Below are 70,845 nucleotides of genomic sequence, written 5' to 3' on the forward strand. Positions count from 1 at the left end.
CAGTCTATGGATCTAACTTAGTCATGTTCTGCAATTTCTACTCTGAGCGAAACTTAGATGACTACCACCCATAGTCTTGATATTGTGCAATGCAGCTTATGTTATTAGCTCAGAAGGTTTGGAAAGAGGGTTAGGCAAATTCACAGAGGATGAATCCCCGCCAGCTAATAACCATGATAGCTAAATGAACCTCCATGTTGAGAGGCAGCGTACCTTGATCCAGATGCTGGGGACAAATAATAGCAGCGAAGGGCTGTTTCTATTCCTGTCCTACTTTGTAGGCTTGCCAGAGATATCTGACTTGCAACTGATCAGGGGATAAAAATCAATGTTGGGAAATTTCCAGATTTGTCTGGCAGGGCAAAAAGCCCAGAATTAAATATAAAATTCTTACTGATGCAAAGGATAGAGGGGGATTTGCCCTGCCGGACTTTAAACTATATTACGAGGCGGCAGCCTTTTGTTGGTTGAAGGAATGGCTACTTCTTGAGAACACAGACATTCTTGATTTGGAAGGACATGATAATGTTTTTGGATGGCATGCATACTTGTGGTACGGTAAGGACAAAGCACATAAGGCGTTTAAAAACCATATTGTCAGGAAAGCATTGTTTAATGTCTGGGCCAGATATAAAGATTTCTTGGAGAATAAAACCCCAAGGTGGCTTTCACCAATGGAAGCTAAGGCCTTGAAAAAACTTAACATGAGATCGAACTGGCCAAAATATTGGGAAATTTTGGAACAGGATGGGGACAAACTGAAATTGCAGAGTTATGAGAAACTTAAAGATAAGGTGCAGGATTGGTTACACTATTTTCAAGTAAGAGAGGCCTATAACTCGGACAGGAAAATTGGCTTCCAGGTGGAAAAATCGAAGTTGGAAACAGAATTGTTAGAACCCAGTGCTAAGATATTGTCGAGAATGTATAACCTGCTGTTGAAATGGAATACTGAGGATGAAACGGTTAAATCTGCTATGATAAAATGGGCACAAGACATTGGTCATAACATCATGTTTGCTGACTGGGAACGGTTGTGGACCACCGGTATGAAATTTACGGCATGTAATGCCTTAAGAAAAAATATTATGAAAATGATTTATAGGTGGTACATGACCCCAATCAAGCTAGCAAAAATTTATCATTTGCCCGATAATAAATGTTGGAAATGTAAAGAAATGGAAGGAACATTCTTTCACCTTTGGTGGGCCTGCCCAAGGATCAAGGGTTTCTGGGAAATGATTTATAATGAACTGAAAAAAAGTATTTAGATATACTTTCCTGAAGAAACCAGAGGCCTTTCTCCTGGGCATGGTCGGCCAATTGGTGCCAAAGAAGGATAGAACCTTTTTTATGTATGCCACAGCAGCAGCAGCAAGAATACTCATCGCAAAGCACTGGAAGACACAAGACTTACCCACCCTGGAAGAATGGCAGATGCAAGTTATAGACTATATGGAACTGGCAGAAATGACCGGCAGAATCCAAGATCAAGGAGAAGAGCAGGTGGAAGAAGTTTAAAGTTTACCTACAAAAACATTGTAAAATTTATGAATGTTAAGGGCATTGTAAATGAAATGAAGGGGTTCCAGTGATTAAGATAAATAAGAGCATGAAGGTAAAGATAAAAAATGAATTTGAATAATATGATAATTGCTGAACTAATTTTAAAATGGAATACAGGAAAGGAAAGCGGGTGGAAGCAAGGAAAATAAGATCTGGAAGGTTATTAATTTGAAACAGAGTTTGCTTTTAATTTTGAATTTTCTGTGTTATGTTTTTTATTTTTTTTGTTTTTTGTGGGTATTTTTTGTTGTATGTGTTTGTTGGTTTTGTGTGATTTGTGTTGTTTTTATTGTTGTTAATTTTTCTGAAATTTAATAAAATATTATTCTAAAAAAAAATGTTGGGTTGTTGTTGTTTTTTTAAAAAAACATTTTGAAAAATTGATTTTTTAAAAAAATTAAATCAGATTTTTAAAATAAAATGCCTTTGGAGGAAAAATCTTTCTAGTTTTCTATTTAAGTTACATTATAGTCCAAAGGCTAGTTACAAGTAGGTAGCCATGTTGGTCTGCCATAGTCGAAACAGAATAAAAAATTTCCCTCCAGTAGCACCTTAGAGACCAACTAAGTTTGGTATTTCTTACGATGGCTTTCTTACGATTTAAAATTGTGGAGCAAGCTTGCATTTTTATTTTAGATGGCACATTTAAGATAAGCAGCTGCTGGATGTTACCTAAGTACAATTTAAACACAGGAAAAACGTTTCTTAAACACAAATTGAAGGGGACTGTCAGAGTCCAGGTTGGAAATAAGCGCCAACCTGGACTCTTTTATATTCTCTGCAGCCAAAGATGGAGAAGCTCTATACAGTCAGCAAAAACAAGACCTGGAGCTGACTGTGGCTCAGATCATCAGCTTCTTATAGCAAAATTCAAGCTTAAACTGAAGAAAGTAGGAAAAACCACTGGGCCGGTAAGATACAATCTAAATCAAATCCCTTATGAATACACAGTGGAAGTGAGGAACAGGTTTAAGGATTTAGATTTGCTGGACAGAGTGCCTGAAGAACTATGGATGGAGGCTCGCAACATTATACAGGAGGCAGCAACGAAAACCATCCCAATGAAAAGGAAATGCAAGAAAGCAAAGTGGCTGTCCAACGAGGCCTTACAAATAGCGGGGGAGAGAAGGCAAGCAAAATGCGAGGGAGATAGAGAAAGATACAGGAAATTGAATGCAGATTTCCAAAAAATAGCAAGGAGAGATAAGAAGGCCTTCTTAAATGAGCAATGCAAAGAAATAGAGGAAAACAACAGAATGGGAAGAACCAGAGATCTGTTCAAGAAAATTGGAGATATGAAAGGAACATTTCGTACAAAGATTTCCATAATAAAGGACAAAAGTGGAAAGGACCTAACAGAAGCAGAAGACATCAAGAAGAGGTGGCAAGAATACACAGAGGAATTATACCAGAAAGAAATGGATGTCTCGTATACCCCAGGTAGTGTGGTTGCTGACCTTGAGCCAGACATCCTGGAAAGTGAAGTCAAATGGGCCTTAGAAAGCACTGCAAATAACAAGGCCAGTGGAAGTGATGGTATTCCAGCTGAACTATTTAAAATTTTAAAAGATGATGCTGTTAAGGTGCTACACTCAATATGCCAGCAAGTTTGGAAAACTCAGCAGTGGCCAGAAGATTGGAGAAGATCAGTCTACATCCCAATCCCAAAGAAGGGCAGTGCCAAAGAATGCTCCAACTACCGCACAATTGCACTCATTTCACACGCTAGCAAGGTTATGCTTAAAATTCTACAAGGAAGGCTCAAGCAGTATGTGGACCGAGAACTCCCAGAAGTGCAAGCTGGATTTAGAAGAGGCAGAGGAACCAGAGACCAAATTGCAAACATGCGCTGGATTATGGAGAAAGCTAGAGAGTTCCAGAAAGACATCTACTTCTGCTTCATTGAGTATGCAAAAGCCTTTGACTGTGTCGACCACGGCAAACTATGGCAAGTTCTTAAAGAAATGGGAGTGCCAGATCACCTCATCTGTCTCCTGAGAAATCTCTATGTGGGACAAGAAGCTACAGTTAGAACTGGATATGGAACAACTGATTGGTTCAAAATTGGGAAAGGAGTACGACAAGGCTGTATTTTGTCTCCCTGCTTATTTAACTTATATGCAGAATTCATCATGGGAAAGGCTGGGCTGGATGAATCCCTAGCCGGAATTAAGATTGCCGGAAGAAATATCAACAACCTCAGATATGCAGATGACACAACCTTGATGGCAGAAAGTGAGGAGGAATTAAAGAACCTTTTAATGAGGGTGAAAGAGGAGAGCGCAAAATATGGTCTGAAGCTCAACATCAAAAAAACAAAGATCATGGCCACTGGTCCCATCACCTCCTGGCAAATAGAAGGGGAAGAAATGGAGGTAGTGAGAGATTTTACTTTCTTGGGCTCCATGATCACTGCAGATGGTGACAGCAGCCACGAAATTAAAAGACACCTGCTTCTTGGGAGAAGGGCAATGACAGGCCTAGACAGCATATTGAGAAGTGGAGACATCACCTTGCCAACAAAGGTTCGTATAGTTAAAGCTATGGTTTTTCCAGTAGTGATGTATGGAAGTGAGAGCTGGACCATAAAGAAGGCTGATCGCCGAAGAATTGATGCTTTTGAATTATGGTGCTGGAGGAGACTCTTGAAAGTCCCATGGACTGCAAGAAGATCAAACCTCTCCATACTGAAGGAAATCAACCCTGAGTGCTCACTGGAAGGACAGATTGTGAAGCTGAGGCTCCAGTACTTTGGCCACCTCATGAGAAGAGAAGACTCCCTGGAGAAGACCCTGATGTTGGGAAAGATGGAGGGCACAAGGAGAAGGGGACGGCAGAGGACGAGATGGTTGGATAGTGTTTTCGAGGTTACCAGCATGAGTTTGACCAAACTGCGGGAGGCAGTGGAGGACAGAGGTGCCTGGCGTTCTCTGGTCCAGGGGGTCACAAAGAGTCGGACACGACTAAACGACTAAACAACAACAACAAGTTTGGTATTGGTATGAGCTTTGAAGTGTGCATGCACACGAAAGGATTTTTTTTATTTAGTCCAAATTCATCAGGAAATAAGGATTTAAGTTTTTCATGAGTGCTAAAATTCAGTCTTTTTTAAAAAAAATCATTTAACCACATCAGTTAACAAACATGGATACGTATGCTATAATGTTATTATTTTAGTTAAATAAATTGTTTAAATTTTTATTAAGAAAATTATTATTTTTCTCCTTCCAATAAAGTACAGCAGAAAAGTTGTCCAAATATAAACAATAATTGCATAATTATCTGTCTTTGTATTTCTAATAGTATAAGCAAATCAGTATTTTTTTATATAACTGTAAAAACTACTCTGAAAATTTATTATTCCAAAAATGAAACCTTCATCTGGTTGTAAATATTAAGATTATACCAGCAAGAATGTGTCTTTGTGTAAAAAAATGATTTAAATCAAGTCTTATTGACTAGGGATTTAAATTGTAAGTTAAATCAAATCCGCCCTGCAACTGATGGAAACAAAATAAGACTAAAAGATGGATTGGTTCATCAAGTCTCTTCTCCTTACTTACTCATTTTTATGTGTTCTCTCCTCCTAGTGGTGCACCAATAAAATTGCTAGCACATTTGCAAAGCTTAAGCAGGGCCTGGTATGGTTTCAGATTACCGTAGATGGAGGTCAGGTGTTAAGAAATGCAACTCTATAATTCTACAATAAAAATATTTATATACTGCAGTATCATTTAACATCACAAATACAACATAAATCATATAAAATAATTAACACATCAACAATAAAACATTTATAAAATATAAAAAACTATTAACAAACTAAGCAATAAGCAAAACAGCAATTAAAAAATAAGCTAAATATCACAATTACAGCAAAAGTGCGCTTTCCACTTTTTTGCTGCAAGCTGCTTTTAGCTGTTTGTGCATCAGATGTCAAGGAGATAAACAGCTAGGTGATTTTTAAAAGGCACCTGAAAGTTCAGGAAAGCTTTTCCGTATTTGATACTGTATAGCGTTATCACTATTTTCTGTTGGGAGCCCTCGCCCAGAGTGTCTCAGTCAGAGGGGTGGCATATAAAAATAAAACAATATATTATTATATTACTATACCATATTGAATATCAACATATTATAAAAATGCTGTTGTAATCAAATGTGCAAATGCCAAACATTAAAATATTAATTGACACCAATATAAATATCAATATCAACCAATATGGATATTTCAATATGAATATTACAAAAAAGAAAACAAAATAAAACCACCATATATTATTATATTACTATACTATATATTGAATATCAACAAATCATTTTAAAAATGCTGTCGTTGTAATGAAATGTGCAGGTGCCAAGCATTAAAATATATATTAAAACCAACCCCAGTATAAGGTAACTATCAATATCGACCATAGGGATATGTCAATATGAGTATTACAAAATAAGCAAAACAGAGAATAGAAATACTGCATGCCAACCATCGCCAATGACAGCAAAAGCGCGCCTTTCCGCTGCTGCTTTGTAACTTTCCGGGTGTGTGGGAAAGCGGTGTACAAATAAATAAAGCGCATAATAATAATAATAATAATAATAATAATAATAATAATAATAATAATAATGACGATGAATTAAGTAATAAAAAACAGCGGCGCGCCCTGTTTCCCTCTCCGGCTTCCTTCCCTCTCCGCGCGGCGCCGCCTCCCTCCCTTCCCGCCCTCAGAGTCTCCGCGACGCGACCGAGGCCCAGCGAGGCTCCCGCCGCCTGAGGAGAAGGAGCCGCGAGCCCGCCTACCTGAGGCCGCCCCTCCGCGAGGGAGGCGGAGCAGGACCGGCTAGGCCCTGCCTCCTCGCCGCCCTCTTCCCGCTCGCCTCCCGCCGCGTCTTCTCCTCCTCAGCCGCCATCATGGCTGCCGCGGCCGCTTCTTCGTCTTCGTCGGCCTCCTCGTCGGCCTCCGGGGCCTCGGCTCCGGCGGGCTCCAGCGCGGCGAGCTCCGGGGGTGGCGGTGGCGGCGGCGGCGGAGGCAGCGCTTCGGGCCTGACGGCTTCTCTGACAGGCACCATGAACAGGAAGAAGAAGCCCTTTTTGGGGATGCCCGCGCCGCTGGGCTACGTGCCGGGCCTGGGCCGAGGGTGAGTGGGCCCAGGCCGGGCGCTGGAGTTGGGCAGCGGCCCCGGGAAGTGCGGGCGGCGGCGGGTGGGCCTCGGCCCGGCTGCCTCCTCGAGGCCTCGCGTGGGCCCTCCTCGGGTCAGAGGCCTTTCCCTCGCCGCCCTTGCAGCGTTTCTTTGCTCGGCTCTGAGGTGCCCACGTTGCGCGTGGAAGGTGCCTCTGACCATACGCAGAGTGCCTTCTCCGCAGAGGCGCGCGTGTTTGGGTGGGGCCTTTAAAAGGCTTCAAGGGCCCGACGCCCTAGAGCATGTGCAGAGTTTCTTTTCGCTTCCCGATTGTACCCATAGACAGGGTGGTTTCCTCCTCAGAGCAAGGCGTGTCTGTGTAGCCTTTGAAAGGCTTCAAGGGCCCGACGCCTGGAGCATGTGCAGAGTTCTTTTTGCCTTCTGATTCCTACATTGCAGGGGGCTGTACTAGATGACGGCACCCTTCCCTGAATAGTACTCTCCCCCCCACCCATTTTTAAAAATTGGCAAGTTACGAAAGATAAGGAAATAATGAAAACATGCTGTGAACTGCCCTGAGATCTGTGGATGAAGGGCGGTATACAAATTTAATAAATAATAATAATAAACTCACCCTGTGACTTTATTACTACTGTATTATTATTATTATTGTTACTACTACTAATGTATTTGCCTTTCATTTTTTGGAAAGTCTATTTATGTATATTTTACTTTTTTTGCGTTTATAACCCTGCTTTTGGGAGAAGGGTGTTGTGTCTCCTCTTTCCCCACAAAGCTCAGATATGCTTTGCAACCTAGGAAGTTTATTTTAACACTGACTCCGCTAACTCCATTGTGCCCCAGTGCAGGAAAATGTTCAAAAACAAAGCCATGTGCTTTGTGTCAGAGGACGGTGACTCAGGTCTGCTTCCCTGGATAGGTTTTTGTTTGAAAATCCATATTGGACATCTATTTTTTTATTTTTTTATCCTGACATGTTAACGTTGGTTGCAACGAAAAGCACCACAGCAGCAAAATTAGCAGATTTCTTGGGATATTTTCAGTCTCAGACACATTTTTGGTATTCCAAAAACAGAAACAAACTTAGTCTAGGCACTTAAAGCTGCCTCAGTTGCCCGTGGGAAGCCGGGTTTGAGTACTACACTGCTCTCCCTACTTGTGATTCCCAGCAATTGGCATTCAGAGGTATGCCGGTATACGATGGTCATCTGTTATGGATGCTTGAGTTGAGATTCCTGCATTGCAGGGGGTTGGACTAGATGGCCCTCGGGGTCCCTTCCAACTCTACAGTTCTGTGATTCAATGGGTGCCAGTATTGTGCAGGTTTAGACACTCACTGAAGACCTGCTTCAGTATTCTATATTCAGTATATGTACGCACATGAAAGATGTCCTAGTGTTTTAAAAAGACAACAAAATGAATTGGACTCCTTGGCAGGTTTTGAATAAACATACACAAATTTCTTGATTGATAACATGGTAGATAGATAATATAAGGATTTATATTATTTTATAATATGCAGAGAATAACATGTGTTGAGAAATCAGAGAGGAGCTGAGGGAAGACTGCGGGGAGAGGCAGGGTTTGATGGGGAGTGGGGGTAAAGGGGAAAAAATAATGAATATGATATGTTTTGATATATTATGTAGGAATTCTTAATAAAAAAACTTTATAAAAAAGAAAAAAATATGTCCTAGTGTGATAAAAAAGGTGATAAAAGTTCAAACTCTCTCTCTCTCTATATATATATAAAATTTAAGGCACACTGGTAACCTTGGAAAGTAAAGATTAGCTTTTAAAATTTGCTAATCCTGAGCATCCAGGGACCATTCTCCCTTGCTACAGTTGAGGGGTTATTGGCAATCCTGGCTTTAGGTAGGACTTGGAGCAGGGTTTCTGAATTTGAAGGACTGGTGCCCAGTCCCTTGTCCAAATTCCCTCATACTGAACTGGCTGCTTTCTTCCATCTAGTGCTACAGGTTTCACTACCCGCTCGGACATTGGCCCCGCTCGAGATGCAAATGACCCTGTGGATGACCGCCATGCTCCGCCAGGGAAAAGGACCGTTGGGGACCAGATGAAGAAAAACCAGGCTGCGGATGACGACGATGAAGATCTGAACGACACCAATTACGATGAGGTGATGCGTCTTTGGCCTTACTGTCTTGACGGACATTAATGGCAATGTACACATAAAGCTACATTGTGCTCAGACCGTTGCTCCCCTTTAGCCTGTCTACTCTTACTAGCTGTGGTTCTGTGGGGTGTGCTTAGTGGATAACGGGGTTCTTGCAGTTAACACTACCTTTTTGTCATTCGCAGTTCAATGGATATGCTGGAAGTCTGTTCTCCAGTGGACCTTATGAAAAAGATGATGAGGAAGCTGATGCGATTTACGCTGCTTTGGATAAAAGGATGGATGAAAGGAGAAAAGAGAGAAGGTAGGAGGTGATTTTTTTCAGCATTGATATAAATGCTGGTTGTATCAGGGGCCTCTGCACTGGAACCTTGCCTGTTGCTTCTCTGGTTATATGTTTGGCCTGAACATGGGGTCCTGAAGTATTAAAAGTACTTGCTATCTCCCTTTTGGAAATAGGAATGGGTGCCTGCATGGTTAACTCCTGTGCCTTTTTTATTTTTTAGAGAACAGCGTGAGAAAGAAGAGATTGAAAAGTACCGAATGGAACGGCCAAAAATTCAGCAGCAGTTCTCAGATCTGAAAGTAAGGAGAGAGAAATGTGTGTGTGTTCTCCAAAGGTGAAATCAGAAAATTACGTTGGGGAGGAGGGGAGTCAGAAAAATGTTTGTGTAGGATATCAATTATTAAATCAAAGTGGACCAGTGAATAACATAGGACTTCAGCTTGGGAGACCTCGGTTCAGGTACTGACTCTCCAGACCACTTGGAGTGTCTATTCCTCATTCACACACCAGGAATAACTTTTAAGAAGTTGCGGATGAAAAAGAGGGAGAAATCAAAACTGTATTTCAGTGACACACTGATTTCAACTATGGCACTGTAATTATGTTGTCTGCATTTTTTGTAGAGAAAACTAGCTGAGGTCACTGAGGAAGAGTGGCTTAGTATCCCTGAAGTTGGTGATGCAAGGAACAAACGCCAAAGGAATCCACGTTATGAGAAACTGACTCCTGTTCCTGACAGTTTCTTTGCAAAGCACTTGCAGTCAGGCGAGAATCACACATCCGTGGATCCCCGGCAAACGGTGAGTAAGCGGGGGAGGAATACAGGTCCACCTGAGAGAGGTTTCTTTTGTAACATAGTTTTTGTTCATTTTCATCTTTATAAACTGTTTAACTTGGTTGCATTGAGAGCTGCCTTTGTTTACATTAGAGGATATGACATGCAACAATTACATAAAATTAAAATAAAAGATAAAACAACAATAGGCACTCGGGCAAACATTTCCGAGTATATTAACAAAGTTGCGACAAGGTGTTTATGTAATGTTTTATTGTTTAGATTGGTGATCATAAGTAAAAAAACATTTTGTCTCAATAACAATTAGAATTTTTAGGGAGGGGGAAGGGGAAAAAATAAAATACAGTGGTATCTCGGGTTACATACCCTTCAGGTTACCGTCTCCGCTAACCCAGAAATAGTACCTCGGGTTAAGAACTTTGCTTCAGGATGAGAACAGAAATCATGCTCCGGCAGTGCAGCGGCAGCAGGAGGCCCCATTAGCTAACGTCGTGCTTCAGGTTAAGAACGGATCTCCGGAACGAATTAAGTACTTAACCCGAAGTACCACTGTATGTGCTTCACTGTGCTGTAAACTGTGGGTACTCTTCCATCATATGGCTCATTATTTGTGTAATCATTAAAGTCACACCAGACTGCATAAAAATTGTCGGAGCAACTTTAAAGTTAATGCCTATAAACATTTCTCTGCTGATGGGAATGCAAAGGAATTGGCTGCTGCAGTCAGGGACATTATTTGCGTTGAATTCTTAATTCCATCCACCCCTGTGAATCCAACATTTTAATCTGGACACTGTCTGGGTTTGGGCAACCTATGAAGGGAGGAGAGCCAGTTCCCTTCAAATCATGTGCTGCAGCTTTTGCAGGCCTACCTTTTCGGATTTCAGGTGGGGTATTGTTTATTTGTATGCTCCCCTGAATGAAAAAAATCCTCATATTGTTGGCCCAGTTCTGTGGAATGATCTTTCCCAAGAGGTTCATCAATGTTCCTCTGTTTTCAAACTGCTCGTCTGTTTCGAAAGGCTATTTGCTAGTGTGGAGGTAGGAACATATCCCAGATAGTTTTACCATTTTGTTTGTTTCTGCTTTTCTAGATGTGTCTTATGGTGAGTTTTTATGAAATTCTTTAAATTACATTCTATAAATTACATTCCATAAAATAGCAATGAGCCACATTGGGTGATTGTGGGAAGGTTTTGTGTGGAATAAGTGTTGCTTCTAAGTGGATATCATGGTTCCAACTTCCTGTCTGATATATAAGGATAAGCTTAGAAAGTTTGCTAACCCTTCAGTCAAATTATCTTTAAGTTAGTTGAGTAGTTTCTGCTAATGCAGCAAAATATGTCTGTGTAAAAGCCAGTTACCAACATTCTGTCATGTTTTAGCCTTCACCCCAGTGATATGTTCTGGTGTCCTGCTTTACTTTCTCTAGTACAAGTGAGAAAACTAAAGGCCTGATCATGGAGGCAGCAGTACAGTGACAGCAAAGCTTTCTGTTCCCCTTGGTGACCATCATTTTGTAGTGAGCCCTGGCAGTATATAATCCTGTACACAACCCACTTACCACAAAGATGAGAGTCCCCTCCCCTCCCACTAAAACTGACGGCTAAGATTATGGTGGAGACTTGGGTGTTCTTTTTGCACTAGAGACTTTAACTTATTTGGTTTTGCCCCTTCCTTTTTTAAAAAACAGCAATTTGGTGGGCTGAATACTCCCTTTCCTGGGGGCTTAAACACACCTTATCCAGGAGGAATGACACCTGGGCTGATGACTCCTGGGACAGGTGAGCTGGACATGAGGAAGATTGGACAAGCTAGGAACACCTTGATGGACATGCGACTCAGCCAGGTAAGCATCAAGGAACAAAGCGGATTTTTGTTGCTTATTGAACCTGACGAACGAAATTGGGCCTTAGAACTGTCAGCTTTGGCATCCAGAAAAGTGAGTGCTTGCCATTGAGAGGTTATTTTTCAGGGTTATTCTCCCCAACCCCAATCCCAAATATAGGGTTGTTGGAACAAAGAGTGATGGGGGAGGGGTTTCCCAATTCTGCACAACAAAGTGATCTTATTTTCTGAGTTTCTTTTAAGTCTGTTTGTGTGCATGTTAGTGAGGCTTGAGTGATAAACTTTAATGACGCTGGCTACAAAATCTGGGCCTGCTGAAGAGGCCAGAGACCATCTTGGCAGTGGATCCTGGAAGACCTGCTCCCTGCCTTGCTGGCCTTTTCCCTACCTGGCTTGGGAGGGCAGGGCCTTGATTGACTCCAGCTACAACAGCTGTTGAAAAACCTCTTGGGCTGTGTTATTGTCTAGAGTGTTTTGTTTGGGTTTTTGTTGTTGTTAATGATACTAATTTTTGCACCTTTGTTTTTAGATCTTATTATAATTTATGCAGAAATCATTTCAGTTTGGTTGTTGCTTTTTGATGCGCTTTATTTGTTTATGGTTTTTGTTATGTTTGTGACTGTGTAAATCTTGTCATGTTGTAAGCTGCCCTGAGCATGGTTTTAACTATGGAAAGACACCATACAAATAAAATGAAGATGGTGATCAAACACTTGATTAATCATTGGGTTTACATCTCCAGGTGTCTGACTCTGTGAGTGGCCAAACGGTGGTGGATCCCAAGGGCTACCTCACCGATTTGAATTCTATGATTCCCACACACGGTGGAGATATCAAGTAAGTCAGCAGGTGCACTGATTTGGCTATTAGATTTTCTCGTCACGAGAGCTGGGCTGGTGAGCCTGTGGCCCTCCAGCTTGATGTTGTTGAAGTACAGCTCCCATCTGCTCCAGACAGCATAGCTAATGATCAGGAATGATGGAACCTGTACTCCAGCAACATCGGGAGGGCCGTAGGTTCCCACCCTTGGTGCAAGAAGGCCCCTTTGCTTTGAGTTATCTGCACATGGTTCAGGGTCCAGCCTCTGTTTGTGACACAGAATGCAGAAACCAGTAAGCTGGGTTGTACCAAACAGAACGTCAACCCCCCCCCCCATCCTGTTTCCAGAAGCAGGGATGCAAAGGACTGTGTGTGTCTCGTAGGTCCTGTTTGGCCATTGCTTAATGGGGCAGAGTTGACTAAAGTGGGATGTGCAGGTTTCCTAGAAGTTGGTGCCAGCGCATAGGCAGACCCTGCTTGCACACTCTCAAGTTGCCTCTACCTGGTTTGCCTCCAAGAGAGCATCTTTGACTCTTACAGATTGGCAAATCAGGTAGATAATAATACATGTGAACATATACCACTCCCTTAGTTTGCTTCAATCCACACCCATGCCTCTTTCTCCTCTAGCCCCTTGTCTTTGTTCTCGCAGGCAATTTTTAAAAATCTCCTATCCATTCCACCATCTTCCAGACTCTGCTTGCTAACTCCCTTCCTTTATTCCTTTGCTTCATTCCTTTAACCTTCCCCACAAACCGTGGGCCCTGTTCTGTCCTCACCACTTTTATACCTTTGCCCTATGATGACATGTCTTACCCAGGAGAAGTCTGTAGTGTCGGTGAATTGGTCTGATGTAGAAGCATGCCAAGTTATTCTCGGTGCATTTTCTCCCCTTGCCAGTGACATCAAGAAAGCACGTTTGCTTCTGAAGTCTGTGCGGGAGACTAACCCTCACCACCCGCCAGCCTGGATTGCTTCTGCGCGCTTGGAAGAGGTGACTGGAAAACTGCAGGTAGCACGAAACCTTATCATGAAAGGGACAGAAATGTGTCCCAAGGTGAGCATTTCATTTTCCAGGACTCCTCCTTAAGTACCTGCGCTGGTTTCTTGTCACTTTGCACACAAAATAAATTCTCTTGATCACTGTGACTTAAGGTGGTGGTGGGAACCCTTCAACACTGTAGGCCTAGTTTGGCCCATGAGGCTGTTTACCCCAAGCTACACCCCCCCCCCCGCCCCACACCTGATGTCATAGTGATATTGGACATGGCATAGGTAAAGACAGGGGGACGAGGGTGGTACTTTGGCCTAAACCACTGAGTCTCTTGGGCTTGCTGATTGGAAGGTTGGCGGTTTGAATCCCCGTGTGAGCTTGCTCTGTCCCAGCTCGTGCCAATCTAGCAGTTCAAAAACATACCAGTGCAAGTAGATAAATAGGTACTGCTGCGGTGGGAAGGTAAGCGGCGTTTCCATGCGCTCTGGCTTCTGTCACGGTGCTCTGTTGTGCCAAATCAGCTTAGTCATGCTGGTCACATGACCCGTAAAGCTGTCTGTGGACAAATGCTGGTTCCCTTGGCCTGAAAGCGAGATGAGCGCCACAACCCCAGAGTCGTCTTTGACTGGACTTAACCATCCAGGAGTCCTTTACCCTTTTTTTACCTAGGTTAAAACACAACTGTAGAGGCAGAATGGGGAGCTTGAAGTGTGCTCCCAGTTGCTTCTTGGCAATGGGAATAGGAGCTTACTGACAGCCCCTGTCAGCTGTTTGACATTGCCAGCTGATTGGAGGCACTAGGGAGCTCCCAGGCAGATTTGCTCCATTGAAGTTTTCCATTTGCTGGTCTACTACCCTTAGTATCACAAGATTGTTATGAGAGCGCTTGGACTAGAATTGTCAACCAAAAGCTTTAATTTTCTGGTTTATCACCACAACAGTTATTAACACAGGACTTCAGTAAAGCAAATAATTTAATTAGACAGTGCCTATATCATACTGAGCAACGGAATAATTTGGCCACGGTAAGGAAATTATTTCCCACCTAGTCATTTTGACATGTTGGCACCCTATTTGCAAATAACAGTTCCAAAATACAGACACACTTTCACTTCAGCAAGATTGAATACGCTGCCTTTGGCTGTACTTGAGGGTTGATTTCAAAAAAATTCCGTTGGATAATCGGTTATTTCCATGTGGAGATTGGCAGTTTTGAGTCAGTGGCTCATGTGCTTCTGCTTGCACTCTTTATAAAGATTTGAGGAGTGAGGTTATTGTTTAGTCGTGTCTGACTCTTCGTGACCCCATGGACCAGAGCACAACAGGCACCCCTATCTTCCACTGCCTCCCGCAGTTTGGTCAAACTCATGCTGGCAGCTTCGAGAACACTGTCCCACCATCTCGTCCTCTGTCGTCCCCTTCTCCTTGTGCCCTCCATCTTTCCCAACATCAGGGTCTTTTCCAGGGAGGTTATTACCCCTCTATTATTGTCCATGCTACTGTGTATTTTCTTCTAGCAGATCAAGATAACCAGGTGACAGCAAAAACTGCCAACATTTTAGCAGGGGCAGTTAGAATAAGATCTATTTGATTATTGATGTAAACCTCCAAAATGTTTTTTTGTATAGTTTTTACCTCTATCTTCAGTACATTTTATTTTACCTCTATCTTCAGTACATTTTATTTTATTTTATTGCTATGGCTCGTGGCTGATGCAAATAAAGATTCTTCTGATCTGGTGCGATTTTTTTTTTAATCCACTTGGGAAAAGGAGCATTGTGGCTCTAACTTAACAGCTGCTTTTACATGCTCTGGGGAAATGTCAGTGGTGATTAGGCAAACACCTTAAACATTGTGATTTGAGGTTCCCCATCCTGCTTTCTGGGCCCTCATTCTCCTTTCTGCTTATTAAATATTTTGCTCTGCTTGACACATCTTTACTTTCTGCTTTCCTCCACTTTGTGCCACCTTCTGCACTGGCTCTGCTACCAAGGATGAACAAGGCAAAATGTGTTTGGGGCTATTTGGGTTATGGCAGGGAAGTTGTAGCCTTCCGGATGTTGTTGGACCGCTAGGTCCCAGCATCCCTGACCACTGTGGTCATGTTCCTTGGGGCTGATGGGAGCTGGGAGTCCAGCAATATATAGAGGGCCATAGATTCCTTGTCTTTGGTTCATGACAGGAGAAGATGGGGGTTGGAGAGCATGAAAGAGGACTCTGCAAATTATTGTGGCCTTATTTAGTTTGATGAAGATGTGGACCCAATGTGCCACTGCAGTGGAAAGGGCAAATCCATGCTAGGGATAATTGGAAAAGGAATTGAAAATAAAACTGCCAATACAGAATGTTATGATCAGGAAATCTAGAATACTGCCACCTGAATGAATTATGCCAGTACATATTTAACTGTATAATTCCATCCTGCTTCCAGAATCTAGTTTTCAAAAGAATTTCGGATTCATTCCATTGGTCAGAGCCATCACATACAGGCCTCTGGTGCTACTGATAAGAACAAACGCCCGTGTTTGCTTTTTCCCCTCCTCCCTGCACAACCCCATGCCTTATGTGTCCTGACTTCTAGATGGTAAGCCTGTAGGCAGGGACCAAATTTTTGCTGATTGCTGTAAGCTGCTTTGGAAGCCTTCCCCCCCCCCCCCCTTCTTCATCCGAAGAGTTTGAAGAAAATCACTTTAAATATATAAATATTTTGGGAAAGTGTAAAAATATATATGCCAATATCGTAATGCCTATTATGCAAATCTGTGGTGCGACCGCATGTGGAGTGCAGTTTGAAAAGGTTCAGGAAAGGGCCAGTGAAATGATCAAGGGGATGCAGCAACTCCCCTATGTAGAGAGCCTGCCGCATTTGGGACTTCTTAGTTTGGAGAAACGGCAAGCAACAGGCATTATTGCATGTAAGTGACACATTCCAGCCAGACAAAAGACTCTTAAGGTGGTGCGGAGCAGGGCCAGTGAAGAGTGTGACTTGGGGAGAAGGCATAGGAAGGGTCACGCAGGCCAGGTAGAGGCCTGGAGGCCCACCTTGAGCCTAACCTTCTCCATCCGTTGCAATCCAGTGTCTCTTTCTCCTGGTTTCCACAGAGTGAAGATGTCTGGTTGGAAGCTGCCCGCTTGCAGCCGGGGGATACTGCTAAGGCTGTGGTGGCCCAGGCCGTTCGCCACCTTCCACAGTCAGTCCGGATTTACATCAGAGCAGCAGAACTGGAGACAGACATCCGAGCAAAGAAGCGTGTCCTTCGGAAAGGTGAGAGAGAGAGAGCTGCCTTTGAAGTGCTGCAGGGTGCTCCCTTTGAAGGCAACTTTGGAAATTACATTTAGTTCAGGGTGCAGCTGCTGGGCTATTAACTAGGACTGTATTGAAACACATGCCTCGACTCTGTATCTCGCCTGTATTTAAACAGATGCCTCGACTCCTGGCCTGTTTCCAAGTTCACCTTGAAAAGTGTTGGACGGAAAAGTATTTGCCTTTTTAAAACTTACCGTATTTTTCCCTCTATAACACGCAGATTTTTTCTCCTAAAAAGTAAGGGGAAATGTCTGTGTGTGTTACTGAGCGGATGTGTGGTCCCTGGAGCCTACTGGTGCGAGTGAAGGCAAAAATCAGGCAAATATCAAATCGTCCAGAGAAGGGAAGCCTTGAAAAGAGGAAGCTGCTGCTTTCCTGCATTCTGCCTCAGGGTCTTACTGCCCACTCTTTTCTGTTTCGTTACTGTGTTTGCTCAAACGGAACAAAGAGCAGAGAAAACCCCTCCCCTCCAGGCAAGCAGAGGGGAAAGCAGAGCGTCCTTCCTTCTAATTCCTAGGGACTCGCAGGCAACATGCAGGTGGGAGAGAGAGAGAGAGAGAGAGAGAGAGCTGGGTGGGTGGGGGGAACTTTTGCCTTCCTTTCCTCCCTCCGGTAAAACCCCTCTCCCGCATTCTTAGCCAGCTGCTTCTCCGCACACCCCTCTCGGTGCTCCTTGTCCCTTCTATGTTTTTCCTTCCCTCCCCACTTAAAGCGTGGTTACAAAGCACGGATCCACATGGATCCTCAGGATCTTTGCATTGGGTCACCCCAAATTCACCATCAGATCACATAGCATATCCATGGCTACAGCCTGCACCAAAAAAATCCATGCACCCACTGTTGCCTGGGGCTGCAATGGTGCAAAAACGTGGTTACAAAGCACAGATCCACATGGATTCTCAGGATTTTTGCATTGGGCTACCCCAAACTCACCGTCAATGGCCACAGCATGAAGCACAAAAATGATACATCCACTGTTTCATTCAGAATTTTCCCCCCCTTGTTTTCCTCTAAAACCTATGTGCGTGTTATGGTCAGGTGCGTGTTATCGAGCGAAAAATACGGTATGCCCCGGGTCCTTGTTAGACTGTTTTTACCCCACACAACTCTGCTCGAGTCACCAAGATCATTAACTGGAGGCTCTCCTCTGTTTGCTCCATTCATCGGAAGTATGTTGGGTGCCAGGTAGGGAGAGGACCTTTTTGGTTGTGGTACCTTTTGAATTCCATCTCTGGGGTAGCTCACCTGAGACCTGCTTTAATTTTTTTGCTGCCAGGTGACTCTCTCAATTCATTGTGCTTTCATCTGCCGGCTCTTTTTTGTCTCGGTGGTTTGATAGAAGGCCCCTAGGAAGTAAGGGATGGAAACTGACGGTCATAATGTACAACCTAGATGGCCCCTCGAACAAGATAAACACGCAGAGTCTTTTTTTAAAAAAAAAAAAAAAAGCTGTCATGATTGCAGCTGGGGATCCACAGATAGTCCTGGTTCAATACCATCTTTGTCCCTTCCGGGCGGTAGGATGATGGTGGTTGTGGGGTGTCTAATCTCTGCTACTCGGCATGGCCCGTATGCAAAGCCAAAGGTGCCGCCTGCCCCTTGGAACTTGGAAGGCATGAGTTTGCTTCTGCTGCGCTGAGCTTGCTAGAAGCAACTATAGTGGGTGAACGTGTAGCCCTCTGGTTATAGATAGGCGCTTGAAAGGAGAATATACAAAGACCAAACTTTTAAACCTTTTGTAATTAGTTAACATATACACTCCTATTTTCTACCAGAAAACTTTGGCCTACGTAAGCACGTATTTACATAGAAAACTAGTAAATTCTTACTTTTCACTCCAAAGGCAGTGGCGGAGGAGAACCTTAAGTTGTATTTTACTCCCCCTAAATATTGTGCTGAACCTTAGGCTTCCATTGTTCTCAGAGTCTTATGAAATGCTAAACTTTCTGCTTGAAGCTGCTTTTCTGTATTCTGTAATCTGCTCTTCAGCGGCTTGGAGAAATTAGAAGTGACTTAGCCACATGGGCTGGACCTGCTTATATACGTCTTTTATCCCCAAAACTGGCACCTTGTCTCCGTGTGGAGTGCTCACCTGTGGCTGAAAGGCCATCTGGTTAGGCCATGTAAATGTCAGCCTAGCTGTGCGATGGGTTACTCAAAAGCAGGTGCTTTGTGTCTTGATGGCAGGTGAGAGTAGAAAGGGTAGACTCTGGATTGGGTATTCATTTTGTGTTAGCTGGGCATATGTGATAAAGCCACAGTATGTGAGGCGTTCTTCCTGATGTGTGGGAATTGAATCCTCTCGCTGCAAGAACATGCCGGTTTCTGCTGGGTAGTGTTTCAGAACATCAGGGCCTGTCATCAAGCATTTAGGGAAGTGCTTGGAGAGAACCCCCTGCTGCGACTATAAACATGATGAAGGACGGCGAACATCCAACTAGTCAGAATGTTGTCGCAGTAAATTTCCAGGAAACGTCCTCTGCTGCCTCAGAGCCTGAGAAAGATGCAATCATTATCTCTTGCGGGCTGCTGTGGGTGTAATTAAAGAGCCAGCACAAGCTCGATGTTTGGAGAAGGTTTTGTTTCTTAGTGCATCAAGGCAGCTCTTCTGTCTCCTCACCCGGCTTTTTCTGCCGCATGTGTGAAAGACCAGTTGTGATGAATGACCCACTTCGAAAAGCGTAGTCAAGACCAGGAGGTTCAGAAACCCAAGCAAGACCAATTTCCGTAAAGGCTTACAGTGGTACCTCAGGTTAAGTACTTAATTCGTTCCAGAGGTCGTTCTTAACCTGAAACTGTTCTTAACCTGAAGACCACTTTAGCTAATGGGGCCTCCCGCTGCCGCCGCGCCGGAAGAGCACAATTTCTGTTCTCATCCTGAAGCAAATTTCTTAACCCGAGGTAATATTTCTGGGTTAGCGGAGTCTGTAATCTGAAGCGTCTGTAACCTGAGGTACCACTATATTAAGGCCGTGCTCATGGATTTCTTTTGAGGAAGGGTTGGGCAATTAATAGATAATAATCCAAGTTGTGGGCCATACTTCCCCCACCATGCATAATTAACAATGCATCCATCGCCACCATTAGTGTAATTAATGCATCCATGCCTCTGCATTCAGAGTTGCATCCCGTGTCTCATGGGGCTGTAGTGACATGAGTTAGTGACTGCTGCTGTAGATGGCAGCCCCTCGTCTCTTTCTCTCCCCTCTCTACATTCAGCAATGTAAAAAAGTGTGATGAGACATCTTTGTTTTGAAAGTTTCCCTGCCTCAGCTTGCTTCAATGAGTTCTGTTTCTTGGAGCAAGAGAAGTTACGGTTGTCCCATGTGTTTGTATGCATTGCTAAACATCATGGTAGGAGGGCAAGGGGAGACATGGAGCCACTCCCCCCTCCCACAACTAAAATGTGTACTATGTTGTTACATGGAATATATCATTTTCCATGAAGAAGATACAGATTTGGGGAAGTTGAAAGTTTTAGTCCCAAGGTCTTGTGATTTTTTTTGTCTGGCTTTGGTTGCCAAGACCTGGTTCTGCCTACACAGCTGAAGTGCTCACCAGCAATTGGTGGGAAGGAGCGTTCTGGTTTGATTGTTTTATAGTTAAGGTGCCCAGGACATCATGACGATACAAGAGCCAAATCACTCCCGCCAGCCTTCTTCCCAGCCTTACGAACTGGGTGGTGGTGAGCGGGGATTGCCAGGGAATTCTGGGGACGGTTTTCTTTCTCTTCTCCCCCACCCCACCAGAAGCTCCATGGGTGGAGGGAGGCATTGCTGTTTATCCTGCTCCCTGGATGTGATAGCACATTCACCGGGGCAAGCAAAAGGGCGGAAACCCCGTTCAGGCAGATTGGGATTTTGCCCATAAAATCATTTAGAGAACTAATTAGAGATTAGACAGATTAATTAGAAATTAGAAACTAATTAGAAATTAGACAGATTAGAGAACTGGGCCAAAACAAACGAGATGAATTTTAACAGGGAGAAATGTAAAGTATTGCACTTGGGCAAAAAAACCGAGAGGCACAAATACAAGATGGGTGACTCCTGGCTTGAGAGCAGTACATGTGAAAAGGATCTAGGAGTCTTGGTTGACCACAAACTTGACATGAGCCAACAGTGTGACACGGCAGCTAAAAAAGCCAATGCAATTCTGGGCTGCATCAATAGGATATAGCATCTAGATCAAGGGAAGTAATAGTGCCACTGTATTCTGCTCTGGTCAGACCTCACCTGGAGTACTGTGTCCAGTTCTGGGCACCACAGTTCAAGAAGGACACTGACAAACTGGAACGTGTCCAGAGGAGGGCAACCAAAATGGTCAAAGGCCTGGAAACGATGCCTTATGAGGAACGGCTAAGGGAGCTGGGCATGTTTACCTGGAGAAGAGGAGGTTAAGGGGTGATATGATAGCCATGTTCAAATATATAAAAGGATGTCACATAGAGGAGGGAGCAAGGTTGTTTTCTGCTGCTCCAGAGAAGCGGACACGGAGCAATGGATCCAAACTACAAGAAAGAAGATTCCACCTAAACGTTAGGAAGAACTTCCTGACAGTAAGAGCTGTTCAACAGTGGAATTTGCTGCCAAGGAGTGTGGTGGAGTCTCCTTCTTTGGAGGTCTTTAAGCAGAGGCTTGACAACCATATGTCAGGAGTGCTCTGATGGTGTTTCCTGCTTGGCAGGGGGTTGGACTCGATGGCCCTTGTGGTCTCTTCCAACTCTATAATTCTATGATTCTATGTTTCATTCAGTTTTCTAGGTTATCCACATGCAGGAAGAAAGAGGACTCTTTCTGTTGCCACCTTGGACATGAGGTTCTGCAGTAGTGTTTGAAACTCCCATTGTTCTAGGTGCATTTTGCGACAGGGAATTTCAATAGCACAAGCAGTTTCTGAGCTCTGAATGCAGTGCTGCGCCTAAGATTTCAGATTAAAACTGCAGAGTGGAAGGAAAGGAGGAGCTTTTTCTGCTTCCCCACTTCCAGCTACTTTCTGAAGACTGGAGAAGAGACTCTCTTAAAAGTGTTTAGAGGGGGTGGGCAGGGGAAGGACTAGAGACCATGTGACAAATGAACATAATACTTTGGTTGCAGTTCATTCATTTTCAGCTTTGTATTCTTGTTATAAAAAGTGTGCCTAGATGTTCTGTTGTTGCACCCATAACCTAGGTATAAGGTGCCATTTAGCTCTTAGCTTTCATATCTTAGTTTCTAACGCTGTTCTGCAGGTCTGCTGAAAAGGCGCTTGGTTAAAATTGCCTTTTTAGAGTCTCTTTTCATAAGCAGAGGGAGAGACTGCCCTGGGTTGCTGAAGAAAATCATCCTTGGGCTCAGCAGCTTTTTCTTTATTAAAGCCAGGCCTTAGCATTTTAAGAAAACTTTTCCAAAACAATCTGTTTTAGGGGCACGGTATTGATTGCTTTTTGGAAGAGTGTCCTTTAAAACTGCCCGCAACTATTTTGAAAAGCAAAGCAGCTAGTTGCGTGGGTCCATTTAGAGAAATGTTCCAAACAGGAAGTGAGAGGGGGGGGGAAATAATGCCTTTTATTAGAACCAGCCCAAATTCACAATGTGCTGTTGAGTGTTTCAAGTTGTACAGAACTTCTTCCTCAAGCAGGATGTTAAGGCCAAAAAGAAAAGTAAGGGAGACAAGAGATTTAAGTATGCATTTGGTCACAGAGGAAGCCTCTGCAGAATTATTAGGTTAAGATTTGAGGTTTTTGCAAAAAAAAAGAAGCCTCAGATTATGCTTGCTAAGGTTAACAGTTGAGCTGTCATTCAAAACTGCCTCTTGCACTATTTGATTCTATAATAACTTTGCCGTCTAAATGTAAGAAAGCTGGAGATGGAATTTTAGAAAACGTCAAAGCTACAGAAGAAATAGAAGCTAAATAATTTTTCCTCCCCGTTAGGGCAGGTCACCCTTTTTTAAGCACAGCATATTCCCACTTCCCAAATCTAGTATGCCACTGATAGTTTTGTCTGTCATCACTGGCAGTTCACCTGCACTCTTCAGAGGTTTTGCCCCTTGTGGTGAATCTGCAAGCAATGCTTTAGTGATCGTTTCCAGGTCATCAACCTACTCTGGATACGACTCCTTCAACCTAACTGATCTTTTGTTTTCCTTTTACTATTTTCTAGCACTGGAGCATGTTCCAAACTCAGTCCGCTTGTGGAAAGCAGCTGTGGAGCTGGAAGAGCCTGAGGATGCCAGGATAATGCTCAGCCGAGCTGTGGAATGCTGCCCCACCAGCGTGGAAGTAAGCTGGCAAATCCCTCCCATTCACCGCTTCAATCTGTGCTCTGGGTGGTCTTGTAATAAGACTGGGATGGAAAATCTCAGATGACAACTGTGGAATTTGAGGGCGGGGAAGACAGTGGCCCCCAAATGAAAATGAACTGGGGTTTGTTGTTTGCCACTCCCCAGTCTTGCAGTAGGAAGTACAAAGGATAGGTTCCCCCCATCTCTCAAACTCGTCTGAGAACTGGATGGGAGATCAACTTCCATGGCTACTGGGAAGAGTTCTTTTTTCGCTACCACTGCAAATTTCATTCACTCCCATCAAAATCATCCCATCCTATTTTACCACTCTCAAATAATGAGTGCGCATGCTTCAGTTCGGCTATGCTGCATCATTAAAATCCAGTCGAAGCCCCTAATAACACAAATGTAATCCTAGAGATTTCTCATCTGTATGGATCTCATTTCGAATGTAAAATGCAACCCACTGGGCAGGCATAGGGGAGCAGGGGGAGGAGGAATAACAGAATCATAGAATTAGAGACTTGGAAGGGCCTTCTAGTCTAACCCCTGCAATGCAGGAATGGTAACACGCGGTTTCCCCCTCCGATTCGAAACCATACCAGACCCTGCTTAGCTTTGCAGATGTGCTAGTAGTTTTATTGCTGCAGCTTCCCCCCCCCCCCGCCCCTGAATGTGTTTCAGTCATACAATCCTCTTGCAAAAAGTTAAATGAGCAGTAATCTGTAAATCTGAACTTCTAAAACAGATCTTAATTTTCAAATGCTTATTGTGCTATTGCAGACTTAATACAGGCAATCTCTTAACCATGCCATAAGAGTGGTGGAGCAGGCTCTGGTTTTGCTTGTGCTTCCTCTTGTGTTTTCGTTTTCTAGTGCAAATTCCCCTGCAGGCCTTGGCTCTGGTTAAGTATCACGTCAGCACCAGGGTTACTCACAGTAACTCCAACCATGGTTTGAAGCTGCTTAGCAAGCATTGGTTATGGCAGTGGAAGGTAGCAAAACACCAAATTAGTTACGTTCTGGTAGTTGAGTGTTTGATGGATTTTTATATTTCTCTTCCTATCCTTGAGATGTTATGTGAGATTTTGCTGGAGATAGACTAGCTGGGGTGTGAATAATTTTTGGACTTTTTCTTGCTGTTTTTATAAATTCCATTTTTTATTTCACTTTTGGCTATTCTTGTAATCCATTTTTTATTTTTAAAAAAGGGGGAGAGAGAAAGAGCAGACTTTGGAGAATCAGCTGCTGATACATCTGCATGGTGATAAGTTCTGTTGCCTTAATGACAACCCTTTATGCCCTCGCAATACAGCTGTGGCTTGCCCTAGCGAGGCTGGAAACGTACGAGAACGCCCGCAAAGTCTTGAACAAGGCCCGTGAGAACATTCCGACAGACAGGCACATCTGGATCACAGCTGCCAAACTTGAGGAGGCCAACGGGAACACTCAGATGGTGGAGAAGATCATTGACCGAGCCATCACCTCCTTGAGGGCCAACGGGGTGGAAATAAACCGGGAGCAATGGATTCAGGTAGTGCTTTGGATTGTCTCTTTGGAAACCCTATTTAAGAATGACCTCGTTTTTCACCGTAACATGTGCTCAAGGTGGATGCTGTGGGTATAGCTCGAGGGGCATTCAGTAGATCTCACCATAGGTCTGAGTGTCTCCCATTTTGTCTATGAAAGCTCAGACAGGAATAAATGTATCGGACCTTAAGGTATTCCAGACTGGCATCTGCCAAAGATGGATAGAGTGGGAAAAGGCAGGAGAAATCCCAGATGCTTTCCAGGAGTAACTGTGGTGAGATACAGGGAGTGCTGTGGAAGAGGAGAGGTAGATTTTGTTTTAGTTTTTAAAAAGAGGCTATAATCCTATCTACACTTACCTGGGAGGAAGCTCCACTGAATACAGCAGGACTTTAAAAAAAAAAAAAAAAATTGTATTCAAACTTTTCAACGTAAAGGTAAAGGACCCCTGACAGTTAAGTCCAGTCGCAAATGACTCTGGGGTTTTGGCGCTCATCTTGCTTTACTGGCCGAGGGAGCCGATGTTTGTCCGCAGACGGTTTTCTGGGTCATGTGGCCAGCATGACTAAGCCACTTCTGGCGAAACTAGAGCAGCGCATGGAAACGCTGTTTAGCATGTCAAAGTGCAAGTAGATAAATAGGTACCGCTCTGGCGGGAAGGTAAACTTTTCAACATACAGTACTATAGAAACTGGCTCTTGCTTCACTGTCGAGTCCCAAATTTCCTGTGCCCGGCATGAATTGTAGTGATGTTGCTTCTAGGATGCAGAAGAGTGTGATAAAGCTGGGAGCGTGGCGACGTGTCAGGCAATCATGAGAGCCGTGATTGGGATCGGGATTGAGGAAGAGGACCGGAAGCACACCTGGATGGAAGATGCCGACAGTGTAAGTTCAGATCCCAAGTGCAAAAGTTTGCTAACCCTGGATCAGCTGCCTAATGTGTGGTACTGTTGGGTCAGGATAGTGAATCTAGAGAGGTGAGTGGTGTGGGCTTTCTAGGATCGGTGGCTGGTGGTAACTTTATTTCTCCACGCTGTGCTGGCCTGCATCTGAGCCTCCCTGAAGGCCATGGTGCTAGCTAATAAAAACTGACTCCATTGGTATTCTGATGTGTGCAAAACCTCTGGTCCACAGCTGTATTTTGTAGAACTTGACTGCGTAACCTGGTGCAAATATGTTTAAGAAGCGTTTCTCATTTCTTAACCTAGAGGGCTCTTTTGTTATGCATACTCTCTCACACACAAACCTATTTTGAGCACAGCATCAACTGTGCCTCATCACAACCAATTCCAACTGTCTGGATTCCAAAAAAGCAACTTGAGATGTGACTACAAGCCCCTCCGTGAAGTCCTTGTAAAGAAGAGATTTGCTACATTCTCACTCCTTTCTCGTGGGTTTTGCATTGCGGCTATTGCATCCAATTTTAGGGCAAATCGCAAGGCGATACTGCTTCTTAGTCTGGGGCAGTTATCCTGGACAATGATCAGCCTGATCAGAGTGATCCATGATCACTCTGAATTATTAAATGGACTGGAATCCACACACATCCATACAAGGTGGGGGAAATCAACCCTCTTTACCACTCTAGAATCATCTGGTTGACAGAGAAACTAATATACAGAAATCCCTTTTGTTGAGTATGTACACACAAAAGTCATGAAAAGACAGATACATAAACGTTGACCAGCTTTGCTCTTTGTCACAGAAGCCCCAATAGTTTTGTGTTCTCGTGTCCCCACAGTGCGTCGCTCACAATGCGCTTGAATGCGCCCGGGCAATCTATGCCTACGCCTTACAAGTCTTCCCCAGCAAGAAAAGTGTGTGGTTGCGAGCAGCCTATTTCGAAAAGAATCATGGAACCAGGTACGTCACATTCGTGGTCCTGCTTGATCCCAGCTCATCATGATGGTTACTTTTGCAGGGTGTGTGTTTGCTTTCACCTGTTGCATCTTGGGAGGGGAAACCCCTTTTGTAGATAGGCCTATCCCATTTAAGGAAGAAGATCTCTGAAATATCCTTCCATGATCCTTCTCGTAGGATTTGTCAGGGAACTGCCATCAGAACTGGGGGGGGGGGGGGCGGGAGACACAGAGGGACAGTTGTGTTACAGGGAGCCTCCGAAAATCTTGCAAAGCAGTTCCTCTTCAGGTGATGAGTGATGAGGAAAACCCCACCTCTAGTGGGGAAGAGGTGAAAGGACCAGAGGATGCTGGTGGGAGCCTCAGCCCCACTTCTGGCAAAGCCGGCCAGGAGGGAAGCACGCCCCCTCCGTCGCCCACCCTGTGCAGAAGTCTAAAGTGCAAAGAGGGAAGGAAAAGGCTGGGCGTAACAAGGCTTTTATGCTGGAGGAGGTCCAGGAAACATGCACTCCCGGATTCTGCTAGCGATTGAGGCAGACATGAACTTTGGGGTTCTGCACTGTAAATAGTTTGCACCTAAATAAAACAGGTAAAAGACAGTTCGGAGTCCTGCCTGGTTACTCGTGAGCAGCCACCCTTGCCATCTGACAGATTCATTTTTTAAAGAAGTATTGGTTACTGTGATCCGCAATATATTAAGTAGATGGCTTGAAAGATGCTTATCGACAGTGTCTTCTGGAAAATGCGAGCTATCCTTGCTCTGCTTCTTATTATTCACCTTTTCCAATGAACCACATTGGAGAGTGTTTTCCAGAAGCTGATTTTGTAGTTTTAAGTGGGCAGCGGTTTGTGTCGTGGTGCAGCATTTCCTGAAACCTCCTTGATGAAATAAGTGAGGAAAGGTTATGGCTCTGGGCTCTTGTGACGGTAGCAATGGCTAATACTGGCTGACAATACGCGGAGCTCAGCGTTCTGGGTCACTGGTGCTCTCATTCGTTCCTGCAGGGAATCCTTGGAGGCTCTCCTGCAGAGGGCCGTGGCTCACTGCCCCAAAGCCGAAGTCCTCTGGCTCATGGGAGCCAAATCGAAATGGCTTGCTGGAGACGTCCCTGCTGCCAGGAGTATCCTGGCTTTGGCTTTCCAGGTGAGTGTGCGTCTCTTTGCGCGGCCTTCGCTGTGTCCATTATCATGGGGACAAGACGTGATGCTACAAGCAATAATCGCGCTTTGCATTGAGGGATTGTATTTTGTTCCATGACAATGAAATGCAGTGGGATCCTATAGCTGAAATTTCTTAATCACCAGAAACCAGATAATCCACTATGTGCCCTTCATATTTAAATAAAATGTTGGCTGTAATACCCTGACTTTTCTTTACCCAATATTTTGGTCTTTTCACTAAGTCTCTCGGAAACTTGGATAAAAGATTAAGCATATTGCTTAATCTTTATCGCAAGTGCTTCAGCACTGAACAGCCTTCCTCAGTGACTGCTTTTTGCAAGAAACAGTTGAATTTTAAAGATTTATATATCACCCTTCAGCGGAGCATGCAGAGTGGTTTAGAAAAATGAGATAAAGATACAAAAAATAAAAAAATGCATTAAAAGCTCTGGGGGAATGAAAAATGCTTGATACCTAACAGATTATGATGTTGGTAGCAGGTGGGCCTCTGGGGAGTCAGTTCCGCATGCAGAGTGCCACCATGTTTTAGCATTTCCTGCAACATTACAGGGATGAAGGTAGCCTTGCCAAAAGGTCAACACCATTTTTTGAGGGTTGGGCCTGTCACGCAGGACACGGGAGAACTTTAATTTCTTCTCCATTTTACACAAGCACCTGTGCTTGATCGCTTTGAGGAGATTCTTGCTCACCCCAAGCAAGTGGCTGTTTTCAGGTGCTGCCTGTACATCTCGATGAACTTGTTTGCGCTATTAGAAATTGCACCTGCCCACGTCTCTCTTCTAGTGTGACAAAAGCCACGGCATCAGGGGACTGAGCCTGGATCTTGTGTGGTTTTCTGTGCCAGAACTGGTGATCAGAAGCCAGTAGTAAACATATTTCATACTCTGCTGCTCATAGGCAAACTGCCAGCCGGATTGTTTTATTTGAAGAGCCCTGTTTTGAGTGTGCTAATGAATTCTCAGGATTGACAGACAGATATTTCTGAGTAGTCATTTGCTTGTTTAAATGCCTTTGTTTAAAAGCACTTTGCCTGGAGGGAAAGTGCCTGAGCCAGCAGCAGCTTCGAGGTTCCCAAGGAAGGAACCTGAAGGAAGTGTGAAAAACAAAGAGGGTTTGCTTTGTTGCTGACCTGGTCAGACAAGGAAAGTCCACAGTGCTGCCTCCGCTGCTCCCATTGGAAAGAGGAGGTTGGCATCACTGTCTTGTCCCATTTGAAGCAAAAGTTATGTAAGTTGAGTGGGGCCATAAAACGGAGAGCCATGCGTCTATGACTTTGTGTGTCTCCTTGATGAGGCCTGTCATGTTTTGCAAATCATTACAGTGGACGCTCGGGTTGCGAACGTGATCCGTGCGGGAGGCACGTTCACAACCTGCAGCGTTTGCAACCTGCAGCACCATGTCTGCGCATGCTCGGATCGCAATTTGGCGCTTCTGCACATGCGCAAAGTGCAATATAGTGCTTCTGCGCATGCTCGATCGCCAAAACCCAGAAGTAACCCATTCTGGTACTTCTGGGTTTGGCGCAGTGCGCAACCCGAAAGCACGCAACTTGAAGCATCTGTAACTCGAGGTATGACTGTATTCGGAAAATTACATGTTTCTTAATTTTTGTATAATTGTTTGTGTGTGTGTAGTGGCCCCACATATTTCTCTCTCTCTCTCTCTCTCTCTCTCTCTCTCTCTCTCTCTCTCACACACACACACACACACACACACACACACACATACTGGGAGGAGTGGTGGGATATTGGCATGAGAAATAAATAAATAAATAAACCCCATGTTTGGTGAGTGTGCCATTTCGGCGCTGTAGCTGGTCCATCAGAGATCCATTGGCAGCTTCCACTGAGCAAATCAGAAGGTGGTATCCGATTCCTGAACTGCCAACAGGACTGTGTAGTGTTGGGCTTTCATGCACCACACTCTGTGAAGAACATGAATTGCTACCTCTAATGGAATAGAGCAAGAACAGGGCTGGTGGATCTCAAAGAAGCAACATCCTTTTAGCGCCCACCACTGCTTTCCTTTACGTATATTTGTCTGCCCTTCTGTTATTATTCAGGCCAACCCGAACAGCGAGGAGATTTGGCTGGCTGCTGTGAAGTTGGAATCTGAAAATAACGAATACGAAAGAGCAAGGAGGTTGTTGGCCAAGGCTCGTAGCAGCGCCCCAACAGCCAGGGTAAGCCATGCATAGCTCTACGGGTATTTCAGCATTGAAACCACCACCCAGGTCCCAGTGAATGTATGAAACCACCTTTACAGACCTGGACACATTTCTCTGTCTAGTCTAATGGTGATGGTTTGAGCAAAGGGTCTTTTTCCAATCCTTCATCATTAAAGTCCTTCAACTGGAGGTGCTGGGGATTGAGCCTGTGACATATTACAAGAGGAAGCAGCCGCTCTGGGACCAGTTACAGTCTGGGTCTTTTCAATAGTTTTGCTTGAGTTGCTTTTTAATATTTTAAACATCTTGCTTCCCAAGTGTTCATGGTCCAGTACAAACTCGATTAAATTTGTTGAAATGAGCAACCAAACAGTACAAAAACTTACCGTATTTTTCGATCTATAAGACGCACCAGACGCACCTAGTTTTTGGAGGAGGAAAACCAAGAAAAAAAATATTCTGAATCTCAGAAGCCAGAACAGCAAGAGGGATCGCTGCGCAGTGAAAACAGCAATCCCTCTTGCTGTTCTGGCTTCTGGGATAGCTGTGCAGCCTGCATTCGCTTCATAAGACGTGCACACATTTCCCCTTACTTTTTAGGAGGGAAAAAGTGAGTCTTATAGAGCAAGAAATACGGTATTTATGGGGCATAATAGCTCTTGCAAGCTGTGGGTGTGTTTGGACTGGAATACGTGTGGTCTGGCTGTGACAGTCTTTGAGATGATCTCTCTCTTCCCCTCACCTTCATCCTCTTAGGTCTTCATGAAGTCTGTCAAACTCGAGTGGGTTCTTGGGAACATTGCTGCAGCTCAGGAGCTCTGCGAGGAAGCGCTGAAGCACTACGAAGACTTCCCTAAGCTGTGGATGATGAAGGGGCAAATAGAGGAGCAGGAGGAACTGATAGAAAAAGCCCGAGATGCTTATAACCAAGGGGTAAGGGCACAACCTGCTTCCTTTTCCTTTTCCTCTTCCCCGCCTCCTCCTCATTCCTTGGGGAGAAGATGGAAAGCTCCAGCAGTAGCCTCTGCAGTTGAGCATCCCTGTGGAAAGCCAAACAGGAGCATCAGAGGTCAGGCTCCTGGCTCAGACCATTGCAGCCACTGCATCAACCTTGCAGTCTCTGTCAACGTTTTATCAGGCATGCCAGCAGTTCTTCTCTCACTCCCACCCCAGTAATTCTTGCATGCTTTTGCGTTACTGTTTGGCTCGGACAGATTTTGTCCGTGAGGATTAATGAGTTGTTCCGGGAAAGTGACTGACTAGCGAGGCTGCTCTTAAGTATCTGATCGATAAACCAGGCTCTCTATAGACGTGCCCAGCTTGGACTTGTTAACGGGAACAGTTGCCTAAGGACAAATAAAGTCTTGTTTTCCCCACCCCCATTCCATGATGGTGCAGAGATAATTCCTCTTGCAATGAAAAGAGTCCAATCCAATAAATACAGTTTGTAGCCACAGGTCTTTTCAGCAACCGAAGTGTCTGTGGCTACAATTATGTGCACAGTTGTGGCTTCTTGAGTAAGGCTTTATTCCCTTCCAAACAGCTGAAGAAATGTCCTGGTTCCATACCCCTTTGGCTGCTGTTGTCCAGGCTGGAGGAGAAGGTCGGCCAGCTCACCCGAGCCAGAGCCATCTTGGAGAAGTCTCGCTTAAAGAATCCAAAGAACCAAGACCTGTGGTGAGCCTATGGAGATTCCGTGTCTTTCATTTCTTAGAAATCTCCTGCAGCTTTGCTAACCTTGAAATGTTGTGTTCTTCCCTCCCGCAGGTTGGAATCCGTGCGATTAGAATACAGAGCTGGACTGAAGAACATCGCCAATACGCTGATGGCCAAGGCTCTGCAAGAGTGTCCCAACTCAGGTGACAGAGGGGTCGTTTCTCTTTCGTGTGTTGGCCTTTGCTTAACCTTTGAGTTGACTTCTGAGAGCCAGTGTGGTGTAGTGGTTAAGAGCGGTAGTCTCGTAATCTGGGGAACCAGGTTCGCGTCTCCGCTCCTCCACATGCAGCTGCTGGGTGACCTTGGGCCAGTCACACTTCTCTGAAGTCTCTCAGCCCCACTCACCTCACAGAGTGTTTGTTGTGGGGGAGGAAGGGAAAGGAGAATGTTAGACGCTTTGAGTGAAAGGCGGGATATCAAATCCAAACTCTTCTTCTTCTTTTAAAAACACAACCCTCTCAATTAGCATCACAGCTTTAGGCTAGCTGGCACGCCTCTTCTAAAGCAAGCTCTATGTGCTCTGGCCATTAGGACAACCATACGGTGCGAGCAGGATCTGTGGTTATTCCCTCAGTGCCAATAGATATTGGGCAATCCATGGGTTTGAACTTTGACATTGCCATGCCTCTTTCTGGTCCGCTAAGCTCCAGTCTACGTAGGCCTCATTCTCCTTCGAAACTCATCAGACGTACCAGATGGTGCATGTTTCAGTTTCCTGACACGTCTCCCTCTGGAGGCTTGTACTCAGTCTTGTTTGCTTATCTCTGGAGAGATGAGAGCTGATGCTTGAGAGAGGCTCTGTATGGGTCTATCTGTGGCAGTTAAAATTCTCTGTGGGTGGTCCTAATGTATGGCTGGCTTGCCCACACCAAAGGTGCCCAGAGCAACCTTAACGCTTATCTTCTATGCCAAGCCGCCTCCTATGGAGAAAAAGCCCTCCTTTGATACTAAGAAAATAAAGAGATTGAAAATGGTCAGTTCAGTCCACCAGGGCTTATTTCTTAGTCCTTGAATGTTGAGAAATGAATGCAGTGACTGAAAAAATGTTCTTTTGTAGTAATCACCGGGATGTTAAAAAAATATTTCTTTTTTATCTACGTAGTAATTAAATGAAGGAAGGGGCTGATTTGGTTAGGGTGGGCTGGTTGCAGATGTAGGATATAAAGCCCTTTAAAACAGGCAAACTCTGCATTCCAGATGTTTTGGGACTACAATTCCCATCATCCCTAGCTAACAGGACCAGTGGTCAGGGATGATGGGAATTGTAGTCTGGAGGGCAGGTTTGCCTATGCCTGCTTTAAAACAAAGAGTCGTGAAAGCACATCTGTGTAGGTCTCCTTTGCAAGATTCAGGTGTGCTGCCTGAGCTCATCCTGGCTATCCAGATGGGGTGGTGGCCGCACTACAAACCAAGCCCCTCCCAGCCCACATGGGATATTTCCCCCTCAGCCCAACCCCAAATGGGCAGCTTGCCTGTGTTGTTTCCTTGCACAAAACAGGGTGTCATGCTCCGAGCTGCTGGATTTCACGGTTTGCTATTGGATTCCCCCCCCCCTTAATGTGTTGATTTTTTACTTCCCTTGGGTCAGACCTCTGGTCCACCTAGCTCAGTATTGTGGTTGGCAGCAGCTCTCCGGGGTTTCGGTCAGGGAATCTCCCAGCCCTACCTGAAGATGGTGAGGGTTGAACCTCTGACCTTCTACATGCAAAGCAAATTCTCTGCTGCTTAATTACAGCCCTTCCCCCAAGTTTATTTCTTTTCATCTTTCTCCCCCCCCCCCCCCCCGCCCTCCTTGAACACAACATAACATAGATTAAAACTTGCCTATAATAACATTGTGTGTCAAGTACAGTGGTACCTCCGGTTACAGATGCTTCAGGTTACAGACTCTGCTAACCCAGAAATAGTACCTCGGGTTAAGAACTTTGCTTCAGGATGAGAACAGAAATCGTGCTCCGGCGCCACAGCAGCAGCAGGAGGCCCCATTAGCTAAAGTGGTGCTTCAGGTTAAGAACAGTTTCAGGTTAAGAACGGACCACCGGAACAAATTAAGTACTTAACCCGAGGTACCACTTCATGGAAAAACAGCGATAAAACTCAATACTCAAGCTTGTTAGAAAGCACAGGGGAAAAGAGTCAAAACAAAATTCAGGCCAAACAGTTCTTATAACTGCAGAAGTTTAATCAAGAGGGTGGCTAGAGAGAGACCTTTTGGGTCAAGGAGTTCTGCACCACAGTTGCAGAAATGGCTCACCAGGTGGTGCAGAGCTGCTATGCTAGCTTCCTGGCAGGTACAAAGGGTCACTGTTGCTTACCTGGGGGAATGAGCTGGTGGGGAAGTCAGCACAGTGCTTGAGTGTTGCCTTGGCTGTTCCAGTGTGGTTGCATCACACCAACCTCCCCATCACAATCCCAACCTACCCTCCCCAGTAAGCAACAGCGGTTCACATAATAAAAATAAAAATGTTATTTATACCCCACCCTCTTCAGCCAAGACCAGGTTCAGGGCAGCTAACACCCGATATAAAAACAAATTGATTGAAATACAACTTAAAAACAAGATTAAAACACAGCCTCATTTCAATGGAAACTCAAATCAAAAGCTTTTTAGGGCATGAAAACGTCAAGTCTTCACCAAGGCTAACTTTCCAGACTGGTCCTACATGGGTCAGAAAAAAGCCAGGGAAGTCCCCAAATAGGAGTTCCATCACAGGAGGGAAAAGGAAAAAAGAAGAGGGGGAGGGAATCAAATTGATTCCAAGCTGAAGGCCAGGCAGAATAACTCTGTCTTATAGGCCCTGCAGAAAGAAATCAGATCCTGCAGGGCCCTGGTCTCATGAGACAGAGCGTTCCACCAGGCCGGAGCCAGTGTTGAAAAGGCCCTGGCTCTAGTTGAGGCTAATCTGACTTCCTTAGGGCCCAGGACCTCTAAGGTGTTGCTATTTATGGACCTTAAGATCCTCCGTGGGGCATACAAGGAGAGGCGGTCCCCTAGGTACGAGGGTCCTAGGCCGTGAAGGGCCTACTGGTAAGCTCACGTTTCAGCTCCACTCCACCTGGCGAGGTTGCTTCCGAGCAGGGACATGCAAAAAGGGGCAGGTGAGAAGCATCATTCAGAAGCACACTGTTCAGTTTGGGGATCTCAGCAATCTAATCCCTTCTGTTTGTGTTGCCAGTATTAGCACCCGCAGAGGTTTTAGTCTTAAGAGAGATACAGACGTATCGAGCATCTGCTGGCAGCAAATGTATGCAAAACTACCTAAATTAAAACGGTGGAGTCTTTTTCTGTGTGTGGGAGCCTGCTGGCTTGGAGGTTATAATACCTGCTGTGAGTAAGCAATAGCAGCTTGCCATTGTCTGTTATCTGGTCCGACTTCAACCTTCTTTGACTTTTAGGAATCCTGTGGTCGGAAGCAATCTTCCTAGAGGCAAGACCCCAGAGGAAGACCAAGAGTGTGGATGCTTTGAAGAAATGTGAGCATGACCCCCACGTCCTCCTGGCCGTGGCCAAGTGAGTAACGGTGTCTGCTTTGCAATCTGACTTGCAGGGTTTATAAAGCCGCCTTTGGATAAGAAAAGTCTGGAATCCTAAGTTCAGGTCCCCCTTGGTGGACTTTGCTTAAAGGCTGAGCGATCAAGAAGTTGCATGAAGTTAGGAACAGTCGGCACATGCTCTGCACAGCTCTTCTTCCCCTTGCCTCCTTTTCCTTTCATACTCCCAATTTCCCATTTTTAAAGACTTGTGGTAAATCACAAAAATTATGTGTTGTGTTTAAAAACAGTCAGTAAGCATTGTACAAATCTTGGATCTCCAGCTTGAGCAGCTTTTAATAAGTTGAAGCAAACTGCATATGATTTGATTTTGGTGCATATGCTGGAGTGGCTGATGTTGGATTATTTATTATTTATTGACTTACTTATTTAATTCCATGAAATTTACACAATGCTTGATTGTAAAAAAAGAAACACACAATTGAAATGATTTACAAAGAGATAAAACAGTAAATTCACAACCCTTCTTGAAAATGTGCAAAAGTTTAAATATGAAAACAGGTTAAAATTCCCTCAGCTGTCTAAGCAACTTGATATGCTTGTCTACACAGGAATGCTTTTAGCACATTTGTCAGCCATTATCAAGTACTGCAGTGGCTTTGAAACTGTGTTATGAGAATATCAGAGTTTTCCTTGAATGGAAAATGAGTAGAGGTGGACACAATCTTCTCACAAAGGCAGCTTGCCCTCCTGATAGTCCCCTGTTAACGCACTAGGGAGCATTGGCTGTGCTCTAGCATGCTCTCCCTTTACAGACCCAACAGGCCTGGCCAGCATTGCCCTGTGGGGCTGGAGCATTTGCCCCTCGGAACCGCCTGCAGTTTGCTCATGTTCTGCTACAGACACTCAGGAGTGGGGTTGTTTAGTACATGACCCGATCAGCACTACTAATTTGTTATGATAAGTTAAATTTGCTCAAGGCTGTACATGTATCTTTGAAATGATTCCACCCCACCCCCAACTTTGTTAACTTAAAAAATCCCAGGGCAGATGGATTAAAGATAGCAAAAGGGTTAGGAAATTGCACGAATGGAGATAGAAATTTTCAAAACCACTGGAATGCTTGGCTTGGAGAGTCTAAACTCCAAGACAAATGGGTAGGTTCCTGAGAGATTTCAGGATAAATGAGGAGTTACTGTAGTTCTCGACAAAAACCGCCTAGCTTTTGCTGGTCATTTAAGCAACGTTTCATTGCCCTAGTGACCTGTGTCCCTGCCCTGTGATATGATGCAACCCATAATAATCAATGGGCTTTCAAATGACTTCTAAGAGCATCAGGTGTGAATCTTACAGGTAGTGTTTCTTTCTTCTTATCAGCCACAAGCCAAAGACGCAATCATGCAGCTCAGACTTGCAGGCAACCTTTCTATCAAATCACAGCAAATGAGATTTGTTGGTCTTGACTGAGCCTGTCTTTTGATGTGCATAAATTGACCCCTGTCACAACACAACAAAACAAAAGCCAGTGCAGCTGGTTCATTGGGGGACAAATCTTAAACGGGCACAAGCAGATTTTTAGAACATGCAGGCTGAAAAGCTCTGGAATTAAGCATAGCCCTTAGTTCTCCCTCCACAGCTGTGCCTGGCTGCTTCCCAGGTGGATTTTCCGTAGTTAACAGCTGTGCTCTGTTGGAGAAGGGGATCTCATTTGGTTGCAGACTTCAGCATTGTACACAGTCCACCAAGCGTGTCTCTTGACGCAGCTCCCTTTCATTTCCACGGGGCACGCACAGGAACCACTTCTGCGGCACTGTGCCCATCGTTTGTTCGATCAGCAATCTAAACAGTCTTCCATTTCCTAATCCCCCTGCCGGTTGGCAGCAGGCCGAGTTAGGTCTGTTTGTGTGTTTGCGGCAGAGTTGGGGCACCTATTGCCCTCCTAGTATTGCTGGGCTTTCAGCTACTGTCAGCTTTGGCCATGCTGGCTGCGGCTGATAAATATTGGGGTCCCGGCATCCTTTGGAGGGTCACTGTTTCTCTATCCCTCATTTATGGGACTGCTGTGCAGGTGTTGAATGGAGTGCTGCAGAGTGGATGAGCATTGCACAAATAAACTAAAGAGGGTCCATTCTGGCTCGGCTAGAGATGATTTACTGCTTTCCCTGGAGCGACTCATCTTTTAAAAGGCAGCTTAGCATTTGCATTTTATCTCCTTGCAAAGGCCAATATAATATTCTGAAGAGCATTCCCAAAGTTGTTTCCTCTGCATAGGCTGTGTGACTAGATACTGGTCAAGGCAAATGCCCCGATGCAGAATGTGTTGTCAGAACGGTGTTGCTGGTCTCCCCAGCTCACCTACTTCTTTAACTCTCTTTCCTCCATAGGTTGTTCTGGAGTGAACGTAAAATAACCAAGGCTCGTGAGTGGTTCCATCGGACGGTGAAGATCGATTCTGACCTAGGGGACGCCTGGGCTTTCTTCTACAAATTCGAGCTTCAGCATGGCACAGAGGTAACTTCAAGGGATCTGCCAATCTTTAATTGGACCCGCTGAGGAGATTTTGCTGATTTGGGGCACCTCAGTTTCCTGCTCCTTTTCCATTTCCAAGTCTGCAAAAGCTGAGGCTGAGCAGGATTCCATGTTTCTTGGGAAGGAGCTTCAGTGATCTTCTGGGGAGGGTGAACAAGGATCTCCCAAGAGTTCCTTCACCTGCTCCATATCTCTCCCCTTGGACTGCCTTTCTCGAAAGAGCATGTCTTGAAGGATGTCACTCCCTTCCTTCCAAGTGCTTCAGCAGTTCTCTGGCAAAGGCCTTTTTTAAAAACGGAAGTGTTGGGCAATGTACCTGCTACTTCATATGTGGAAGCAGGGTGCAGTACTCCCAGCCTGTGGTTCCACAACTCCTTGGGCTGATCTTTGCAACGGTGAGCTTTTCCATTGGCCCCAACACCGCCAGTCATTTCAGCAGCTGAATGCACATGACTGAGGACAGTGGAATTCTTATAGAGGGGTGGATTGGCCTTCCCAGCCCAGGGAAACTGAACCCACATAACAGGTCCTTCTCAGCTGCAGTCCTTCTTTTTTTTTTAAAGCATTTATTAATTTTCCTATAAAAATATCCATTTAACATATCAAATCGAATCCAATAAAAATAAAAAACTGAAATAAAAAAGGTCCAATTGTCTTCCAAATTGTAATAATTTTGTTTTGACTTCCCACGGTCTGAATTTCGAAGCGCATTCAACATCATAGTCCTGCCTCTCATCATCCTTATGAATAATTCCATGTCCGATTTTTCCCTTCCACATTTTGACTCTGGTTCTACGATCCTCATTCATGTCAGACAACAGATACTTTTTTTTTTCTATGGAGTGCAGGTTTGTCCGTATATTGTACTCCTTCAGCTGTTTTTTCATCGCACCGCTTCATTTAATTGCATCCAATTTCAAAGTTCTGTCCAGCTCTTTGAGAGTTGTTATTTTGGCAGCTCCCAGATCGTTAATCTTTCCCGTCCAGGCGTTATCAAAGAAACAGAGAGAAATTTCCTTCTGTAACCTCCTTGTTGATTTATCTTAAACAGACTGTTTGCAATGTAGCCATATATCTAAGCTAGTCCTAAATGCACATACCAGTGAGTGAGCCTCACAGTGTGCAGTGGGACTTCATTTCTGAGTAAAGATAGAATTGCACCGTTCTTGGGGGTCCTTCTGGATGTCAATGGTTAAAGCTGACTCCTGTGCTGTTTTCTCCCTGCAGGAGCAGCAAGAGGAGGTGAGAAAGCGCTGTGAAAACGCAGAGCCGCGCCACGGAGAGCTGTGGTGTGAGGTCTCCAAGGACATCAGCAACTGGCAGAGCAAGATTGGGGAGATCCTGGTGCTGGTGGCGGCCAAGATAAAGAACACCTTCTAGAGGAGAGAGGAGGCTTTGTTGAGCCACACCGTGGCCTCTTTACTTGGCTTCCCCCCCTTGGATTTCGTCCCCTCAAGCTATGGCTCCTGGAAGGAGTCTGGAGGGCAGAGAAAAGGGGGTGACTTTTTTCCCTGGTCAGGTTTAAAAGGAAAGCCAGTCCCTCCCCCAAGCGCTTCTTAATGAGCAAAATAACGATTGTGTAGGGAGAGAGCTTTATTTACCATCTTGGCCATCCTGAAACATGAATAGTGGGAACCTTGGCCTGTCAGCTGGCAAGCGTTTTATTTCACTCTGCCTGGACTCCACCTGGTGTGTTACTTCTGAAAAGCAACTGAGCCTCGATGAAAGTGACTCCTAGCTGTTTAGAGCATGGCAGCCTGCGGAACACAAACAGTGAAATATAATCTGTTTTCGAACGAGTTTAACTCTCCTGGTGTTCCACAAGGGGGATTTTCTCTGACAGAGAATGTTAGGGATCCTTAAGGAAAGCCTAAGACCTTTTCCGGAGTTTTTAGAGCTTCTTGTGTGGGAAGCTACGATGTTGGAACCAGTTCAGGTTTGCTGTGTAGATGTGACCCCATCGAGGCCTGAAAGGCAACGATCACTCAGAGACCCACAGGTGGCAGTTGAAAGGCAAAAGTTGAAAAGATTGACTTCAGGATGAGACCTGTTTGGAGCTCAGTGGGGTTAGGACAGAACTTCAACAAAATGCCTTTAGCTACATTAAAGTAGAGAGACTATTTTGTCAATTATTAAATTTCTCTCTCCGGAATTAAGACATGTCATCTGTCTTAAGAGGAAGGTATCACAGGAGTAGTACAGCAGTTGAAAATAGACTTTGCAGTCCACATACTTAACCATAGAAGTCAGTGGCATAAGGCTGGAAAAGCAAGAAGGAAACCCCTTTCTGTGTCAGACAGAAGAGGCGGCTTTTGAGGAGGACAGGTGGGTTGGTGAGGTCTGTGGGTTGTACACAAAGCCCAGCAGGAATGTCACCTGCACACGTCCCAGTGAAATGAATGGGCGCAGCACAATTGTTCCCGCAGGTACGTGTGAACCTCCCATTCATTTCACTGGAACTTGCATAAATATGTCCCAATGATGGACGTGTGTGGCTGCCTTGGATGAAAGTCTTTTTTTCGTGTAGATGGATTTTTAAAAAAATAAATCCCAGCTTGAGTCCCTCCCACAACAACACACCAAAGCTTTCCCATCCCCAGATGAAACGATCCAGCATCCCTGACACCATTTCTTTTCCCAAAACGTCTTCTGTGTTAAGATATATCTTGTGTGTTTCTGGATGAAACCTTGGTTGGTTTTTTTAAAAAAAACATGAACCGATGATGGTTGTACATAGTAAGAAGCTGTAAAATACAATCCTGTTTCGTTTTGTGATACTTTTTTTGACTCTGATCTTTACTGTGTGTGAGAGATGAGTGCGGTTGTTTGGAGTTGACAAAAAAACGTAGGTGGGAGTGGAGGCAGAGTGCTTACTATAGGAAAACCTCTAAAGTGGCAAACCCTTAAATTAGAGATGGGGGAAGGGGGCATGGATGTTCAGACATTCAGTAGACTAGCCTTTTCCAATGTCTTGCCCTCGAGAGGTTTCGGACTGAAACGTGAGTCACCCCCAACCATGGAAGGCCCCAGGCTGGGAGATACATCACTTGAAAATACAGCAGGAGTAGCCAATGTCATGCCTTTCAGATGGGAGATGTTGTCCAGCGATATCCGAAGGTCGCCACATAAGTTTCCCCAACAAATGCCATGGGGCTCTGAGACCAGTCACAACTTCTAATGTTTCCAGGTTTCCCTTCTACATTCAGAAATGGCATGGAGAGAGGGTAGGAGCTAAGGCTAAAGCCGCCCCATTCTCGATTCTTCATTGTGATCTCTGTGCAGGCACTCATGAGAGAACCTGCATGGGAATCTTCAGAGCCTAAAGGTGTTTGGCAACTTGGTCTGCCCTCCATGTTTAGTGTGTGTGTGCCTTTATAGGCGGATGCCCAGTTTACCTGTGACAGCCATATTTATAATACTAAGAACATCATTTCTTTTGGGTGATCTCCAAGTGAACTGGGCCCGTGTTATCTCTCTCTCTCTTCTTTTCTCAGTGCTCAGGAGGGGATAACTGCTAGACGCAATCAAATGAATGCTGAATGGGGCATGTTAATGCTCTACTTGGGCTAATAAGTGGGCTCTTTCACTACCCCACTTTTGGGTGGCAGTGGTTTTGTTGTTGCTGATCTTGCAGTGCCAAAAGCCCTCCCCACTCAACTCTTTATGTAGTTTCACTTTTTGTTGGACGTGCCAGATTTGGGAGTACAATCTCTGGGAAAGGATTGGGAAGTGAAACCCTGAAAAAGCCTTCTCTGAAGATTCTGGCAAAATAATTGGGTTCAAAACAATTACAGTGGTACCTCGGGTTAAGTACTTAATTAGTTTTGGAGGTCCATACTTAAACTGAAACTGTTCTTAACCTGAAGCACCACTTTAGCTAATGGGTCCTCCTGCTGCCGCCGCACCGCCAGAGCACAATTTCTGTTCTGATCCTGAAGCAAAGTTCTTAACCTGAAGCACTATTTCTGGGTTAACGGAGTCTGTAACCTGAAGCGTACGTAACCTGAACCGTATGTAACCCAAGGTACCACTGTAGATTCTCCTGGATCCTTCTCCAAATGACAGGGCAGTGTGTATTTTTATGCCCAAACTTGATTCTTATACTGTAATTAGAATATCGAAAGCACAGCCCTGTTTGTTTGGGTTTTTTAAAAACACGATGGCAGCTTTCTGTCAAATGTACATGTGAACTATTCAGTTCTTGTTCCTGAAGGGGAGATTTATTTACCTTCAGCCTCCTCTGCTGGTGGAAAGAAAGAAGAGCATCTTCCTTGACCATCGTCTTAGTAACTTTGTTGTTTCCTGTGAAATCCTTGGGAGCCTTTGCCAAGCTGGTCAACGCAGGATTCTGCATTCACTTTGCGTGTTTGTGCCATAAACCGCAATGCCAGCTGAAGGCTGAATCGTGCACACGGCAGTGAATAGATCCAGCTTGCTTGCAGTGGGCTGAGGCCCAGCAAAAAGGCTGTCCCACTGCTGTATCTCCAAAGATGGTTTGGATGGGGCCAGATCCTGCTGATACGCATGTTGCAGGTCTTGAATTGTGGGTGGTGGGAATGCGGAGTGAAATGGATAAGATCTGCCAGAGGAAAGAACTGCACCTCAGCGGTACAGCATTCTTTGCTCAGGGAAGGGCCCAGGTTTGGCCCTTGCAATCTGCAGGTAGGGCTGAGAAAACCTGTCTAAAAGCTTTGAGAGATACTGCCAGTGTTGACAATGCTGAGCTTAGTGGATTAGTGGGCTGACTATAAGGCAGATTCTGTTCCTAGAGGTCACTGGAATCTTTTTCCCATCAGCCATAGATCAGCCAGGGGACACGGGTGGCGCTGTGGGTTAAACCACAGAGCCTAGGACTTGCCGATCAGAAGGTCGGCAGTTCGAATCCCCGCGACGGAGTGAGCTCCCGTTGCTTGGTCCCTGCTCCTGCCAACCTAGCAGATCGAAAGCACGTCAAAGTGCAAGTAGATACATAGGTACCGCTCCGGCGGGAAGGTAAACAGCGTTTCCGTGCGCTGCTCTGGTTCGCCAGAAGCGGCTTAGTCATACTGGCCACATGACCCGGAAGCTGTATGCCGGCTCCCTCTGCCGATAAAGCAAGATGAGCGCCGCAGTCCCAGAGTCGGCCACGACTGGACCTAATGGTCAGGGGTCCCTTTACCTTTCTACTTTCCCTTTCTACTTTATAGATCAGCCACTGAATTAGGATGGGTGCCTGTATAACTCCTCTCTATGTTCTGTGTAAATTACTAGATGATGCTGATTACAAAAAAAGAGAGAGAGGCAAGAATGGTATAAAAGAAAGACGCCTTCTGTAGGTTTCTCTAGCTTGCAGCACTGATGGATAAGTAGCTCACAAGGGCTTCAAATGGGAAACGTGCCTTGAAATGGCAAGACTTGAACCTGGCGTCTTTCACTGGTGAATCGTAGACTTGCAGAGTTGGAAGGGGAGAGCAAGGATCATCTAGTCCAGCCCCCTGCAATGCAGGAATCTCAACCAAAGCATCCATGACAGATGGCCATCCAGTCTGCTTAAAAACCTTCAAGGAAGAAGAGTCCTGAGGGAGATTGCTCCACTGTCGGAAAGTTCTTCCTGATGTTTAGTCGGAATCTCCTTCCTTGTAACTCGAAGCCATGGGTTCGAGTCCTACCCTCGGGAGCAGGAGAAAACAAGCTTGCTCCATCCTCCATGTGACAGACCTTTAGATCATGAGTAGGCAAACTAAGGCCGAGGGGCCAGATCCCGCCCTTTTGCCTTCTAATTCTGGCTCGCAGATGGTCTGGGAATCAGCGTGTTTTCACATGGGTAGAATGTGCCCTTTTATTTAAAATGCGTAACTGCCTAGGTAGGAGAAGTGATTGACATTTTCCAACATTACACCATTGAGTTGGATTTGTGGTGCTGCAGAGGGGTTATTCTGGTCTATATTGTGCCTTTGAAAACTTAATTAAAGACAGCGCAACCCATTGAGTGTAGAGCTACAACACAGTTGACTTAATGCACTCATTCAAAACCAAACCATCCATTGCCCTTGTCTAAAGGATCTCCTTTAAGGTTTGGAATTGCCCAAAAAAGATGTTAAATTATTTTTGTATGCCACAACTGCAGCAAGAATTTTGTTAGCCAAGAATTGGAAAACACAAGAAATACCAACAGTGGAAGATTGGCGGATGAAGATGATGGACTTTTCGGAGCTGGCCAACCTGAATGGAAGAGTCCGCGACCAGAAGGAGGAGGAGTATCAGGAAGAATGGATGAAATTTAAAGACTATTTAGCTAAATATGTTAAGATAACTTAATTGGAAAAGCTTGCAAATAATAGATAGGCTTAGGATTCAAATATGTAAGGAGAAGATTTAAGATGTTTAAAATTAAATTAGAAAGAATGAAAGATGTTAAGTGATCAAGTTAATTGTTTGAGAAAATCGATTTTGGAAAACTGTTAAAATGATATACAATGAAATTCAACCAGGGGGATTTGAGGAAGTCACTTAATAATGTTACCAAGATATAAGGAGGATGTATGTATGTTTGTTGTGTTTGTCTGTCTGTTTTGAATTTTTGAAAATCAATTTTAAAAATTTGAAATAAAAATAAAGGATCTCCTTTGTGCAGAAACATCCACATTAGAGCATATTTCTATACTGTGCACTTTTTTTAAAGCTTTCCCTCACTTAGATCTTGCCAGCCTCAACACCAAGGGGCAGCAGAGAGCTGTCCAGCGTCTTCTCCCTCCCCGAAATCTATACAGATGTAACTTAATGCTCCGTTCTGAATTTTTCGTTTAACAGTTCTTTTAAAAAAGAAAGTCAGAACCTCCCTACGGTCAATTCAAACAGTGCCCTATTTATGTGACTGGGTGGCGCTGTGGGTTAAACCACAGAGCCTAGGACTTGCCGATCAGAAGGTTGGTGGTTCAAATCCCCGCGACGGGGTGAGGTCCTGTTGCTCGGTCCCAGCTCCTGCCAACCTAGCAATTCGAAAGCACATCAAAGTGCAAGTAGATAAATAGTTACCGCTCCGGCGGGAAGGTAAACGGTGTTTATGTGTGCTGCTCTGGTTCGCCAGAAGCGGCTTAGTCCTGCTAGCCACATGACCCGGAAGCTGTATGCCGGCTCCCTCGGCCAATGAAGCGAGATGAGCGCCACAAACCCAGAGTCGGTCACGACTGGACCGGTCAGGGGTCCCTTTACCTTTTATTCAGTGAGGGGTTGGAGTCCAGGCCAACTCAAAAAAGGGACACAAGCAATACTTGGCGAAATTGAGGTGTGCGCGGCAGATGAGCTTCACTGGGGTTGCTTAACCCCAAAGGAAAAAGTCTGGCGGTTGCGAAAGAGGGCAGACCGTAGCTCAGTGGTTACAGCACCCGCTCTGCATGCAGAAGGTTGCAGGTTCAATACCCAATGGCCTCTACAGGGAGGACAAGGTGTGTTGTCCCCCTGTCCGCAACCCCAGATTGCTGCTGCCAGTCCGGGTGGACAATATTGAGGCAGATGGAACCAGTGGTCTGACTCGGTGGAAGGGGGCTTTCTGTGCCTCTTTGTTCACTTTTTGTAGGATAATTGGGGGACGGGACACGCACAGGATCCTGCCCAGTGAGCATGAAAGGGGAATGTGCAGTTGGTAAAAATGGTTATTTTGCCAAGGTTTCACTTTAAATAGTGAGAGTCTCCCCGCTCTTTTTTGAGCGTATTTTGAATAACACACTGAAAATTGGCATGAGAACCATCCACAAATCATACAGAGAGCAAGACAGAAACCTGATAACTTACCTGCTGCTGTGTTTTGCTGTCTCGGCAGTCTAGCCAAATCAAAAAGGTGAAAATGGTGGGTGAGGAAAGACTCTCACTCACACATTCATTCATACCCAGACCCTAAAAGGCAGCACTTTCTGACAATTGCTATATATTTAATTATATTTATTTTACTAGTTCCCCTCCCTTGCCTTTCACAGCAGCCCAGCACAAGAGACATTTTAGCAGGGGAAGGTTTTGTATGGTGTTTATTTTCCTGGCAAGGAAACGACTGTTGTCAGAAGATTCCCCTGCTAAATTTCCACAACTACCCACTTTAAAAAAAAAAAAAATCAGGCACAGGCAGTTAAAAGAAGTGAGGAATCTATCACTAAAGCAGATAAGCAAGAGCGCTCTGGGGTGTTAAAATACATACTGGAAAAGTGTCTGAAGCAGAAACACGGAGCACTTCAAGACTGTCGTGGTCTTTGGGTGGCATTCAGACACATCGTGGCAAATCCAAGTTGTGCAATTAGTGCTGCAAACCTGATTTCCCAATATTCATTCATTCATCCTTTTGTTTGTTTGTTTGTTTGTTTGTTTGTTTACTTATAGTGTGTCTTTTCCCCAGAACTGGGGTAGGAGACAGCTCACAAAATTTAAAACAAACACAGATAGTTAAAAACACAGATAATTAAAAAAAGTAGGTAAATACAACAGAATTCAAAGCTGATGTAAAAAGAAATCTATTTTAATGCAGGTAAAATAGAAATCTATTTTAATGCTCTCATGGAAGTGAGAGCTGGACCATAAAGAAGGCTGATCGCCGAAGAATGGATGCTTTTGAATTATGGTGCTGGAGGAGACTCTTGAGAGTACCATGGACTGCCAGAAGATCAAACCTATCCATTGTTAAGGAAATCAGCCCTGAGAGCTCACTGGAAGGACAGATCCTGAAGCTGAGGCTCCAATACTTTGGTCACCTCATGAGAAGAGAAGACTCCCTGGAAAAAACCCTGATGTTGGGAAAGATGGAGGGCACAAGGAGAAGGGGACAAAAGAGGACGAGATGGGTGGATAGTGTTCTCGAAGCTACCAGCATGAGTTTGACCCAACTGCGGGAGGCAGTGGAAGACAGGAGTGCCTGGCGTGCTCTGGTCCATGGGGTCACGAAGAGTCGGACACGACTAAACGACTAAACAGCAACAACAACAAGTAAAAAGGGGATGTGATGGGGAAATGCACCTGAAAGTGTGGGAGAGAATAATTGAAAGGGACTCTGAGGATCATCTAGTCCAACCCCCTGCAGTGCAGGATAAGACTTCTTTGGCAATGACATTGAATCTCTCTGCAATCGGATCAGCATGAATGCTCACTCAATAACCAACATTGCCGAATCTTCCTGAAAACATCAGGATGAATGCTCTATAGACAGGCAGCCTTCTGTTCCCCCTTCCTCCTTCCCGCAGTTCCTCGGCTGCGTTGCCCAGGCATCAAAACTCTTCCTTATAAAGAGACCTTGCTTTGCACAAGAAGGAATCAGGCCAACAGCCCACCTTGTCCAATCCTCCTTCAGTGGCCAATAAGATGCTTTTGGGAAGCCTGCTAACAGGACCCGAGCACTTGAGATCCCGGACAACCGTTGTTCGGAGATATCCTCCCTCTGATCTTGACGTTTTCATAGCTGGTATTCATTCGTAGCCTTATCATCCATGAAGACACACATGCCTTTAAAAACTACCATATTTTTCGCTCTATAAGACGCACCCGACCATAAGACGCACCTAATTTTAGAGGAGGAGAACAAGAAAAAAAATATATTCTCTTCCTCTCTGCGCAGTGCCCCTTCAGCGAAGCAGCAGGAGAAACGGAGCCCCTTCCATTTCTCCTCCCGCTTCGCTGAAGGGGCACTGCGCAGAGAGGGAAAGCTGTGCAGTGCCTCTCCAGTGAAGTGAAACCAGGAGAGCAAGAGGAATCGGTGCGCACCCACCCCTCTTGCTCTCCAGGCTTCAGCGAAAGCAACGCCAAGCCTCCGGAGTGTGGCGGGAGCGCTCCTGCTGCACTTCGGAGGCTTTCCGTTGCTTTCGCTGAACCCATGGAGCCTGCATTCGCTCCATAAAACGCACACACATTTCCCCATACTTTTTAGGAGGGGAAAAGTGCATCTTATAGGGTGAAAAATATGGTACAGTGGTACCTCGCAAGACGAAATTAATTCGTTCTACGAGTTTTTTCGTCTTGCGAAGCACGGATTCCCTGGGTATTAACGGTTTTAAGAAAAAGGAAACAAACTCGCAAGACGTTTTCATCTTGCGAAGCAAGCCCATAGGGAAATTCGTCTTGCGAAGCAGCTCGAAAAACGAAAAACTCTTTCGTCTTGCGAGTTTTTCGTCTTACGAGGCATTCGTCTTACGAGGTACCACTGTACCTGATTTTGGTGGCCATGAAGGCTGGTGAGGGTGTTCTCCAGCCCAGGGATGCTTCAGGCCTGCATTTTGAGGGAGACCAAGCCAGTTCACATGTACACTGACACCCCCCCAAACCATTGTGCAAGATATAGCCCAGCATTCAGTCAGATATCACACTTCTCCAAATGTTGTGATGTGATTCTTGGCTGTAAGAACGTTCATGCACGAATGCAGAAGATACGGAGAAAATGCACATCTTCTTTCCATCTTCTGTTTTGATTTTTACAAATTATTATGTCGTTGAAAAGCAGGCGTGGGAGGTTGCCAATTTCGGTGGAGGGCAGAGGGAGGGAGGATACTTAACCCTTTCCACCATTTCTCAAAATCAGTGGTGGGGACTGGAAGAAGACCAGGAAGGGAATGGAATCTCCCCCAAGCCCAATGCTATTCCGCTCCCAATTACAGCCTTCGCTCTTTTGTGCAAAGTCGGAGGGGAGTATGGGAGTTGCAAGTTGCTAGCTTAGTCCTGAAAGGGTGGGGAAAGCAGGGATGGATTTCCTCATAGCAAAAACAATGTCACCAAATGTCCTCAGAGGGATGATGGCATGGAAACTCAGGACGGAAGGAAGGAAAGAGTGGAGGGGGCAGGAGAGAGAGAGAGGAGAGGCAGGGAGAAGGGATCAGAGCAAAACAACCGGAAGAAGGAAACAGGGACAGGAGAGTCTCACCAAAATAGCAGCGGAGAGGGGGGAGAAGGAGGCGAGGGAGGTTTCCTCCCAGAGCAGCCATGGGGGGCAAGAGAGGGGCTGGGGTTCCTGAGGAAGGCCCAAGAAAGCTTTCAAGGCCTCTCCGCATGCACCTGCGCCTGGCTGGAATACTGCATACAGTTCTGATTGCCCCTTGGAAAAATATATTATATTGTACTTATATTGCACTTTCTCCCAGCCCACGCGTGACTCTACAGATTGCGGAGAACAGGGCAACTGAAATGTTGGGATGAGAATGAAAGTGGGGTTTTTCCCTACAAGGAGAGACTGAAGCATCTGGGGTTTTTTCTTAGGTGAGAAAGCAGACAAAGGGGAGGAATGATACTGGCGAGTTCTGCGAACGTGGTAAGGAATCTGGAAATCGCGTCCGATGAGGAATGCTTGACAGCTGCCTGCAAATATCCGAAGGGCTGCTTTGGAGCAGATTGGGCAGACGTCCCGAGTGCAGGACTTCGAGCCAAGGGATGTAAATTGGAGGGAAGCAGTTTGGGGCTAAACATCAGGGGAACTTTTCTAACGGAAAGAGCTGGACTCCTAATGGCCAAAGCAGTGGCACAGGCTGCCTCAGGACTGGGTATTTAAGCAGAGAACAGATGCTCATCTGCCGCAGAGATTGTAGTTGCAAATCTTGTGTTGCAAATCCTGCTCTGGCTGAATTTGTTTTATTCCATTTGCCACGACTCGATGTTTTTATGCTTCTGTTTCCCCGGCTCGTGTGTGATTTTTATTGTTTATTTTTCATATTTGCTGGAATGATTTACTCCCATGATAAAACAGAGGCTCGTTAGCCACCCTGGACCATGGTTGCAGGTCCTGAACTGAAGGGGCAGCATGTCCATGCATTTCCAATTAAATAAAAAAATAAATATCCTCTTCCAGCTTCTCAGTTCTGCAAGCGCACGATGATTGTGGTTAATAAGAATTTGTGGGCCAGACTTTCGGCAGACAGTCCTGATTTTTTGGAGCCATTTAGGGAGGGTCCATCTGTTGTCCTCTTGCTGGCTCCAGACAGACAAAAGGAATTCCGTTCAGGATGTGGCAGGATGGGACAGGCTGAGAGAGGGCAGGCAGGCAGGTGTGTGAAGTGCAGAACAAAGGGGAAAGGGGATAGAGAATCCCTTGGGTGTGTATGTGTGTGAAGACAGAAACTTTGGATAAGGGATGACTGCCTGCAGCTCATGAGCAGCCCCCATTACCTGCCCTGCCCAGCGTTTTTAAATAGGTATCCTGGCCACCAAACCTTGCAGATCCAATTCAAGCTTCATATAGTACAGGCTTCCTCAAACTTGGCCCTCCAGATGTTTTTGGCCTACAACTCCCATGATCCCTAGCTAGCAGGACCAGTGGCCAGGAATGATGGGAATTGTAGTCTCAAAATATCTGGAGGGCCGAGTTTGAGGAAGCCTGATACAGTGTTACCTCAGGTTAAGAACTTAATTCGTTCCGGAGGTCTGTTCTTAACCTGAAACTGTTCTTAACCTGAAGCACCACTTTAGATAATGGGGCCTCCTGCTGTCGCCGCGCCGCTGGATCACAATCTGTTCTCATCCTGAAGCAAAGTTCTTAACCCAAGGTAGTATTTCTGGGTTAGCGGAGTCTGTAATCTGAAGCGTCTGTAACCTGAGGTACCACTGTATTAAGGCCGTGCTCATGGATGACAATCTTACTCGGCTATGAGCGATTGCCAAAGAAGATGAAGTTAAGAGCCTGCTGGATTGAACCAGTGGTCCATCCATTCCAGCATCCCATTTTCACAGCGGCCAACCAGATTCCTGTGTGGAATCTGCAAGCAGGGTTTGAGCATGAGGACATTTTTCTAAGCTTTCGAGCAACTGGCATTCAGAACTGGCATTCTGTGGAGGCAGAGCAGAGTCGTCATGGCTAGCAGCCACCAATAGTCCTCTCCTCTGTGAATTTGCCTCATCCTCTTTTAAAGCCACCCATGTTGGCAGCCCTCACTGCTTCTTGTGGGTGTGAGTTCCACAGTCTCTCTGGCTTAACAGGCTTATTAACAGGGTTTTATACAGCTCCCTTTTAATCCAGGCCTGCGGCAGGTTGCCTCCTAGACCAAAGGGAAGGCCGAGAGAGAGTGGGGGAAGCTTATATTTAGGAGGGAGCTACACAGTTCATGAGGGACGCGGGTGGCACTGTGGTCTAAACCACAGAGCCTAGGGCTTGCCAATCAGAAGATCGGTGGTTTGAATCCCCGTGACGGGGTGAGCTCCCATTGCTCGGTCCCTGCTCCTGCCAACCTAGCAGTTCGAAAGCACATCAAAGTGCAAGTAGATAAATAGGTACCGCTCCAGCGGGAAGGGAAACGGCGTTTCTGTGTGCTGCTCTGGTTCGCCAGAAGCGGCTTAGTCATGCTGGCCACATGACCCAGAAGCTGTACTCCGGCTCCCTCGGCCAGTAAAGTGAGATGAGCACCGCAACCCCAGAGTCGGCCACGACTGGACCTAATGGTCAGGGGTCCCTTTACCTTTACACAGTTCACACCGTGCCTGAACAAGGAGCATGTAGAGGTCAAAACAAAATTTTAAAAATGGTATCAGAAGAGGTGTGCATGCACAGAAAAGCTCATACCAATAACAAACTTAGTTGGTCTCTAAGGTGCTACTGGAATGAATTTTATTATTTTGTTTTCACTATGGCAGACCAACACTGCTACCTATCTGCATGTAGAGGTCTATGTTCTTGCCTCCTGCAATGGCACTTTCTATTCCTACCCACCAGGCATGGATCAACAAAAGTGTTAGTTGATATGTTTGCTCTCTTTCTTCCCAGGACAGCCATCAGCCAGATATGAAGACCGGCGACTGTGGGTTATTAGGAGTAACTTGTAATCTATCCTCCTGGTCTCTGACCACTATGGTCCTGTATACCTGAAGGAGTGTCTCCATCCCCATTGTTCTGCCCGGACACTGAGGTCCAATGCCAAGGGCCTTCTGGCAGTTCCCTCATTGTGAGAAGTGAGGCTACAGGGAACCAGGCAGAGGGCCTTCTCGGTAGTGGCGCCCACGCTGTGGAACGCCCTCCCATCAGATGTCAAGGGAATAAGCAGCGATCCTATTTTTAAAAGACATCTGAAGGCAGCCCTGTTTCAGGAAGTTTTTAATATTTAATGCTATATTGTTTTTAACACTCGATTGGGAGCCGCCCAGAGTGGCTGGGGAAACTCAGCCAGATGGGCGAGGTATACATAAATTATTATTATTATTATTATTATTATTATTATTATTATTATTCGGCTGGGCTGTCTTGTGCTCAAGTGAAGGGTTTTTATTTTGTTGTTGTTTGATTTTTCTGCCCACTTTCACCACAATACTTTTTGATATTTGCATAAACATGTAATCCAATAAACACGTGTCCTCAACTGGCAAAATAGAGATATAGCTATGTGACATAGGTCGAAGGGTGAAGCTGTCTATTCTGGTTTCTGATATTTCAGTTCTCCACATTTTCCCACAGCTGTTTGCTTTCCCCCTTTTTAAAGTTCCTCCTGAAAAAAATCACCAGCAGTTTAGTGCAAATTTCTCTTAATATACACTTTTTTTTTTTTGCATGCAATTTTGTCAAATATACCAGTTTTGGCAAAGCGATTTCTCCCAATATAATGCATTTTTGTAGTTTATTTTCATTAATATGTATGTTTTTTCCATGCACACTTGACCATAGTATGTTGCATTTTAGCACACCTTCTTTGGCCGGAAAACTGCCTTGCAGAATTCAGAGCAGTGCGAATTTTCAAAGGATAGCTGTATTTCAAGATGTGCATCATTTCGGAAAGCGTGGGTTTTATAGGTTTGGCTTTGAATTTCTCCCGCATCCCACATAGGGGGAAGAAAAGTGTGAGAAGACATAGCATAACACCGGTCTTGAAAGACATATATTGGCTCCCAGTACGTTTCCGAGCACAATTCAAAGTGTTGGTGCTGACCTTTAAAGCCCTAAATGGCCTCGGTCCTGTATACCTGAAGGAGCGTCTCCACACCCATCATTCTGCCCGGGCACAGAGGTCCAGCTCCGAGGGCCTTCTGGCGGTTCCCTCATTGTGAGAAGCAAAGCTACAGGGAACCAGGCAGAGGGCCTTCTCGGTAGTGGCGCCCGCCCTGTGGAACGCCCTCCCATCAGATGTCAAAGAGATAAACATCTACCTGACATTCAGAAGACATCTGAAGGCAGCCCTGTTCAGGGAAGTTTTTAATATGTGACATTTTAGTGTATCTGGAAGCTGCCCAGAGTGGCTGGGGAAACCCAGCCAGATGGGCGGGGTACAAATAAATTATTATTATTATTATTATTATTATTATTATTATTATTATTATTATAGCATCCTAATGTAAGGGATTCCACAGCGGACTCTCAACCTATAGCATGGACCTCTGCTTAAAAACCTCCCAGGAAGGAAAGTCCATCGCCTCTCGTGAGAGTCTGTTCCACTGCCAAACAGCTAGTACTGTCAGAAAGTTCTTCCTGAGGTTTAGTCGGAATATCTTTCCTTGTAGCTTGAAGTCATGGGTTCGAGTCCTACCCCCAGGAGCAGGAGAAAGCAAGCTTGCTCCCTCTTCCATGTGATACCCCTGACCAGCCGTGTCTCTACAGCATTTGAGACACAGGTCTTTCTGATCTCTGCTGGGCAGCCTTGAGCATCACATCGGGGGCCTTTAACATGTAAAACAATGTGCTATAGATACCAATTCCATGCTAGTTGGCGTGAGCCAGTGTGGTGTAGCGGTTAAGAGGGGTGGACTCGTAATCTGGTGAACCGGGTTCGCTTCCCCGCTCCTCCACATGCAGCTGCTGGGTGACCTTGGGCTGGTCACACTTTTCTGAAGTCTCTCAGCCCCACTCACCTCACAGAGTGTTTGTTGTGGGGGAGGAAGGGAAAGGAAAATGTTAGCCACTTTGATTCTTAAAGGTAAAGGGACCCCTGACCATTAGGTCCAGTCACGGACGATTCTGGGGTTGCGGCGCTCATCTCGCTTGACTGGCTGAGGGAGCTGGCGTACAACTTCTGGGTCATGTGGCCAGCATGACTAAGCCGCTTCTGGTGAACCAGAGCAGCGCATGGAAACGCCGTTTACCTTCCCGCTGGAGTGGTACCTATTTATCTACTTGCACTTTGATGTGCTTTCGAACTGCTAGGTTGGCAAGGGCAGGGACTGAGCAACAGGAGCTCACCCCATTGCGGGGATTCGAACCACCAAGCTTCTGATCGGCAAGCCCTAGGCTCTGTGGTTTAGACCACAGTGCCACCCGCGTCCCTTTGAGACTCCTTAGGGTAGTGATAAAGCAGGATATCAAATCCAAACTCTTCTTCTTCCTCTGACGCACCACCTCCGTATCCTCTGGTACTCTCCATATACCACACAGACTCCTGAGGTTTCTCCCCCTAGGCCTCCCCATGGCATTGCATCCACCCCCCGGTTGCCTCCTGCCTCGAAAGGAGACGGGATTGTTTTTCAAGAGAACGATGCTTTTTTCTTTTCCCCAAGTGGAGGAGTCAGCGCTGGTGTTCCTTTGTCAGGCTCTGCACAGCATTTTACGCTGACAATTAACAAAACAAACACAGGCCACTCTCGGGTCTGTTTGCGATTATTTGCCTTAACGATTCCCCAGCCTCGCTCTCGGGCCTTCTCTCACGCGTGGCCCTGCGCCAAGCGGGGGGGGGGGGGGTTGCGCCGTTGTTGAGTACGTCTTCCAGAAGCTCTTCTGCTTTTTGGTGGTGGCTTCTGGCTCCATGAGGAGGACCTGGAATGTCCCAGCATCTCCCAGAGCGCTGACAGGGCGCCAACGCTTCCTCAGGCCAGTCCCTGGTGTGCCTCATGAGTGTGGGAAGCTTCGCTCCCTCGCAAAGACCTCCTCGCTCATGCGTCGAAGCGCCGCACGCCGAATTTTCAATATCCGTAACACACTGCACCCAACTCTCCTCACCCTCTGGTGCATATACAGTGGTACCTCAGGTTACAGACGCTTCAGGTTACAGATTCTGCTAGCCCAGAAATAGTACCTTGGGTTAAGAACTTTGCTTCAGGGTGAGAACAGAAATCACGCTGCGGCAGCAGGAGGTCCCATTAGCTAAAGTGGTACCTCGGGTTAAGAACAGTTTCAGGTTAAGAACGGACCTCTAGAACGAATTAAGTTATTTTTTTCCTCTTAAATAATTTTTATTAATTTTCAATACATCACACTCATACACATTTTATCTGATTTTAACAAAATTCAAATTTTGGTCTTCCTTCGGCTTCTCTGGTAATCATCTATTTTTACCATTCAATACATATTTCTTTCATTATATTGCCATTTATCTTCCCTCATTTTTTCTATTTCCTTTAAACAATACCTCCTAGAGTTTTACAGTGCTTCTTGAAACCCCACTAGCGTTGTTTGTACCTCACATATATTTTTCAGATATTCTACAAATTTCCCCCAATCTTCGATGAACTTTTGGTTTCGAGTATATCTTATTTTCCCGGTCAGTTTATCAAGTTCCGAGTAGTCCGTTAGTTTCATTCTCCATTCTTGAATTGTCGGTATTTCCTCTTGTTTCCATTTTTGGGCCATTAAAATTCTTGCTGCTGTAACTGCATACTGGAAGAGTTTACAGTCTTTTCTTCTTATTTCTTTTCCTGTAATCCCTAAAAGAAAAGCTTCTGGTTTCTTAACAAAGGTGTATCTTAACATCTTTTTCAATTCATTATATATTGCCTCCCAGAAGCTCTTTACCTTTTTACATTCCCACCACATGTGGTAGAAAGAACCCTCCTTTTCTTTACATTTCCAGCACTTATTACATGTTTTATACATTTTTGCCAATTTTGCCGGTGTGATATACCATCTATAAAACATTTTCATTACATTTTCCTTCAACCCCACACACGCAGTAAATTTTAAATTTTCTTTCCAAAGTTTTTCCCAATCTTCAAATTGAATGTTATATCCAAAACATCCAATTCGTTGGATAGAACGAATTAAGTTCTTAACCTGAGGTATCACTGTATGTGTATGTTGGCATCCGTCTGTCTTGAGATACAATGGAGTATGCCTCCAGGGGTGAAGTCAAACCACTGCATTTGCAGCACCGAAGTGAGCTCCCTAGGACTCAAGCCTGGGCAGCGTGGATGGAGGTCCTGGTCTGCCCAGATGACAAGATTCTCAGCCTCTCTGATGTGGTCCAGGGCTCTCTCTTGTCCCACCACCAACCATTCCTCTGATGTCGATGGGACGAGAGAAAGTGCTTAACACCTGGTCAGGTGTGTGTGTGTGTATGTGTGTATGCAATTTCAAGTCCAATACAGTAAAAATGTCCATGAAAAATGTCCGCGGTAACTAAAAGTTGCCAACCCTTAACATATCTGCTACCAAAGCCCTGGCCTAGTCATTTTGTCTAGTCCAAGAGAAGGGGAGGCTAAAACAACTCATCTTGGAGCTGCTAAAATAGTTGGGGGAAATCAGCCTAGATGCCCCAGCAGCTGACAACTCTGTGCTACTCTTAAGTATAGTGATTTAATTTACCGAAACTGTAGATGCTTGCATGCATTACTATGTGTTTAAATCTGATGGGTTGGTAGCTGAATTCTAGAGAGTTCTCTAGACGTTCTCATGTGATTGGCTAACATTGGTCACATGAGAGGTGTTTAGTGAAGGAGAGACTCCATTTTTATGTGAAGCAAGATGACTGTGTTTTAGAATCCACTGTGAACACTGCTAAGTTGAATAGAGCGTTGGAGTGCTTATTCTCTGCTTGGAAGAAAAGAGGGCTAAGCTGCAGGAGAAGGTGAAATATTTCATAGGAGCTGCACGGCATGGCCTAACTGAGATGCAGAAAACTGAGTGCTGAGCTCTGGAAAGAGGAAAATACAGTTGTTTTGGAAGTTAGAAGAAGAGACTGTAAACCCATGCTTGGAGAAGCATGTGACTGTAAATATTATGTTGTAATTCAACAATAAGTTTCTGCAAGTCAAGTTTTTGAATGTTAAAGTCTGGACAGTGATTTAATTTCCAAAGAAAGGTGTCAGTCATATATATGATTTGAGCTTCTTAGCTGCGTTTTCGCTGCCCTCACTTCAGAAGCTACCTCTGTGTTTGGGTCAATTGTCCCATCTGCCTCCAAGCAGGAGGTCCTACTTCAAATCTGACAGCACGACATTCCAGGAAAACCATGGCAAATGTTACTCTCCCACTCAGTGATGCCCTTCTGTTTTATTTCTGCTTTGAAGGCACAAGCAGACAGACCCTCAAGCTTTGTCCTTCAGGGGCACCAGGAGGTCACCACCAGCCTGCTCAACACTCGAGTTCTCCGTTGACTCTTGGATCTTGAAGTAAAGAGCGTCGTCAAAGCAGAGTTGGTCAGGCGGCTGTGCTAAAAAAGGCAGTTTCAAAACCAACCCGGTGAAGTAGCCACCCACAAGGGACATGAGTATGGAAACACCGAGACCTGCAGCCTGGTGGAGAGCTTGCTGCGTGGTGCTCCTTGCCATGTTCTCCCCTGCCAAGGTTGCCTCCAGGGTGACATTCTGTGGCAGGAGGCCACGCTGAGGGAAGACCTGGTGAAGACGAGGTCCGTAGGCCTCATCCGGCACCAACAAGATGGCTATGATTCCGCCCACAGCGCCAATGATGCCTGGTAAGCCGTGAAGGTTGTGGATTCCACACTGGTCCTGGAGGCGAACTCTAGTGGCCAAGAATGGTGACATGTACTTGAACCCAAGGATGCAGGCAAGCGAGGAAACAATTCCCAGGGCGAATGCCCCAGCTGGTGAAATGACCATGTCTGCTACTGCGCCAATGGCCACCCCTCCGGCCAACGTGGCATTCTGCAGGTGGCACAGGTTCAGTTTCCCCTTCTTCTCCAGGAGGCTGGAGGTGGCAAAGGAGGTCAGGGCGCTGGCACTGAGAGTAAGCCACGTGTGAAGCACAGCCCTGTGCTGAGCATCTCCTTGGTGGGCGAGGACAGCCACGAAACTGGGCCAGAACACCCAAAGAAACATGGTCCCCACCAAGGACAGAAGGTCAGAGATGTAAGATGGAGTCTCCATTGGGTGCCCCAGCTGCAATCCCGGCCGGTAGAGAGCAATGGAAGTGCCCAGCCCAAAATAGCAAGCAAAGACATGGAGGGTTATGGTTCCTCCGACATCCACTGCCTGGAAATAACTCACGATGAGCCACTCGCAGGCCACGTAGAGAGGGATTTCGCACAAGCTCATGAGAAGAAGCTGGATGGGGCTTGTTCGACCCAGGATGGCCCCAGCAGAGATGAGGACCGTCACGGCTGCAAACTCGGCCGTGAGGATGTTGTAGAGGCCGAGGTGGACTCTCCCATGTTGGCCGTAGTGTACGAAGCCCTGGACGACCAGGGCCCACTGGGTGGAGAAGCTGGCCAAAAGGAAGTTGCAGGCCACGGCGCTGACTCCGTAGCCCTTCATGAAAGCCAGCAGCAAGCCCAACCCCACCAACAGCATCAGCTGGATGTCCTGGAAGAGGGGGAAGATGGCGTAGACCTGGTTGGCGGATGGGTCAGCATCAGCAGGCTGGCTGGCAGCGTCCGTGTGCTCATCGTATGTCACAAAGAGGGCGAAGATCACCAGCACAGCTCCCTGGAAGAGGAACAGCAAGGCAGGCAACCGACAGCGGAGGCTGGTGGAGAACACTTTGGACATCTTGCAGCAGGAGACGCCAAGAAGATCCTGCAGAAAAGGGGAACGCAAAACCACAAGGGGGTCAGCCAGTTCATTGGCAAGCGCTGTAGTCAGAAGTAATTAAAAATGCCTGCCATATTCTTGTTGGCTTCAGAATAATAATAATAATAATAATAATAATAATAATAATAATAATACCCTGCCCTCCCCAGCCAGAGCTGGGCTCAGGACCGCTAACACCAATAAAATCACAGTAAAAGCATAATGGGGGGGGGGGGACCAATTTAAAATACAGGTAAAAATGCAATTTAAAATGCAGCCTCATTTTAAAAGTAGCTGATAGATCAAAACCGTAAGGGGAGGGAAACATAAGGGTCAGACTGAGTCCAAACCAAAGGCCAGGCGGAACAGCTCTGTCTTGCAGGCCGTGCGGAAAGATGTCAAGTCCCGCAAGGCCCTAGTCTCTTGTGACAGAGCGTTCCACCAAGTCGGGGCCAGTACTGAAAAGGCCCTGGCTCTAGTTGAGACCAATCTAACCACCTTGCGACCTGGGACCTCCAAAATGTTGTCATTTGTGAACCTTAAGGTCCGCCACATGGCATACCAGGAGAGGCGGTCCCGTAGGTACGTGGGTCCTAGGCTGCATAGGGCTTTAAAGATCAAAACCAGCACCTTAAACCCGACCCTGTACTCCACCGGGAGCCAGTGCAGTTGGTAAAGCACTGAGTGAATGTGATCCTGCTGTAAGGACCCCGTAAGGAGCCTCGCCGTGGCATTCTGCACCCACTGGAGTTTCTGGGTCAGCTTCAAGGGCAGATTGGAGATAGCACTACGCAACACATTAAATCTTTCTTCTTTTTTTAACCACCATATGGGAAGACCCATGGGGGGAAAATAGACTGATAACTTCCACATCTGATGCTCTGGTCTAAACGCTGCGCTTAAGGTACTGTCACTGTTTATCTTTTATTAGTGGCATTAAACATTAACCAGCGATAGATTCGGAACTGTTCGGCAACTGAGCTTCTTTTTCTGCAGCACTCCCAAACTGCACGTGTTTTTCGATTTCTTGAACCATTAAGACACGTGTGCAAATACAAACATTGCCAGCTGCCAAGGCTGCCACCAGGATGCACGTGTGAACTGTTGCATAGGCTTCTGGCGTTACTGACAAATGGCAAATAAACCTAAGGACCTAAGAAAATCCTGGGGGCGGGGTGTGTCCTGGCCTAAAGCCCGACTTGTTCAGAATCCCGTCCTCACAGGGTTCAAGCAGGACCTGAGAGCAACAGCACTCTCGTCTCCAATTTCCACTTATCGAAACGATAACATAAACTGAAACGCATCTATCCTTCAATATCTGTGGTCCTCTGAATGCTGCAATGCAATTCTCCAAGCCAGTAATGTGCACAGAAATGAATGCATTAGGGATAGTGTGTATAAAAATGGTTATGCAAACGAAAGTAGCACATGAAACACACTCTTTTAGGGGGAAACGGCTTGCAAACACATTAAGCAAAATTGCGTACAAAATTAGGACTAAAACGCTGAAGGGCTTTAAAATAAATACTGTATTTCCCCATGTATTTTTGACTCAGAAACCATGTCCAAAAAATTGGGTTTGTCCCATACATGGATAGTGGTGTGGAGGGAAAGCTGCGTGCAATTTCCCCTAAAAAAAACTCAACTACTTTGGACCATCTCCCCTCATTTTCTTTAAATTTAATCCCCCAAAATTGTGCAGTGATGCAAAAGTACAATCCTCTCTTTTTCTAAGACTGCAAATCCTGGAGTTTCCTGCAGGGTATAAGGAAACAAATGATATGCACCCTTGCCGAATCCAGCTGTTATTGTGACAGAATTTCTATCACCTTGGAGGAGAATTTCGGTCACCGTCATACATTACTGGACTGCAACTCCCATCAGCCCCAGGCAGCGTCACCAATGGCTAGGTAGGATGGGAACCGTGGCCCAGAAAATTCTCGAGAGCGCTAGGGGTGGGGAAGGTGACCCTCTGTGACTCGCCCATCATTCTGCCTGGACGCTGAGGTCCAGCGCGAGGGCCTTCTGGCATTTCCCTCACTGCGAGAAGCAAGGCTACAGGGAACCAGGCAGAGGGCCTTCTCGGTAGTGGCGCCCGCTCTGTGGAACACCCTCCCACCAGATGTCAAAGAGAAATACAACTACCAGACTTTTAGAAGTTTTTAATGTGTGACATTTTGATGTATTTTTAATCTTTGCTGGAAGCTGCCCAGAGTGGCTGGGGAAACCCAGCCAGATGGGCGGAGTACAAATAATAAATTATTATTATTATTATTATTATTATTATTATTATTATTATTACTTGCCTGACAGCAGGAATTTGCAAATTCAGAAGCTTCCGGGCAGTTCTCTCTTCTAAACCAGTTTGGGGTTTGCTTCACCTGTTGCAGAAAGAGGAAAGGACCCGTTACGTCTTGAGGAGAAAGAGTGCTCTGACGAGGTTTGAAAGGACACAGACAGTGCTTACCTCAGATTCGTAATAAATCCGACATGCTTGCTGATATGGACACTCGGCACCTGATCCCTGTTTTCCGGGAATAGCCAATGGGTGGAAAGGGGAGAGGGATTCTGACTGTCTATCCCACTTCCATGTGATGGTTGGATCTCCAGCATAAAGCCTACAAGCGATCGCTGAACAGGTGCGGCCGAACCCATCCAAGGACTGAGAAGTGATTTGTCCTCACCTGTTCTCTGCCTTGCAAGCCCCAGAGGGCAAAGTCTCCCCTTGTGTCTATCGTGGTGATAACGATCAAACATACAGCTGAGAGAGGGAGCATAACCCTTTCATCTCCAGCAGGCCTGCGCTGCTTTACTTATCTCACAGAAACGGGAAGAGCTGTGGCTCAGTGGGTGAACATCGGCCAGGGTCAATCCTGTGCAACCCTTGCTAGGGCTGGGGAAAACTCTTAGGAACCAGTGTCAGATATATACACCTGCAAGTTGCAGCATGTGCCCTCCCTCAGGAGGATAGGGGAGGGAGAGAGGGAGGGAGCGAGAGAGAGAGGTAAAAGAAGAAGAAAAACAAGAGTTTGGATTTGATATCCCGCGGGTGGTGCTGTGGGACGCGGGTGGTGCTGTGGGTTAAACCACAGAGCCTAGGACTTGCTGATCCGAAGGTTGGCGGTTTGAATCCCCACGACGGGGTGAGCTCCCATTGCTCGGTCCCTGCTCCTGCCAACCTAGCAGTTCGAAAACACATCATAGTGCAAGTAGATAAATAGTATCGCTCTGGCGGGAAGGTAAACAGCGTTTCCATGCACTGCTCTGGTTCGCCAGAAGTGGCTTAGTCATGCTGGCCACATGACCCGGAAGCTGTACGCCGGCTCCCTCGGCCAATAAAGCAAGATGAGCGCCGCAACCCCAGAGTCGGTCACGACTGGACCTAATGGTCAGGGGTCCCTTTACCTTTAAGGAGTCTCAAAGCGGCCAACAATCTCCTTTCCCTTCCTCCCCCACAACAAACACTCTGTGAGGTGAGTGGGGCTGAGAGACTTCAAATAAATATGACTAGCCCAAGGTCACCCAGCAGCTGCATGTGGAGGAGCGGAGACGCGAACCTGGTTCACCAGATTATGAGACTACGCTCTTAACCACTACACCACACTGGCTCTCTGGTAAAGGAGCCCTGGACAGTTAAGTCCAGTCAAAGGCGACTATGGGGGTGCAGCGCTCATCTTGCCAGCGTTTATTCACAGACAGCTTTCCAGGTCAGGTGGCCAGCTGGACTAAACCGCTTCTGGCACAACAGGACACCGTGACGGAAACCAGAGCGCCCAGAAACACCATTTACCTTCCTGCCGCAGTGGTACCTATTTATCTACTTGCACTGGCGTGCTTTCGAACTCCTAGGTTGACAGAAGCTAGGTCAGAGCAATGGGAGCTCACCCCGTCGCGGGGATTCGAACTGCCGACCTTCTGATTGGCAAGTCCAAGAGGCTCAGTGGATTAGACCACAGTGCCACCTGCTCCCCTCAAAGAGAGAGAGAGCCTGAGACTGACTATAGAACCTCAGTAGGATATACTGGGATGGAGCATGATATGTATTTTCCAATAATGCAATAAGGGTTCAGAATCTCTCATTTGGTCTACATTTACTATGAACCAGAACTGAAGTTGGAAGGGGCCTGCGGGTCATCTAGTCCAACCCCCTGCAATGGAGGAATCAACACTACTGAAGAGTTAATACTATTATAAAGTTTTAACCTAGGTTTGTTGACGCTTCTGAACTACATCAATGGGATATTTTCTTTTCTTTGAAGTTTTTTTGTTTTTTTTAAAAAAAGTTACTTCTATTTTTTTTCCGGGGATTAAATGAAAAGCTGGAATGGCTTTGTAATTCCGGGACTGTCCCTGGAAAATCGAGACACTTGGAGAGGGTGTTGAGGGCCTACTTTGCTCTTGATGTCTCTAATCCCATGTCACTCAATTCTGGTGTCTATTCCAAAGGCAGATCATCAAACTCTCCAGAGATACATACCGGCCGCTGTCCTGATGAGCTTCTTGCCTTCTCCCAGAGGGATGGGGTAGTAAGTCTTGGACTTAAATACTCAACCAAGCCAGCCTTGTTCTGAATGCTTTCGGCTCCTCTGGGGCCTTTTATAAACGTCCCATCAGGTTAAACAGGTTCCTTCTGACCTATTGGCAGTCATTAGTCAGAGCACTCCAGAGCCGGTTTGTCTCCGGAATGCGCTTCAGGGATGTTAGTACCACTTAGAAGTTGGCAGAAATAATCTCCCCACCCCGACCGCAATTCAAATATGAATGCTGTTTTCAGGGACTAGTTTATATTAGCATTGTAAATCATAATTGGGATGGAATGCTCTGCAATTGCAGCCTGGCCAAAGCAGCCTGGCATTTCGAAAATTAAGAGGATCTGTCGCTGGTCGAAAATGCGCTCTGCGTGCAGAAGGGGCCAGTTTCAGATTCTTGCCTTTTCAGATTTTCATTTTGAAAGTGGATCTATGATTATAGGGCTAGGGGGGAAAGGCCCTTTCTGAAGCCCTGGAGAGACATTGCTGGTTAGAGAAGACCAGTTTCTGTCAAACTGGTGCCCTCCAGATGTTTCCGGGCTCCAGATGTTTCTGCATGCCAGGGGTTGGTGGCCTAGAGAGGTCACTGGACTAACTCGCTCGTCTCACACTCCCATTGCCGAGGGTCCAGATTGTACAAGATGCTGGGTGTACACAGGATAAATTCCAACTTTTCCCTGATGAAAATAGGGGCATCCCATTCCATAATGCTAATTTTATTATTTATACCCCACACATCTTACTGGGTTACCCCAGCCACTCTGGGCAGGTTCCAACATATATAAAAACATAATAAAACATTAAACATTTTTAAAAAACCTTTCCCTATACAGGATTGCCTTCAGACGGCTCGGGGGCTGGATCACTCCATTTGTTGTTGTTGTTTAGTCGTTTAGTCATGTCCGACTCTTCCTGACCCCATGGACCAGAGCACGCCAGGCACTCCTGTCTTCCACTGCCTCCTGTAGTTTGGTCAAACTCATGCTGGTAGCTTCAAGAACACTGTCCAGCCATCTCGTCCTCTGTCGTCCCCTTCTCCTTGTGCCCTCCATCTTTCCCAACATCAGGGTCTTTTCCAGGGAGTCTTCTCTTCTCCCGAGGTGGCCAAAGTATTGGAGCCTCAGCTTCAGGATCTGTCCTTCCAGTGAGCACTCAGGGCTGATTTCCTTCAGAATGGAGAGGTTTGATCTTCTTGCAGTCCATGGGACTCTCAAGAGTCTCCTCCACACCATAATTCAAAAGCATCAATTCTTCGGTGATCAGTACGGACCTTGGTTGGCAAGGTGATGTCTCTGCTTTTTTAAGATGCTGTCTAGGTCTGTCATTGCTTTTCTCCCAAGAAGCAGGCGTCTTTTACCTCGGGTTAAGAACTTTGCTTCGAGATGAGAACAGAAATCGCGCAGCAGCAGCGGAAGGCCGCATTAGCTAAAGTGGTGCTTCAGGTTATGAACAGCTTCAGGTTAAGAACGGACCTCCGGAACAAATTAAATACTTAACCTGAGGTACCACTGTATGTAAATCTGGCACTGCACATAAGCATGGGTTCGTGTAACTAGTTTCCTCTTGGGCCGCACAGGATGTCCCTCTCTAGCAATCGGTCTCGCCTCTCAGGGCAAGGCCCCCCATGCACTCCAAGAACACTACCCACTGCAAGCAGGGATCCCTGGGCTCCAAATGGCGCGGCTGTCTAGAGAGAAGGAACCCTTGGCTGCTGCCAAGATGGTGGGCAAGCAGCCAAGAAGATGTTACAAAACAGCCCGGAACAATGTTCCTTTGCACACACACACACACACACACACCAAATCCACACCCCCTCACTATGATGCACGAAATAAACAAATAAATGCCCCCCACATGCTCCATGTTGTTAGCACATTTCGTTTCACATAATTTAAGCGGGGGGGGGGGCAATAGGATTTTGCACACACGTGCGCAAAGACGGGGCTTGCTCGCAGAGCCAGGAAGCGAGGCTCAGAGAAGCAGCCCTTTTTTTAAAAAAAAAAAAACCCCGCCACCCTCGTTCTTTTTGTCCCACGCTCCCTCGTGGCTTCGTCAGAACCCGCCAAAGGGGCTTTGAAGCTCAGGGTGGAAGGAGACGACATCTGGAAGAAACTTGGGTTAATGAAAACATAATCCTCAAGACGAATCCTGCCCACCTCCTGGGCGTTTTGTGTGTTCCACAGCCCTCCTCCGACGCACGGCACTGAAGTCATTCGTTTGCCCCTGAGTGGGGTCGCTCCAAGTTTTCGCATCTTCTCTTAAGCGTCCCCGATTACTTGCAACTGTCGCAAACTGTGATTGACAGATTGACTGGGTTGACAGTTGATCCTGTGGCCTGGCTTACTGCTTCAGAGCTTGCCCATCAAGCAGGTGGAAATTGTCGTGAGGGGCCTGACAGTAGGTGTGTTGTGTGTGTGTTTAGGTTTGCTGTATTTCAAAAAGTGAAGATCCGGACACAAAAAATTGCTGAGCTTTTTTTGTTTTTTGCCAAGTTGTTGAGGTTTCCCCCCCTCCTCGTCGTTTTGGCTACATCTCAACATTTAAAAAGAAGAAGATTTTGAGCTGTTTATAAATGAAATTTGGCAAGATGGGCTGCCATATGTCTGAATTTTACGTTTCAGCCATTTTCACCCATACACTCTTTACCAAGGCCAAATACCAGGCATTATGGCAACCCTATTTTATTTATCATTTTCAATATTACATATATATATATATATTTCATTATTTAAATCATCTCATTCACATCAACTACCCTTTCCCTCCTTTCATGATTCGTTATTCTCTCCCCTGTTCAACTGCATATTCAAAATTCTACTTTCCCCTTCTATTTTCCCTTTTATTTCTACCCTATTTTATTTTATTTTCTCTGTTCCAATTATTCAAATCCTGCTAATGCTTAAAGGTGTTTGCAATGATTCTTCATATATTCCACAAATTTTCCCCATTCTTTCTTAAACCCTTCCTTCTCTTGGTCTCAAATTCTGCTTGTTAGTTCCACCATTTCAGAATATTCCCACAAATCTGAATATTCCCACAAATCTGACATTCATCTTTTGTTGGGACTGCTCCTTTCTTCCATTTCATTCATTCATTCATTCATTCATTCATTTTATTTGTATACTGCTTTTCCACAAAAAGAAAATCATGCTCAAAGCAGCTTAAAATGCAAAAGCTGAAATACATTTCAAATGAACACCACAAAAACAATTTCAACATAGTAACAGCTTTATTATAACACAGCAAAACAATAGCAAATATAACAACGTACAATAAAACACATTTTAGTGCTATAAATATAACAATATTATACTTAAGCAATAGCAACTGAGCAGATAGCATCCAAGCTGTTGTGGTTGCATACATAAATAAATTATTTCGATCTTTTGGTACTTCTACACCTATTATTCCTAAAAGAAAGACTTCTGACTTTTTTTTAATCATCATTTTTTCATTTCATTATATATCATTTCCCAACAGAGTTCAGTTTTATTACATTTGCATACCCTCCAACAATTCTTCGATGACAATGGGGACGTCTTATTCCATAATAATAATAATAATAGTTTTATAATTTATACCCTGCCCATCTGATTGGTTGCCCCAGCCACCCTGGGTAGCTTCCAACATATATAAAAACACAATAATTCTTTAAACATTAAAAAAAAATCCCTATACAGAGCTTCCATCAGATGGCTCAAGGATGAGATAACTTGATACCCTCCAACATTTCTCCTATGAAAATAGGGATGTCCTATTTTTCCAGGATAAAATCAGAAACCGGGACGACTTCTGTAAATCCGGGACTGTCCCTGGAAAATAGGGGAACTTCTTGGAAGTTCTGCTATTGCTGGTGCAACAAGTGTGACCAGACCAGGCATAATAATAATAATAATAATAATAATAATAATAATAATTTATTATTTGTACCCTGCCCATCTGGTTTCCCCAGCCACTCTGTGTGGCTTCCAACAAAGATTAAAAATACATTAAAATATCACACATTAAAAACCTCCCTGAATAGGGCTGCCTTCAGATGTCTTCTAAATGTCAGGTAGTTGTTTATCTCTTTGACATCTGCTGGGAGGACGTTCCACAGGGCAGGTGTCACTACCGAGAAGGCCCTCTGCCTGGTTCCCTGTAACTTGACTTCTCACAGTGAGGGAACCGGCAGAAGACTCTCAGAGCTGGACCTCATTGTCCGGTCAGAACAATGGAGGTGGAGACGCTCCTTCAGGTATACTGGCAGGACCAGATTTAGGTTTGATGAAGCCCTCAGGTAATAGGGCCCTTTATATGTCCAGCTTTGTCAACAACAAATTGTCGCTGTTTTTTGTGCCGAATATATGCTACATGGTAATTTATGGACCTAATATGTATCTAAAGCCATTCACACATAACAAAATGTGTATTTTATCAAAGTAATTGTTGAACTGAAATACAATTGGAAATGTACACCCAGGTTTTTTCCCCTTTAAATTTTTTTTGGGCCCCCAAGAGAGTGGGGCCCTAAGCTATAGCTTGTTCAGCTTATATGTAAATCTGGCACTAGGGATGCGGGTGGCGCTGTGGGTTAAACCACAGAGCCTAGGACTTGCCAATCAGAAGGTCGGCGATTTGAATCCCCGCGACGGGGTGAGCTCTCGTTGCTCAGTCCCTGTTCCTGCCAACCTAGCAGTTTGAAAGCACATCAAAGTGCAAGTAGATAAATAGGTACCACTCTGGCGGGAAGGTAAATGGAGTTTCCGTGCGCTGCTCTGGTTCGCCAGATCATGCTGGCCACATGACCTGGAAGCTGTACGCCGGCTCTCTCGGCCAATAAAGCGAGATGAGCGCCGCAACACCAGAGTCGTCCGTGACTGGACCTAATGGTCAGGGGTCCATTTACCTTTACACCTGGCACTGAGACCAGGGGCTGTTTCTCACATGCCCTCTGAATTTTGTGGTGGGAGGAGGGAGACAACAGCATCTATCTGCAGTCACCGAAGACACCTTGAAATCAAAAGGAAATGTCAGCCATGACTCAACAGACAAATGGAAATCAACAGGACGGCTTCCTTTCCTCAAGCTTCTGTCCCTTGATGGCACCTGTCCACACCATTTCTCCAGGATGTGATATTATATATATAATCACACACAGAGGGAGGCTCAAACCATTTGCATCCCAGGTGCAACAGCTCCCTAAGGAAGTCCCTAGAGGCGTGACCTTATGAACCACCCTCCTTCATGTTCGGGAGGGACAGAAAATGGGGCAGAATTCCCTTTTACTCCCTTTATGGTTTCGACCTAGGATTTCAATTGACACCCCCCCATTTCCTTTCTATGTTAAAAAAACCCAATCCCCGCTTCCTTTGAAGCAGGTGGTTTAGAGGGACGGATTGTTGTGGGGGGAGGCCAGGAAAGAGCATTAAATTGAGGAGGGGGGTGTCGGTGTTTTTGTTGTTTTGTATTTACGAAACCCCAGCTTTTTCCTGATGCCGACTGTGGGAAAAACAACAACCGGATGCTGAGCCCAGCCATCTCCTGAGGTATCAGACAATACTACCAAACCACAATAATACAAGGATGATTTACATTTTGATTCTCCCTCTTCTCCACCTTTCTTCCTCTCCCAGGCCTCTAAAAAATAATAAAAATAAAAATTGTCCTCCCTTGTATTGCACCTGCCAAGGTCCCCCATCTCCAGCTATGGTCTCCCTCGGAAGTGTCTGCCTAGATTCTTTATTTTTTTCTCCCTTCCATCCCCAGATGTGCTGGCATCCTTTCTCTAATGGAGAGAGAGAGAGAGAGAGAGGGGGGGGGGAACAAAGCAAGGTCTGCACATTTCCTTTGTAATAAACAAACTCTATGACTTTTGCGGGGCAGGCAGGCAGGGATTGACTCGGATAGACCTCGTGGGAAGGGAGGGAGGCCAGAAGTCCCAAAACATTCCCTTTTACAGGTGGGGAAAAGGTGCTTCCCACTCCCAATTTACTCACTTGATTATTCCTTGGATAGTCCTGGCATATTTCCCCAAAATAGATAAATTAAAAAGCGCAAAAATAATGGCTAAGTACACACCATACATTTAAGTACAGTGGATGCTCGGGTTGCGAACGTGATCTGTGCGGGATGCACGTTCGCAACCTGCAGCGCTTGCATTCCGCGTCTGTGCACGCGTGGGTTGCGATTTGGTGCTTCTGCACATGCGCAAAGCACAATTTAGCGCCAGAGCGCACGGAAACGCCGTTTACCTTCCCGCCACAGCGGTACCTATTTATCTACTTGCACTGGTGTGATTTTGAACTGCTAAATTGGCAGAAGCTGGGACAGAGCAACAGGAGCTCACCCCGTCACGGGGATTCGAACCACAGACCATCCGATCAGCAAGCTCAAGAGGCTCGGTGGTTTAGACCACAGCGCCACCCGCGTCCTTGTACATCGTCTTCATAGACCTCACAAACGGCTTTGACTTCATCAGCTGAAATGATCTGTTACTTTTGATGGGGGAGAGGTGATTAAATGAAATTCCAGCTGATTTGCCTACTGTTTCAGAAAATAATAATAATAATGATAATAATAATAATAATAATAATTTGGTAGGCTTGCCTTTAAATGTGAGCTGCATCAAGTTGTCGTCCCTGTCCTAATTTCGATATAGCTTACAGCAATCATTTCCAAATTTACATCCATGCACATGCAAATAGCATGCAAACCTCTTTTTGACTATGAGTAAATGGCCGCCCTATTGCAGAGACAGGTGCCTAAACGGCCTCGGCCCAATATACCTGAAGGAGCGTCTCCACCTCCATAGTTCTGCCCGGACACTGAAGTCCAGTGCCGAGGGCCTTCTGGCGGTTCCCTCACTGCAAGAAGCAAAGCTACAGGGAACCAGGCACAGGGCCTTCTCGGTGGTGGCCCCCACCCTGTGGAACGCCCTCCCACCAGATGTCAAAGAGATAAACAACTCCCTGACACTTAGAAGACATCTGAAGGCAAGTTCAGGGAAGTTTTTAATGTGTGACATTTTAATGTGTTTTTAATCTTCGTTGGAAGCTGCCCAGAGTGGCTGGGGAAACCCAGTCAGATGGGCAGGGTACAAATAATAAGTTGTTGTTGTTGTTGTTCCTTTTTAAAGCACTGAATAGCCTTGGACCCGATTCTCCCACCCTCACCCAAAAGCAAACGCGTTGCTCCTTCTCCATCTGGAAGCTTGAGGGCAGCAGCGAGGTCCTTCCAGGAGCGCTTGTGCGCGCACTGGCAAAGTCCTGCCTCCGGCGCATGCTGGGGAAAAGCTTCAGCCTTTAATCGCCCATCGGGGCTGCAACGTCCCCACTCTGCTGCTGTGGGCTGCTCTCCAGCTGCTTGCTGTTTTGCAAGGAATTCTGGGCTTCTGCAGGACAGAGATAAGCTCAAGAATTCACGGGTCCGGTTCCAAATATCCTGCCAGCTTCCGCCTGTTTCCTTGCGGCCGCTTCATTTCGTTTGTCTAATTTCCGCTGTATCACGCTGCAGAGGCCTTCCTGTTTTCTAGCCGCAAATCCCGGAGTGGCTTCTGCAGAAGACCCTCAGGAGAAAGGAGGGTGGGAGCAGGGTGGGACCGGTGCCAAGAGACTGGGATAACACCAGGGGGCTGGGGAGAGAAGGTGCAAAAGGGGTGAGCAGTTCCAAGAGGGTCACACTCGCTTCACAGGAGCACCAGCAGCTGAGGGCTTGCTGTTTTAAATAGATTGCACATTTGCAAGCAGGCACACCTGGTTTCAAGGCTGGATTTGGACTCAGATGGGGGCCGAAGCAAAGGCAAGGTCCAGAGAGACACGGCCCACATTTGCACACTGATCTTGCCTCTGGAGCTCACACAGACGTGCATGGAAGCATAGGCAAGTGAGATCAGCAACAAAATGTTGCAGCATGAAGTGCTTCTGTCCAGTGTGGCTTCTTCCAGGATAATGTATACTCTATCCCGTATTGGGGGAGGGGTTCTTCTGCCAAACCTACTGATGCATCCTACCCATGCATAGATTGTGCTGGTTTTGTTCACATGTAGGACTGCATTTGTCGTGAGCGACTCCAGGCACTCACCCTAGGTTTGGTCTCCTCGGAAAGAAGGTTCGCAGAGACTGT

At 45.6% G+C, this 70,845-nt stretch overlaps 2 protein-coding genes across 4 annotated transcripts; one reads left to right on the forward strand and one right to left on the reverse strand.

Moving 5' to 3' along the window:
* The first annotated feature begins 6,076 nt into the window (after nt 1-6,076).
* On the forward strand, nt 6,077-40,404 carry PRPF6 (pre-mRNA processing factor 6). Its single transcript, XM_083744175.1, has 21 exons — nt 6,077-6,699; nt 8,674-8,842; nt 9,025-9,143; nt 9,346-9,424; nt 9,749-9,925; nt 11,615-11,770; nt 12,512-12,606; nt 13,489-13,645; nt 16,685-16,847; nt 23,033-23,151; nt 24,468-24,686; nt 25,445-25,567; nt 26,424-26,545; nt 27,547-27,685; nt 29,786-29,905; nt 30,647-30,823; nt 31,434-31,567; nt 31,658-31,749; nt 35,003-35,117; nt 37,483-37,609; nt 38,855-40,404. The coding sequence occupies exons 1-21, from the start codon at nt 6,473-6,475 to the stop codon at nt 39,005-39,007; spliced, it is 2,982 nt and encodes a 993-aa protein (XP_083600301.1). The 5' UTR covers nt 6,077-6,472; the 3' UTR covers nt 39,008-40,404.
* Nucleotides 40,405-56,435: 16,031 nt separating this feature from the next.
* On the reverse strand, nt 56,436-65,011 carry LOC310847026 (ammonium transporter Rh type A-like). 3 transcript variants are annotated; one of them, XM_083744417.1, is made up of 3 exons: nt 64,899-65,011; nt 60,520-60,594; nt 56,436-58,219 (listed from the first exon to the last, which is right to left on the reverse strand). In XM_083744417.1, exons 1-3 carry the CDS (start codon nt 64,992-64,994, stop codon nt 56,771-56,773), a joined length of 1,620 nt encoding a protein of 539 aa, XP_083600543.1. In that variant the 5' UTR covers nt 64,995-65,011; the 3' UTR covers nt 56,436-56,770. The 3 variants fall into 3 exon arrangements, with proteins under 3 accessions (XP_083600543.1, XP_083600544.1, XP_083600545.1); XM_083744418.1 differs by lacking the exon at nt 64,899-65,011 and adding an exon at nt 62,691-62,838; XM_083744419.1 differs by lacking the exon at nt 64,899-65,011 and adding an exon at nt 60,681-60,915.
* Between the last annotated feature and the right edge of the window lie 5,834 nt (nt 65,012-70,845).

Source organism: Podarcis gaigeae, assembly GCF_964106915.1.
Source record: "Podarcis gaigeae genome assembly, chromosome: 6".
In the NCBI taxonomy this organism is placed as follows: domain Eukaryota; kingdom Metazoa; phylum Chordata; class Lepidosauria; order Squamata; family Lacertidae; genus Podarcis; species Podarcis gaigeae.

Coding starts and splice junctions, on each gene's coding strand:
- PRPF6 (XM_083744175.1), top strand. CDS start 6,473: ATGGCTGCCGCGGCCGCTTCTTCGTCTTCGTCGGCCTCCTCGTCGGCC. Junction 13,646..16,684: donor GGACAGAAATGTGTCCCAAG/GTGAGCATTTCA, acceptor TGGTTTCCACAG/AGTGAAGATGTCTGGTTGGA. Junction 16,848..23,032: donor GAAGCGTGTCCTTCGGAAAG/GTGAGAGAGAGA, acceptor ACTATTTTCTAG/CACTGGAGCATGTTCCAAAC.
- LOC310847026 (XM_083744417.1), bottom strand. CDS start 64,994: ATGCGAAAACTTGGAGCGACCCCACTCAGGGGCAAACGAATGACTTCA. Junction 60,595..64,898: donor ACACACAAAACGCCCAGGAG/GTGGGCAGGATT, acceptor TTTCTGCAACAG/GTGAAGCAAACCCCAAACTG. Junction 58,220..60,519: donor TTGCAAATTCCTGCTGTCAG/GCAAGTAATAAT, acceptor CCTTTTCTGCAG/GATCTTCTTGGCGTCTCCTG.